The sequence below is a fragment of the Physcomitrium patens genome, chromosome 18 (assembly GCF_059467195.1).
Source record: "Physcomitrium patens ecotype Gransden chromosome 18, ASM5946719v1, whole genome shotgun sequence".
NCBI lineage: Eukaryota > Viridiplantae > Streptophyta > Bryopsida > Funariales > Funariaceae > Physcomitrium > Physcomitrium patens.
The window spans coordinates 13,141,757-13,213,845 of NC_143427.1; the positions used below are offsets into that span (position 1 = coordinate 13,141,757).

General features: G+C 33.2%; 4 protein-coding genes and 1 long non-coding RNA gene across 12 annotated transcripts in view; 2 read left to right on the forward strand and 3 right to left on the reverse strand.

The window, feature by feature from the left end:
- Nucleotides 1-1,450, reverse strand: part of LOC112295003 (uncharacterized) — a 1,824-nt gene extending 374 nt beyond the window's left edge. The window contains exons 1-2 of the mRNA XM_024546081.3: nucleotides 525-1,450; nucleotides 1-236 (exon numbers count right to left, since the gene is read on the reverse strand). The exon at nucleotides 1-236 is cut by the window's left edge and continues 374 nt beyond it. Of these exons, the coding sequence (XP_024401849.1) occupies nucleotides 613-1,230 (618 nt within the window). The 5' untranslated portion in view covers nucleotides 1,231-1,450 and the 3' untranslated portion in view covers nucleotides 1-236; nucleotides 525-612. The remainder of the gene's footprint in view (nucleotides 237-524) is intronic.
- A 15,997-nt stretch (nucleotides 1,451-17,447) lies between these two features.
- Nucleotides 17,448-21,598, forward strand: LOC112295364 (plastidic glucose transporter 4). 8 transcript variants are annotated; one of them, XM_024546856.3, is made up of 13 exons: nucleotides 17,448-17,668; nucleotides 18,330-18,425; nucleotides 18,524-18,591; nucleotides 18,801-18,933; nucleotides 19,104-19,203; nucleotides 19,310-19,422; nucleotides 19,653-19,746; nucleotides 19,944-20,100; nucleotides 20,292-20,438; nucleotides 20,586-20,659; nucleotides 20,849-20,937; nucleotides 21,065-21,179; nucleotides 21,323-21,598. In XM_024546856.3, the coding sequence occupies exons 1-13, from the start codon at nucleotides 17,610-17,612 to the stop codon at nucleotides 21,533-21,535; spliced, it is 1,458 nt and encodes a 485-aa protein (XP_024402624.1). In that variant the 5' UTR covers nucleotides 17,448-17,609; the 3' UTR covers nucleotides 21,536-21,598. The 8 variants fall into 8 exon arrangements, with proteins under 8 accessions (XP_024402624.1, XP_024402622.1, XP_024402626.1 ...); XM_024546854.3 differs by having other exon boundaries at nucleotides 17,467-17,694; XM_024546858.3 differs by having other exon boundaries at nucleotides 17,574-17,694; nucleotides 18,280-18,425.
- LOC149987481 (uncharacterized) lies at nucleotides 21,451-22,111 on the reverse strand. The gene is made up of 2 exons (XR_016498270.1): nucleotides 21,980-22,111; nucleotides 21,451-21,654 (listed from the first exon to the last, which is right to left on the reverse strand). It is a non-coding gene; the product is annotated as an uncharacterized LOC149987481 (long non-coding RNA).
- A 328-nt stretch (nucleotides 22,112-22,439) lies between these two features.
- Nucleotides 22,440-25,023, reverse strand: LOC112295366 (5-formyltetrahydrofolate cyclo-ligase-like protein COG0212). Its single transcript, XM_024546864.3, has 6 exons — nucleotides 24,499-25,023; nucleotides 24,184-24,274; nucleotides 23,723-23,943; nucleotides 23,493-23,568; nucleotides 23,204-23,329; nucleotides 22,440-23,076 (listed from the first exon to the last, which is right to left on the reverse strand). Exons 1-6 carry the CDS (start codon nucleotides 24,907-24,909, stop codon nucleotides 22,631-22,633), a joined length of 1,371 nt encoding a protein of 456 aa, XP_024402632.1. The 5' UTR covers nucleotides 24,910-25,023; the 3' UTR covers nucleotides 22,440-22,630.
- A 5,261-nt stretch (nucleotides 25,024-30,284) lies between these two features.
- On the forward strand, nucleotides 30,285-31,720 carry LOC112295112 (membrane protein PM19L). Its single transcript, XM_024546296.3, has 4 exons — nucleotides 30,285-30,563; nucleotides 30,701-30,872; nucleotides 31,082-31,130; nucleotides 31,255-31,720. The coding sequence occupies exons 1-4, from the start codon at nucleotides 30,419-30,421 to the stop codon at nucleotides 31,483-31,485; spliced, it is 597 nt and encodes a 198-aa protein (XP_024402064.1). The 5' UTR covers nucleotides 30,285-30,418; the 3' UTR covers nucleotides 31,486-31,720.
- The last annotated feature ends 40,369 nt before the right edge of the window (nucleotides 31,721-72,089 follow it).

Sequence of the window (72,089 nt, forward strand, 5' to 3'; positions counted from 1 at the left end):
AAAACAACATGATGGTCCACCCACTTAGGCTTAACGGGGCATGAACTTCAACAAGTATCAACCTTGAAGAATACATATATCATCTTCGATCATAAATTGCGTCCATGCCACAAACATGCTGCTTGATATGGAGCAAAACAACCTCAACTTCATCAATCGGGTCAACGCAGGTGATGTTTGCCTGGTCGCAGATTCAGTTCTCTCCTTAGTTCCTTCCGAAACTACTTTACTACATTCTGTCAACACATCAGGGATCTGGTCTCAGAAATTCAGCAATTAAAAGTCCAGCTTTCTGGAAATATAGAAATAAAACGATGTGGTAAATACTACATACTTTAACGAGGACGTTCCATATTTCAATGAGCCGCAAATCCCATTATTGATATTCATACAAAAATTGTCAGCTCACAAAAGAACCAAGAACCAAAAACAGAAAAGATTAAAGCGTATCCCAAAGGTTAAAAACATTAGCACGAAAATAAAAACTTGCTGACGGACTACATAGAAGCTTAAAAACCATTTACCTTTTGACAACCGCAATTTTGTTGACATATCCCAAACTTCTGAATTGGCCACTCATGTCCATGCAGGAATCAACACCCCAAAAAATAATCAAGGGCAAGTCAACCAGAAGTGGACACGAAGATGTAAGGAACAAGATCCACAAGGCAGCACAATCGATTGCCGCTGTCTGCCTGGATGGATTCCGTCACAGCTTCTGGCATCATCACATTCTTCCGATGGCCTCAATGACATTGATTCTTCTTCCGTTGCAACAAAAACTAAACCAGCCTCCTGGAGCTCTTTTGCACTAACTACGAAAAAGTCACTACACCTGCACGGGTACCAATACTCCAAGTTACCAGTCTCGCTCATGCACTCTTCCATCTCTTCCAGTACAATTTCCTCGCCGACCACAACACTCAAGTCGCGTTTACTAGCCATTTCTCGAGAATGTTTCACTGAAGCGTCATAGAGAGCCCTGGAATCTGCATCGCGCAGGATGTTCCACGCTTCCTGCACTCGAAGATAGCGAGAAGCATCTCTAACGTCCGCTTCCAAATTAGGGTACAGCAGCGATTGAGAGCCCATTTTGTCAGGATGCACGGATAGAAGCGCAGTTCGATAAGACGCACGAATTTCTTCAAGGCTGGAGGAAGGTGACACATTGAGCACGTCGTAGTGGGTCTTCGCCCCTTCCTCGCCGAAGCTGTGCGCTAAGAGAGGCATCCTTCCCTCCTCCTGACCTGAAAACCCTGTGTGAAGACGACGACGACGACGATGACAACAAAACTCTACCCCGTAGGACGTCAATAATCCATGAGCAGCCGCGCGATCCCACAGATTCTACGGTGGTGCGCAACAAATTGGAGGTCAGCTTGACGAAGATGGCCATGAAACCCTAAAACCCGAAAACTTGTCCAGGACTCATCTTTGCGTGAACTTAATGTTAAAATTGACGAGGACTGTTCCATGCAGAACGGTCGTCCGCGTATTTCTTTCTTGCGTTACACACAGTTTATTTTTGCAAATTTTTATTGTTTTTTCGTACACACATGCGTGAGAGAGCACCGCAACTGGTTAGAAATTATTCTTTTGGTCATGGAATTATGTGTCAGAATTTATTATGGTTTAAAATTCACAACGATATATGTTCATTTTAGTTTTAATTAAATAGTCAATAAAAAATCCTTTATAAATTATACATGCACATAAAACATATATATATATATATATATATATATATATATATAATGAGTATTAATTTATATTTGAGTGCCTAAAAATTGAATCTTTTATATTTCTTCAGTTTGTGTTTTCTCAAAATTGCAACAAAGATTTTAAATCTTTAACTTTAATGCACATGGTATACATTGTTTTAGGCATATCATCAAATTTATCTTTAGTTAATATGAACATTATATCATAGCAAACTTCTTGATAAATCTTAATGTTCTTGATGCACATGTCAGAGTGTTATCTTACAATACAACTATTAGGTAAAAAAGGAATTGAAGACTAAAATATATAGAAAATTTTAATTAAATAATTATTAAAATCTTTTTTAAAAAATATGGTTAACAACATGGATATAGTTAAAATCTAATATTTTGTTCTGCCATTTTTATAAGAAAGGATTCTATTTACTTTATAGGATTGTAAATGAAACATGATGAGATAAATAAATATAAAATCTACGCAATATTCTTAAAATTAAAATTAAGAATATTTTCTTGTTAGATTGATGTCCAAAGAGGATCATTTGTGAGACATAATTGAAATCAAATTCCAAAGCACAAAAACAAGCACCTACAACAAAATAAATATGTTTTTGGAGATGGATTTGTGATGTTAACAAGATAAACATAGGAGCTTTTTGAAAGTATAAAATTTGTAGAATTTTGATGTAGAAAACCTCTTCTGTGAAGAGAAAAAAAAAAAAAAAAAAAAACTTAAACATTGCAATTAAAAAGGTAGTCAAGTTTAATGTGATTCTTTGCTAGGTTTTGAAAATCTGAAATTAATCTATGGTAGAATCTTTGTAGATGCACTTGTATAAAAGCAAACAACTTAGTTCTAAAATTTGGTATAATTTTAATAATTTAGTTGTAAGATATTGTTTTACATATATAAAAGAATACTTGTTACAAATACATTAGCATTAATAAAGATAAGAAGAGTTAGGTAGAACTAAGTTGGAAATCAAGTATACAAGTTGGAAAGTAAGGCACACATGTTGGAAACTTGCCTTGCAAGTTACACATATGTCTTGCAAGTTGGACATGTGTTGGATGACTTATAAAACATTGTGATGTAGCTCTTTAGTTAGATAGTTTATATAGAGGTAAGAATGAAGCCTTTCTCACTCTTGTCAATACTTTCCTTATATTCTTGTCTTAGTTCAAGATTCTCTAGTCTTTATGTATTTAGTAATAGTCATTCTAGTTTCTACCTTATATCTATCTTTGATTTTTTGAAATATTGTTAGAAGGCATAATAATCAAGTTGTATAAAAGCTTATAATTAAAATTTCATTTTCAATTATAGGATATAATTATGTTGTAAAAAAAAATACATAATAGCTGCTTTTGGATGTGGTGTAGTATGCATTTTGTTACAAATGTAAGCACTATAAAAAAATTAAATACTATAATAATAGAATACAAGTATACAAGTATATAAGTCTCAAAAACAAACAAACAAACAAACAAACAAACAAACAAACATTATTCCTTACTTAAGCTACTTCAAAAAAACATAAATTTTTAGAAATTCACATACTAAAATAAATTTATGTATGTATTTAATTAAAATTTATAAAAAATATATGGATTATCTGAATTTTTTCTAATTACAAATCTTCTATTCTAAAAAAAACCATGTTATTTGTTTAAAAAAATTCAAAAATCATAGAATTTTAATCTATAGATTTTTAAACTAATTCAAAAACCATGGTTTATAATACTCTATGAATTGGCTTTAGTTTAAAAAACTCACATATTATAATTAATTCATATTTGTATTTAATTTAATTAATAAATTATATAAATTTCTTAAATTTTTTTGACTGAAGAGATTCTACCAAAGTTTTGTTATTTAGAATTTTTTTAATACAAATTCATATATTAAATATTAAATATTATTTTATCAAAGATTTTAATTGTATATTTTTTTAACTAAATAAATGCTTAAAAAAACCAATTCTAGCATTATGCACTCATAAATATTGCACATCATAAGCTACTTACATTAAAAATATATATATATATATATATATATATATATATATATGATTTTAGAAATATCTATCTACAAATTATAACAACTACTAGAATTGAACTAAGCCACAAAAGAATTTAGAAAATTTATTGAATACAAAGATCAACTTTTAGTATCTCACTATTATATTAATATCAATTTAAGTCTTATTGGGATATAGAAAATTTTACTATACTTAGGCTTACAAAAAGTATGGATATTATACTATGATAAATAACATAATATTTTGTAAGTCACAAATCATATTTCAATTAAATTTTTATTTTTCATGGATTTTTTTAGGATGCATAATAAATCTCAAATACAAAATCTATTTATGTACTTAAGATGTTTAAAACACCAATTTTATACTTACTAATTAATGAAATTGACTCACTTATTTTTTTTACTTCATAAATAAGCACCTCATAAACAACCATATCTAAAAAATTAGCTATATTTCTCAATTGTCATGCATGTATGAAAATGTGACTAATTATAATCAATTTTAAATATGAAGCAATCACTAATAAATGTCAATTATAATTTTTTCTACTACCACATTTTTGTGTATAAGAATCAATAAAACAAAAGAGTAGGATTAATTATAATGCTTATTTGTAACTTTTTTATACTCTCAAAAGTATTAACAAATAATTATATAATATAAAAAATAGTAATAGTAGTTTATTCTATAAAAAATTCTATTCTAATAGTTATTCATATATTTAATAAAAATAGATTATTAATTCCATATTTTCTATGTAATCTATAAAAATATAAGATTCATTGTTAGAAATCTATTTCCACAACTTCCAAAAATACAATAGAATCTTTGTTGTTAAATTAGTCTCATGGATGCAAGTTGTCTCTCTTGTAAAGCTTATCATGTTCTTGTCTTCCTTTGAATTAGCTCTTTTATATTTAGGATACTTTGTTGGAGTAGAAAATTTTGAAGCTTGTAGATCTATGCAAATCTTTAAGCATATTAGACAATTGTCCAATCTTTGTTTCAACAACTTATAAGTATATTTAGTATTTTATGTTTTAATTGTGAGTGCTTGGTTATGAAGACATGTGATTTTTAGTAGCTATTGTTCAATGCCAAAGTACTTTGTAAATTGTTCAAGTATTTAGTGGAGTAAAAAAAGTTGTTGTAGCGCTTCATGTCTACCTCCAAAAAAGAAGAAGAAGATGAGTGAATTAGAATGACCTATCAAGAAGTAGACATTTATGACTAAAGACATTTTTGCATGTCTAAAGACAATTGTCACAAGCTTGAGCAAGTAAAAGTTATAATCAATCCATTTCTAGATATCCAATCAAAAGGCTTATGTACATTGTATTTTCTTTGGCTTGCCTCCTGATTTTCTTTATTAAATTTCTTCCATTTATTTTTAATTTTTCCATTTATTTCTTGTACTCTTAATATGCTTCTTATTCAAAGCTTCACACATACAATTAAAAACACCACTTTGTATCAAATACACCAAAATATAAAAATAAAATTCACTTTTCAATCTAAATTACAAGATGGCTTTAATTAAGAGTTGTTTGTAATTAATATTATAAAGTGAGAGATAAAATAAAAAAGTGGAAAAAAAGAATAAAAATAATACAAAAAAATTCAATCAAATAATTATAAATTATACAAAGTAATCATAATTTGTTTATTAGATTTTGATTTAATAAAATATAAAATTCAAAATAAAAAATTATATTTTTTTATAGGTAATTTTTTATTTTTTAAATGAAAAAATAACATCTAAGTCTAAATTATAATAAATTAATTAAATAATTTAAAAATTAAAGGTCAAAATTTAAAAATTAAATAAATATATTTTATTTCAAGGTTAATTTGCTTAAGAAATTAAGAATTTGAACCTCACTAAGACTCACAAATATTATATATGGATGTCTTATATAGACTACAATGCTTTAATCTCATTTTTCTACCTATATTCAAGGTACTACAAACCATATGAGATATGTGCACTACTTTTTCAATAATTATTATACTAGCTACTTATCATATATATATATATATATATATAGATAGATAGATAGATAATAAATATTGAATAGAAAATAAATATAAGTAGATTTGATAATATCTTATAGAAAATCTTCTTAATTACTTTATGGACTCAAATTTGACTTTATACTTATTTGTAGTTGATTGGTAGGTTAAAAACTTGACCAATAAGTTGGCCACATGTTGCACATGTTGGTTATATGGTGTACATATAAGAAACTTGTCTTACAAATTAGGCATGTATTTTATAAGTTGAACATGTGTAAAAGGTTTTATAGACTCTTGCCACATAATTCCTAATTATACAATATATAAAGAAGTAAAAGTGAGGCCTTCTTTACTCTTGTTAACATCTTTCTTGTTCTTAATCTTATTTCAAGAAGCTTGAAATTTTCTTGTCTTTAATAATAGCCATATTAATTTAATATTATACCATCTTTGAATGATTATCTATTCTTTTCTAGTAACATAAGAATGTATTGACCCTTTGGTTCTTCATTATTTATATCATTAATAATTTGATAAGAATAATAATTTATTATTATTATTATTATTATTATTATTATTTTCTTTTAGAAATAAGTTGAAACAATTAAATTTTTTCTTCACAATATTTATTACTATTATAGATTATCAAAGAATATTATATCTAATAAAAAAAATCTAATTTGTATCAAAATTTTAGAGAATGATTTTTAAGATATTAAAGAAAGACATAAAATTATCTTTGGCTTTCTATCCTCAAATTGATGGGCAAGTAAAACGAGTGAATTAAGTTTCAGAGCACTATTTGAGGTGTATCATCAACTACCATTAAGATGATTGGATAGTTTTTTTATCATTGGTAATTTTATTTTTATAATAATAAAATATTTTTTTCTATTTCATAAATATTTTTTTATTAATTATATTTTTTATCTATGAATTGGTATTTTTTATTTTTAAAATATTAATAATTTTGTAATAAAATATTTGATAAATTATTTATTAGAAAAATATATAATAATAAATGTATAATTAAAGAAACCTCAAGAATAACAAAAGATCAATAAATATACATATTTTAAGAAACAATCTCAATTCCATGTTGGCAATAAGATATGATTATTTTGTCATAATATCAAGACTAGTCACTCTTGTCACAAGTTCAATTATTATAGATTTATTTATTTATTTATTTATTTTTGTAAATAGATTAATTTAATTACATATTAATTACATCTATTGGAATTTATGAAGATCCATCTTGTATTCTATATATCTCTTTTTGAGTTATACAAGATAGTAGATATACCACAAAGAAGAAAAATATCACCTTATCCTACAAAAATAGATTATAATCAAGAATTTGAAGTGGATAAAGTCTTAGATTTAAAGTGACACTGAAATAGATTAAAATATCTTGTATTGATATAGACATGATATTAATGAATGCACAAAGGAGTCAACAAAAAAACTTGCAAATACAAGAAGAAAGATTAATGTTTTTTTTTTTTTTTTTTTTTTTTTAAAGAATATCCATTAAAACAAAAATAAAGAGTAAAGATGTAATTATTGCTCCTTATGGAACTTGTCTATAAAACAAGAAAATAATATTATAAATATATAAAATTATTTAAATTAGAAATATTAGATAGAAGATAAATATAGGTAGATTTGATAGTATCTTGTAGAAAAACTTCATAGATGTAGATATGATTTTATATATGTTTGTAGTTCATTGATAAGTTCAAAACTTGGTTGATAAGTTGGCTATATGTTGCATATGTTGCCAACTTATCTTGCAAATTAGACATGTTTTTTACAAATTGAACATATATTGGAAGTCTTATAGATTGACTTCATATAGCTCCTAATTAGATAGTAAATATAAAAGCAAGAGTATTCACTCTTGCCTTCTTCTTCATTCTTATCAATATTTTTTTTTGTTTTTAGTCTTATTTAAAGAAATCTTTAGTTTTCTAGTCTTTTGCAATAAATATTTTAATTTAATATTATACCTTCTTTGAGTGATTATTTATTGTAACAAGATACAGATAAGATATTTGTGTACAGATAGATAGTTAGAACCATGGAAGTTTCTAAAACTGAGGTTATATTAGTGGATCAAGTAGGACCTATTGTGGAACATTCTAAAAAAAGTTTAGGATGGTTATCTAGGTGGAGTCTACCATAGAACCTTCTAGAAGGAATTTAAGGTAGTTATCTAAGTCGGATCCAATACTTAAGAATGTTTTAGAAAGTCCATGGTAGTAGAATAAAATATAAATAGAACTAGTTAAGGCCTTTTAAAGCATTTGGTCATGTATGGATTTGAATCATTTCTCTTAATACAATTGGATTTTGTATCTTCTTATTTTGTACTATTTTTTCTTAATTCTGGTTGCTCAATTTATCTTTCATATACTATTATATTTAATTCTATTCAGTTTTATTCTGGTCTAGTTTGTCCTATCTTCTGATGAGGTTTTATATTGTTGTGGATTAGAAGGATCTTGAATACTTGAGATAGACTGGTCCAGTTTTATTGGTATCAAAGTAAGTATTAGATTGTTTATTTTTGGTAGTGTGTCAATACTCATCATCTAATTCAAGGTCAATTATTGTAGTCATATTAAGTACTGTGTTGAAGCTACTACAAACTACTCTTAAAAAAATCAACCGAGAAGTGAAAAAACATAACAATAGTAGAGTCCAATAGAAAAATTATAGCATGGCAAATTTGGTGGAGCAATCCTAGATGGAGGCTCAAATACAATATTTCTAAGGCCAGATAGCTACTTTGTAAGAATAAATAGAAGCCTCAAAGATAAGAGAGTCGATATCTACTAGGCTGAAATTGAGTAAGTCTAGTATATACTTTAAGACTTCAAGATAAGAAGATGTATGTCAATGGCTCTTCAACATGTGACAATACCTCCAACTACCTTGGGCAAAGTCCACTTAAGGAATTATATATGTAGTCAACTATTTGAAAGATACAGCAACCATTTGGTGGTGACATTGAATTCAAAGCTATAGAGCTTAAGGTAGATTTTGTGATTAGAAGGAGTCTGAGACCAAGTTTAGAAATCAATTTTGGTCCATCAATGCCAAGAAGACAGCACACAATCACTTGACAAGTCTTATACAATTTAGATCGATGCAAGTTTATGTCTCTTGATTCAAGTTCTTATTTTTCTAAATTGGCAATGTTTTAGAAGCAAAGATGATAGATTGATTCCTATGAGATTTGAAACTTGAATTCCAGCAAGAGGTAGAGCTAAGGGATCTACAAACATTCAAAGAGACAATTCACATTGCAAAGAAGGTCGATACTATAGATTTCAGAAATTGTGGAGTATGACCCATAGCATAAAGTCCTATGCCACTATCTAATACTATGGCACAATAACCAACATCAATAAAAATTGATGTTTTATAAGGATCATTCATACTACAAAGATGACAAATATTGGTGCAAAAAGGATTGTGTTTTTATTTTTGGGAGCAAGGCCATCAAATTGGAGATTGTCTAAAATGTCAAAATTTAAGCACTAGCAAGACAAGGCAAGTTTACAATCTCAAAACTCACTAAGTAGATAATAAGATTGAGAAGGAAAACAAGGCTCTTTAGTAAAGGTGTTGAGTGTCAGTACTGGGGATAGCTATTAACTCTTAGAGATAAATAACATGACCTTGAACAACTATAAAAAGAATCAACTAGTATATCTAATTGGACTATTAAGAGGACAATCATATTGAGTACTTGTAGATTGTGGTTCTATAGAAAATTACATCTCAACTAAAATTGCTGAGTAGCTTGGAATTAAAAGTAAGGCAATCAAGAGAGGAAGTATATACCTTGTGGATGACCAAGAGAATATATTGAGTGAGATATGTGAAGAAGAAACCTTGAGATTAACTAACACTTATATCTTAAAAGCAAGGTTCAAGGTAACAAAGCTAAAATATGATATTATTTTTGGTATGCCATGGCTAAAGATAGAAAATAAGTAAATTGATTGGATATGAAGGATAAATTTTTTTAAAGATGGTGGATGTAAGGTGACTCTTTGCACCTCCACATCAAGTGAAGATGAAAGAAAATCTACAATTAAAGACTTACTCTTAGAGACAACCTTTAAAAAGAAGCAAATATAACATAAATAATTGATATATATGGTGGTTCCAAATCTTGCATCAGTAGTAGGAAAGACAATCAAAAGAATAGAACCAACAGATCAACTTATATAAAAATATCAAAATGTCTTCCCAACCGACCTACTTAGTGGCATGCCTCTTAATTGAGGTGCCCCCTTTCAAATAGAACTATTGCTTAGAGCCAAACTAGTAAGTTGTCCAATTTATTGCCTAGCATCAAAAGAACTTGAAGGGTTGCAAAAGATATTAGACAAACTTTTGGAAAAAGACCTCATTAGAGAAAGCACATCACTATGGAGAATACTTGTACTCTTTGTACCTAAGAAGGATGGTGGATTTTTCCTTTTCATCAACTATCAAGGCCTTAATAAGTAGATTATTAAAAATACATATTTTTTTTCACAAGTGAATAATCTTCTTGATCAACTTTGAGATATGACTATCTTTAGTAAATTAATCTTTATAGCAGCTATTAGCAAACACCTATTGGAAGAGAAGATGTAGAAAAGATAGTATTTTGTATGCGTTATGGATATTTTGAATGGTTGATTTTATCTTTTGGCCTTACTAATGCTTCAGCCTATTTCATGGATCACATAAATAGATTGTTTTGGGACCTTTTGAATAAGTTTGTGATCATCTTTATTGATGATATCCCCATATATAATAAAATCTCTAAGGAGTATGAATAATACTTACAAGAAGTGCTATACCTGCTACAAAAGAGCCACTTCTATTGCAAGCAATTAAAATGTGAACTTTGGAAGTCAAAAGTCATCTTTTTGGAGCATGTCATGTCCTCCAAAGGCATGCATATGGAGAAAGATAAGATAAAAGCAGTAGAGGATTGGCCCACTTCCAAGGATGCTTCTGAAGTTTGTTCATTTTTAGGCCTTATTAGATATTATTCTTGTTTTGTTTGGTGATTTGTTCACATTATTGCCTCATTGGCAAATCTATTAGAGAAGGGTGTCTTATTTGAATAGAAACTGGAGCAGCAAAGCGCCTTTGATAAGTTGAAGGAGGCATTCATTACTACTCCAATATTGCAACCATATGATCCTAACCTTCTTTGTATGCTTGACATTGATACTTTCGACTTTGCTATTAGAGTGGCCCTTCAACAAGACTTTAGTAAGAGCCTTCAACTTGTGACATATAAATTGTGCAAGCTCAGAAAAAAAAAAACACAATTACTTTGTATGTAATCAAAAGCAATTAGCGATTGTACAAAACCTATTAGAGAAGGGTGTCTTATTACTTTGTATGTAATCAAAAGCAATTAGCGATTGGAAAAGCCAATGGTTCTTTGGACTGACCATCAATTCTTGCTACATTATTTGTATCTAAAAAACATGAAATCATGACATCATCATTAGGAAGAATAATTACAATTTTTTGATATCCAACTTGAATACAAGCAAAAGCAACAATATACTATGCTAAACAACTTATAGAATGGTCATAAGACTAGACTTGAAGCATGAATTGAGAGACAAGGTAAAATTTGCTACTATTGGTAGTATCATTTTAAATCTAATTAAAGAAATAAAATAGAAGGAAGCTATGCTTTGGGATGCTTATTTCAAAATAGTTAGCAATCAATTAAATATAGATAATATATAGTATCAAGATTACACTCTTAGTGATTACTTATTCTATTTCAAGAAGTAGATTTATGTATCCAATAATGCTATACTCTAGATGTACATACTTCAAGAGGGACATGACATCCCAATATCTGGATATTTGAAATGAGAGAAGACTCTAAGACGGATCTCAAGGACATGATTTTTGACAGATTTGGATTGTGATGTTTGAGCCTTTGTATATTCCAGCAAGGCATGTCAACATAATAAAGTATACAATGCAGCATCTCCTAGACTATTGCACCTAATTTTGCTACCTACGGTACATTGGGAGCAACGGACTATGGATCTTATTATGTATTTGCTACAGATGCTTCATAATCATATCGCAATTGCTATCTTTGTGGATTAACTCTCAAAGCAACTTCACTCGATTGTGGTGCACTTGAATATAAATGATCCAACACTTGCACAAGTCTTCTTTGATATTGTCTTTCATCACGATGGATTATCTCGTGTTATTATTTCAAATTGAGATCCACCCTTCAAGAAAAGTTTTTGGCAAGCTTTATTTAAGCTACTAAATACACAACTTGTCATGAATAGAGCCTTCTATCTCCAAACAGATAGACAAATAAAGTGTATAAATCAAACCTTGGAGGATATGTTGTAGGCATTTGTGGTGGTTCATCATAATGATTAGGATGAATACTTGACACCTTTAAAATTTGCTTATAATGATAGTATTCAAGCAAGTACCAATCATTCACTATTTTTTCTTTACTATCAGTTAGCATCCAATTACCCTAGCAACTCTCTATCATTCCATCGATACCAACAACCCGACAACAGAGGAATTTATACAATGGCTTACAATAGCCTTACAAGAAAGATAGCATTGCCTCTTTACTATACAAAATTGATAGAAGCAGTATGCGGATAACCACGAGCAATGCAAGATCTTCCGGGAGGATGATCATGTGCTACTCTCAAACTCCAACTTATTACTTGCTACATCAACCCAAATTTGTAGACTAACACTTTGGTAGCTTAGAACTTTTTATATTTTTGCAGTGATTTTTGATGTCACATACCACCTTGAGCTTCTGCCATGTATTTTGATTTATCTGATCTTCCATATTTTTCAACTAAAAGAATTTCATATCAAGTCAAAGTAATTTTTAGATTGACATCAACCATGACTACCATCAGTTGTAGTTGATGACCAAAAAGAACATGAAGTGGATAGTATTTTGGAGCATCGCTACTTTGGCCATGGCAATTGACATCCACAAGTTTTGTACAAAGTTTTTTAAAAAGATTATCCCATTCATAATGCAAAGTAGAAACCTGCACAAAATCTCACCCATTACCAAAAGATAATTTGGAGATACCATCAAAAGCAAAATGAGGACGTTGTCATGTTATGGTTCGGCTATTATATGAAAATAATGTAATTATGTACTTAATATATAATTTACTAAGTAACATAATGAGAGCTATGTTATTAGATTTTAGTTGGTTGAAGAATATAATTTGATTATTACTTTGAGAAGAGGTTGTTTAAAAATATTACTACAAAATTTTTATAACTTTAATTTCTTTTTGATAGTAGCTTTTAAGATTGGTTTTGGTTGATAGTAACTTCTAAATATTTAGAGTCACTTGTTAGACATTTGTTAGACATTAAAAACTTATTTTGGTTCTTTTATTTGGTGTTTAGAGCATAAATTATAATGAAAAGGATTGAAGAAGGGTTTTGGTAGCAAAGGGAGTAATTAAGGCACCAATATAGATGAATGGAGATGGATGATGAAAATCTCCATTCCTATTGGTCAAAAATCATAACCAATGGGCATTAAGGAGGCTGCCCAAGGCCATATTAGGGATTAGGGTTATTTTTTTTGGAGCCATTCGAGCTTTGAAGGCTAGAATCAGCAAGTTTAGGTTATAGGCTATGGTTTTGGTACAAATCTTGTATAATTTGGACTTTATATGAAGGAGATATAGGCTCTCAAAGTTAAGGTATAGATTTGAGAGCTACTTTCACTCTTTTTGGCATAACGCACACGTACTAAGGGCAATTGACGATCGGCAACTGCGACTAAAGAGAGAACTTTTGTGATTATACTTTTTGCATATTGCTTACTGGATTCTAAGTTGGAATGAAGGAGTTATTGGATTTTGAAGTCAATGCATGCAATCTAAGGGTAGTAAGTGACCCGATTTACTGGTGGTTGTGTCTTGAGTTATATCTTGAGCAATTTGATAAGGTTTTGGCTCAAAATTTCAGAAAATGTTTAAATTCATGTTAATAAACTATATACATAAGTTTGATGACATTTGAGTATTGGATTCTTGATATATTAAGAAAATAGTGCTCAGGTGCTTGTAAATTAGGGTTTAGAGCATCTACTAGGATTTCTTAGATGCCAGAAGATCGTAAGTGAATTTGCTATTGATTTTTTTTGTGGTAAAAGTTAAGGGTGAATTCTACCTATCTTATAAATTTGAAATAAACTAAACTGCTAGATCAAGAGTTATGAATTTCTAAAGTTCAAAACAAGAAAATCCTTCATGGAAAAAATATGTTTTCAAGGGATTTTGTTATATTTTGAGTTTTATGAAAATCAAAGGAGGTTTGGAAGCTAAGACAAGATTCATATAAAATTTTAAGCTAAACTCTCTATAGCTAGATACTTAGTATATTCCCAGATAGCAAATCACACCATATAACAATGTTCAGCATTAGTAGAGGGAGATTAAATGTAACAGAGTATAGATAAGATATTTGTATAGGAATAGATAGCTAGAACCATAGAAGTTTCTAGAATTGGAGTTAGATTAGTGGACCAAGTAAGACCTATTGTAGAACATTCAAGAAAGAATTTAGGATATTTATTTAGATAGAATCTACTATAGAACCTTCTAAAAAAGGCTTAAAGCAGTTATCTAGATAGGATCTATCATAGAATCTTCTAGAAGAAGTTTAAGGCAGTTATTAAAGTGGGGTCCATTACTTAGGATTATTCTAGAAAGTCCAAGGTGGTAGAACAAAGTATAAATAGGATTGACTAAGGCCTTTTGAGGCATCTAGTCAGGTATGGTTTTAGATCCTTTTTTTTAATACAATTGGATTTTGTATCTTCCTATTTTGTTCTATTTTGTCTTAATTCCAGTTGGTCAATTTATCTTCAGTGTCTCATTCTATTTAGTTCTATTTAATTTTGTTCTTGTTCAATTTGTCTTCAGTGTCTCATTCTATTTAGTTCTTTTTAGTTCTATTTAGTTTTGTTCTTATTGAATTTGTCTTCAGTGTCTCATTCTATTTAGTTCTATTTAGTTTTGTTCTTGTTCAGTTTGTCCTACCTTGTGATGAAGTTTTATGTTGCTATAGATTAGAAGGATCTTGGACACTTGAGATAAACTGATATTGTTTCATCTATTCTATTATAATAACACAAGAGCTTATTAACTCTTTGGTTTTTTATAATTTATATCTTTAACTTGAATAATCTTCTTATTGGTTTCACTAATAAAATCATTTTTTTTATTTTTTTTATTTTAAAATAGTGTTAAAAAATATTCAACTAGCTTTAGAATCTTGTAGGGCTTTCAAATCTTATTTGAATTCTTCATAATGGCCTTCTAAGGTGCTAAATTCATTTTTACCAAAATCTTAAGAATATACTTTAATTTTTTTTAAATATTTTAAATAATTTTAAAATAAACTAATAAAATATCTATTATATTTTTATAATATTAATTCAATTTAAGGCTATTTTTTCCTATTTTTATTATTTTTAGAATAATATAATTAATTTAAAATAATTTTTTATATAAATAATAAAAAACATAAAATTCTTTTTTAAGCTTTTTTATCTACTAAATAAGTAATATATATAATTTAAAGACCGATTTAGATAGTGATATCAATAAATAAACATTAATTTTTATAATAAAAATAAAATATTTAATTAATTAAGATAATTATTTTAAAGACTTATTAAGACTTATTGTGATATTTTCTTTAATAAGGTTCTTCTAATCTTTTTAAATTCCAATAAATATTTAAATAATCAAATAGATTCTTTAATCTTAATATTTATATATTTATATAACTTAAAATTACATCTTTAATAATTTTACTAATTAAGATCAATTAATAGAATTCACAACGATGTATATTGCTAAAATAAATGCTTAATAATATGAATACAAAATGAACTCACTACCTAACCAATGAAGATTTAAGAGAATTAACCACATAAAGTGAGCCTTGGCTTTAGACTCTTATAACACAAGTTTGTAATTTAATGACAATGACTTTTTAATGCAAATACACTAACAATAGCTTAGCACTAAGGTCCATTTGACTTAGGTATAATTTTTTTGTTAGACCATTTGTGACTATATAGTAGTACCACCAACTTATGGTAATTATAAGTTACTAATTGATGGTAATTAGGTATCAATTATCCACATATTAGACAAATATACAATATCTAATAGGAGTTATATATATATAGCTAAACAATCTTTTAGTCATTATAAATATATAATATTTTATTTCATATTTTTAAATAAATTAAAAATAAAATAAATTAAAATATTTGAGATTATAAAACCATTTAAAGCATTAATTTTTAAAAGTTATTTGGATCCATGTATTATTTTTGTAAGTAAACATGATAAGTGTTTTAAAGCATATTTCAATTATTTCTGTCTTAGTTTATAAATACTTATAAATTAATGAGTGGCATTATTAAAGCTGATTTTTTCCTAAAACTCAAACACAAATTTAATTATATGAGGACAATATCAAGCTCTGCTTGACTTGATTCAGGCATTGTTGTTTCAAATTTCAAGTATGTTTCTTTTGCATAAAAATATTGTATTTATTTGCATGTTGCTTATTTTTTGAATCTATCATATGTTTGATATTAAATCAAATTACATGTTTGTATTATACTTTGATGATAAACAATAAAGAATATACTGGATGTTGAGTGTGGTGAAGTAACAAATAAAAATCAAACAAAATGAGTTTTATAAAATTTGTATTATTAATTAAAAAACATTAAAATAAATTTCTAAATTTCATAACTATGTCATTAAAAATACTGGTAATAAATAGTTGTGTTTAATACTTGTTACAATGCATGATGTTTTATCTATTTATTATGTCTTTTACCTTATTTTACCTTGTTTTATACTTTACTATTCCCATGTACACATGTACAGAAGATTTTGTAAACCATTCAAAATGCACAGTAATTATCCACGTGATTCGTTTGTCAAAAATTAAAAATCTAACACAGGAATTAATATTCGTTTATCAATCCAAATAATAATATGTAAATGAAAGCTGTACCGAAAATTCAAACATAATTGTACAAGTCATACTTACTTGCTATATACAGTTAATTATAAATAGAGGGAGAAATTTTAAAAAATATAATTCTTTCAGTGGAAGCACGTCGTAGATATTCGAGTAACTACAATCCTTAGTTGAGGATTTTATACTATCCTCTTTGAAATGGTTCATGGCAAACTGACCACAACACAAAAAACAAAAAAAACAAAATGGAGAAAATAAAATGATTCCACAAGTTCAAACAGATGAGCTTCAGTCTTTCTCAGTGCTCCTCCCCTCAAAAACCACATGATTCTCGTGACAATTCACATCTAAAATCTATATGACTTGCTCTAATTTCTTCCAACAACAAACAAAAAATTACATCCCATGTTTTCAGATGTTATTAAGCACGGAAGAATCTTTCTTAAGAAACTAAACATCATCAAAATCGATGAATGAAATGAGCATCAAGAATGGAAATGTAGCTCATTCAGGAGTGTGCGTTTCTTAGTTGCAAGTTCAGCTCCTCGTGGAGTTGAAGTAAATGCTGCTCTGCCCATATCACAAGATAAGCGTAGAATACACCATAAGACGCCATGATGCTTGCGACGTCGTGACCCAACACACCCCCGCCTCATCATTCACCCGCCCTGCCGTGCTCGCCTCGTTCCAAGATCACAGTGTGGATGCTGGGTAATGCGCATGGACTCAGGGGCTTCACGAAATGCCAACCAAGGTGTGCTTTTGCGAAGCTATGATGGCGCCACCAGGCTCCGATCGGACGTACGTGACGTTTTGAGACCTCCCAAGTAGAACCCTTCTCTCCACAGCCTTGTTGCGTTACATTTTACGCACTCAATCATCGCTACTCTGAGAGTTTGTAACGGTCAATCCTCCGCTTCGCCTGCCCCTCCATCCCTCCTTTGCTCTGGTCCTCGTTGCGCATTATGTTCCAGTTTTGCCGGTGCTCGCGGATGCCGATTTTGCATTCTGTCTGGGTCCATGTTGGCGGACGGTGACGATTCCGGGAGCATAGGTGGAATTGCCACAGAGCAGATAGGGGAGTGAAAGAGAGACAGAGAGAGGTTTGGTACTGAATATAGCTTGTGGCGTGTGATCGGTCCTGAAAATTGCACTAGCGTTCAGTTCTTTTGAGTAGTCTTGGTGGTTGGGGTGTTTGTGTTGTGGGGCTCAGTGGCGCGGCTTTGGTTTTTGGAGTTTCTTTGGGATTGGAGACTAGAGAATTACATGAGATTTTCGAAGGTTTTGTAGCTGCGGAAGGCTGGTTGTAGCCATCTAGGAATTGGGAGAGTGCGTTTCGAGAGGTCGATCATGTGTTCAGCACAAATCCTTCAGTTGAAAGGAATTGATTACGAGTGATGGTTTTGGGGCAGGAGTGGTGGGAATTTTTTTTCGCTGATTTGAGGACGTGATTTCGTGTTAGGAGGATGGGGAAGCTTTGGTCACATTCGGGAGATGCTGTGCTGCCGTTCGTCTGCACGGCGTGCCTGGCGTCTCTTCTATTTGGTTATCACCTTGGGTAAGCTTACTACCGCTTGTGCACCTCAAGCCCTTGTTTGTATGGATTTTGGATGACATCTTGAATTTTTGGTTAACGCAATGAACGGAGAGGTGCAGGGTGATCAATGGCGCCTTGGATCACATTGCTGCTGGGCTCGGCTTTGCCGATGATGCTATTCTTCAAGGTTTGAATTAGAGCTGTGGGCCTTCTTTACAATTACAGCTGCACTGCATTGTAGAGAATGTGAAATTTCCATTGCTGCGGTAGAGTTCATTACCTGGATTCTTGAGTGAACATTCAGGGAATGGCTCGTGGAAGAACGAAGTACTTATACTTTTTAAAACTTTTTCCCCCGTAATCTTTGTACTTTGTGTGGATTTTGTAATGTGGCAGGATGGGTGGTTAGTTCTACGTTAGCTGGAGCTGCAGCAGGGTCGTTGACAGGCGGTGCCCTGGCTGACAGAATAGGCCGTCGCCGGACCTTCCAGCTCAATGCATTGCCTCTCTTTCTAGGTCCTCTCTTGAGGTAAGCCTTTTCCTGGTTTATATACCTCACAAGCTGATTGTTAGGCTTGAGATCGTACTGTTATACTCAATGGGACAGATGGTATAATCCCAATTTGTTTCTATGTTGAAGGGCTCTCAAGGAGAATTTTTATTTTACTTACAAGGGAATGACTATTTTGTTGGGAGCAGTTCTAATTCAGGCGGCTTTGAAAGCATGGTTCTTGGGCGGATCTTGGCAGGGATTGGAATTGGCATTGCTTCCTCTGTTGTTCCGCTCTATATATCTGAGGTAATCATTTTCTCAGTTCTTTATCGCCATTCTCCTCACCTGCATTTCCGGATTCGAAATCTGAATATGAAGAGGTATTTAGTAATGTTTTGGATGCCCTTACCAGATTGCACCTACTGAAGACCGCGGTTCTCTAGGATCATTGAACCAGATCGGCATCAATATTGGCATCCTGCTTGCTCTCGTAGCAGGGCTTCCACTTGCGCACTCTCCAAATTGGTAATATCTAATGTCTCGACGAACCTGATGCAATTTTATGAACTTCAACTTCATTCAGTCTGACTGCCACATATCCAGTGTTGAGATAAGATCTTATTGGCTGTAGAGGTTATTTCTTAGTTCAAATTGTTTCTAACGCTGTAACCGTGGATCGTAGCCGCAGGCACGGCAAGTTGCCTGAGTAATTCTGAAGTGGATCCTTTTCATATTTCTGTGTTCGATTTTATCAGGTGGCGGGCCATGTTTTTACTCTCCACGTTACCTGCGATCCTCCTCTTATTGGGCATGTTTAAGTGCCCCGAAAGTCCACGTTGGCTTGTCAAGGTCACTGCTGTACCCGCAATCTTACTCCAGTTTTATGAATCATTGATCTGGTCCAGCTGTTCACCTGCCTCGTATTGCAAATTGGCTGGTATCTATTATTTATAGAAAGTTTAGCAAAGGACTTGAGGAAGACATATGGGGTTCTTAGGCTTCATGTTGATCATTTTCTAAACTTCTAGCCTTTGAATGTTATTCAGCAAGGGAGGTATGCTGAAGCAGAAGCTGTATCAAGGCTATTGTGGGGGAAAACAAATAAGTTTGAGGAGGAAATAGGGAATCTCAAGACTGACGGTTCTGAAACTTTCGATGAAGATGCCATCTGGGGGGAGCTTCTAAGCAAGCGTTATTGGAAGGGTATTGTTTGATCCTTTGTTTTGATCAGTAATTTACCATGATCTGGATTTGATTACCTTGCCGTACTTGGAAACAACTGTGCAAGTTGGCACGCTTATTTATTGATTCTATTGTGCCTTCTCAAGTGGCAAGATTGTGATATGAAAGCAACGAGCTGTCTGTTCTTAACTGTGTGCTGTATCCTATTGCAGTTGTAAGTACAGGAGCAAGCTTATTCTTAATTCAACAACTTTCTGGTATCAATACGGTTGTCTTCTTCTCAACAGCTGTCTTTCGCGGAGCAGGCATCAAATCCGACGTCGCAGCCAGTGCCCTTGTGGGGTTGGCTAATGTCATGGGTGTTTGTCGAACCTCTGTGCTTAAATTTTTTGCAGAAAATCCTCCTCAAAACGTGTAGTTACTCCAGGAACATGTCGAAATAAGTTGACCCCATTTTACAAAAGTAACACCGTGGTTGATTCCATTTCGTTTAAATTCCTGTGCAGGTTCAATGGTAGCATCATCTCAAATGGACAAGCAAGGACGCAAGTACTTGCTCATGTCTAGCTTCACAGGCATGGTATGTATTAGAAGATAACGTCCTCTTAGCATGAATGTCTCTGCTTCACAAGCCAAATGAATTCCAAACAATCTGCTATTTAAAGATAGAATATTGGAACAAATTTCATGTCCAGTAGTGAGGATGCATAGGTAAACGAATTTCAAACTTCAAAAAGTCGTTTTATGATGGAGGTCCTTGGTTTCCCAGGGTGCTTCAATGGTGCTACTGGCGTTAAGTCTAGCATGGCGTTCGCTACAAACCTTTTCAGCCATTCTGGCAGTCCTTGCGACTGTCGCGTAAGTCGATCTTCCTCTCAGGTTTCATTTGGCTGTCTACAATTTTCATGTGTTTACTTTACTTCAGATGAGGAGACTTTGGAGCTGAAAATAGAGGTAGGAACGTGGGACCTTTTTACTTGTGCAGGTACATGCTGGCCTTCTCGTACGGTGCCGGACCAGTCCCAGCCTTGCTGCTTGCTGAAATGTTCGCGTCACGAATTCGTGCGAAGGCTATGGCTTTCTCATTAGGAGTACATTGGGTATGCTATTTTTAAAAATAAATCGATTATCCTCTAATCCTCTGTTTGAATTTCTTCGAAAACGCCAGGCTTGACTAGAACCAAAAGCTTTGTTTTGTTTACACATGACAGCGTATTCATTCTCGAAACCCATGTGTTTGCAGGTCTGCAACTTCGTGGTAGGGTTGCTGTTTCTGAGTGTAGTTGAGAAAGTTGGAGTGAGCGTGGTATATCTCGCCTTTGGGGCAGTCTGCTTTTGTGGCACCTTCTATGTTTCCAAGAACCTGGTAGAGACGAAAGGTCGGTCACTAGAGGAAATCGAGCGGGAGCTCAGCCCTGCTGTTTACAATGACGCACCGGGTTTTGCTATTTTATGAGTTGTATCACCTGTATTCAAGCATATAATTTGCCCACGATGGTAGTTGGGCATTTGTACTCGACCTCTCTTGTTCGAATGTGAATGCTTCGGTGTTTGGTTGCGCTGTTATGACCTATTCTGATGTAAAAAAATAAATTAAGATGAAAGTTAATGTTGCAATTCTATTTGCTGTATGTTTGTGGGCTTTCATTAACTGCAAGCAATTGCTGAAATATTCTGAAATATGCAGAACAAATCTTTATTCAACAAAGTCATAGATATTCTTTGACTGATAAGTGGTTAAAGATCATAAGTCAACTTGAAAAACATTGCTGTTAGCTATTTAGAACAAAAAAAACAATTTCTGATTCTTCAATAAGTTTGTTAAAAATGCTAAGTACCACATGCATATTCTTTTGAAAAATAAACAAAAATTAAGAAATCCGTATGATTTGAATGCTACCTTGAAATTTAACTTGGAAAGTTCATTTCTATGAATTTGTATGCTCCTTGCTGGCCTCTCCAGAAGCCTAAGCACATGTACATCAATTTCCATGTTTGTGCACATAAGAATTCAAATAAGTGACAATTTTTACACATTTCTAGACTTCATCAATTTACCAATTACCAACATCTTCCAAAAGAGTACAGTATCCTCAACCTCCAGTGACCCAACCATCTGTTGTTCTGCCACGCTCTAAAATCAAGTCCAAAGATTCATGACCACGTCTCTGCAACAACCATGCTGTACACTGCTACAACTGATAAACACCTACCCAATCAGTGAGCGGTCTTGAAGAGCCCGACTAGTTCCAGACTGAGAAAAACCGAGCAAATCAAGAAAGGCATCCGTGTTACCAATAAACAACGCCCAACTGGAATATGCAACCCAAGTGAGAATTGCTTGTAGAGAGCCACAACAATTTCCGCATTCAAATTTTTTCACATCGATTTATCTTTATGGATGGAAATTTTCAAGGGAGGAGAAAAAGGAATGTCTGAGACAGAGAGGACCTAAGGCTGGAAACAAAGAATGTAATGCTCAACTCTCTCCACATCCTCGTGCATGCTTCACCACCACTACAAGGCGCTTGGGTCGGAGAAAGCTCGTATCTCAGGTAGGCCTGGGTTCGTCAGCTTTTGCGCCCAGAGTCATACCACCAAGAGAGCTTTGATCCAAGACTTCAATCACCTTCTCAAAGTTTGCATCGTCTTTCACCACTATCCATGCTAGCTGCCTGTTATTTCCTGGCTTCAATGCCGTGCGAACTGTTTGCACTTCACCTCCCAACTGCTCAACGTGGGCTTGCAACTCCTGTTTCGTGGTTGAGGGGGCAATATTCCACACGAAGATGGTTTGTTTGGAAGCTGGTGTGGCTCTATTTCGAAACTTCCCCTTCGCTTGTTGAGACTTCTTGCCTCGGACGGCTAATGGGGGAGGCTTTTCGTCGGGACCACATGGAAGAGCTTCGCCCGTCTCCTTCTCTATTCTCTTTTTCAAGTCTCGTAAAATTCGGATTTGTTCAAGCTTTTGCCGAGATAGCTTCTCCCAGTAAATGCCTGAGATTAAAACAGAATGGCCAAAAAACTGAGAAATGACACTGATTGCTGACAATTAGCACGTGATCTAATGAACACTTACAAATTACTCGACGTGGAGATGATCAAACTGGAAGTGAGATCTTGCCTTGAGGTTTGGGAATCCTGGTATTTGTATGAATGATTTTTGTTGGTGTGCAAATAATATCAACTGGAACGTCATGAACCAGGAGTTTCTCCACAGGAATGTCGTCCACAAGTTGTCGGTCGTGCACTGCGTCAATCGATGCATGCTAACATTCACATACAGGCAAAGGTAGCGCAAACATATTGACCTTTGAGTACTGTGCATCAGAGCTCTACTAAGCTTTCCAGCGCTGTCAAATCTACAAAGGAACCAGACGTAGCACTAGAATGATACTGATGCGCGACGGTACCTGTAGTCACTACCAAAGTTGAATCATCGATAGCACCCATCCATCGCAATATTCCATACTCTAGCTCCGCGAACCCCTGCATAAATGCCCATTACTCTTTAATGAGTTGATTACATGGATAACGTTCTTGACCGAAACTAATTACAAGGAACTGCGCAAAATGAAAAGTAGAACGTCGATGAGATCACTATACGAATAAATCAGCTCGGAATCACATGTTATGCAATTACCTCTCCTTTCCCTAGTCGTGCACCTGTCGAAGGATCCACAGCAACAGAGCCAATAACAATTAGGTCTACTTTCAACTTGTCGTCGAGGCGTACAGGCTTCCCAAACTTGACAACGCCCGCGCTTGTACACGCGTCAGGTATGTATGGAATAGTCGACGCTTGTAGGATAGAAAAGAATCCGGTCCGAAGTCGGGGTTGTGGCGTCATCAGCAACTTGTTAGCTGCTCAACATGAACCATCTGATATTGTATTCAGCGTTCATAAATATATGCTTGATCCACAGCTGCTAAATAAACAAACCTATGAACAGACTGCGAGTAACATAAAATAAGGTGAAGTTGATTTCCTCATAAATATGCATTTAATGCTAAAAAAAATAAAAACTACAATCTCAGATTGATTGTGAACATCATTGTAATATTGCAGGATTTTGACAGCAGTGACGTATTGTAGAGACATACTATTAAGAGTGAGGAGGCGAACTTGCTTCTGAGGTGTGTCCGGGTTCACCTTCACACACTGAGCGGTTTGAAATGCAGGAAGGCTGGCGAGCTGCTCGATTCAGCACCAAAAACTCCACAAGCTTAGAGAGAAAGTGAGAAGCATATATCGAGCTACATCCTATGCAGAATTATATGAAGATTGTTGACTAAAATGAGGACACATAACAATAAACAACCATCACCAGATAATTTAGGTCAAAGCTTCATGAAAGAACGACTATAACTGCCAAATTCACCCGAAAATTGACAACTGCAGTCACGAATTCTTCTCACCTTCGCAGCAGCTGCACCCGCTCCAATAAAATTAGGAATACGATGATGCACGGGGCGAGGCAACTGGGCTAAATTCTCAGACTCCAGCAAATCCCAAACTCGCTTCCTAATAGCCCACTTCCAAGCACCAGGGTGCTCACCCTCACTACTCTCCCCCAGCTCCAGTTCAGATACTGCAGCCATGGTGTTCCTAGCATCGGCATCCAGCTTCAACCTCTGCTCCTCACTCTCCAGAACTACCTCGTCTCCGCTCGCCGTGTGCACACGCGGTGATTTCACGTCGTTCCTCGTCTGGGCACGCATAGACACTCGCGCAAAGGGGTTGGGAATGCGAGTAGCGAAAACCAGAGAAGGAGGCAGTTTGAATGAAGCTTGCAATGGTGATAATCCGGTGAGTGTCACCATAGCCATCGTCTAACTTCTTCGAGAATTCCTGTCAGATCATATTCCAAACCGCAAGTTAAGGTCTCATCTGTCGCCTGGCGGAACGGGGGCCTCTCGCCACTAAGCTCATCAAAATCCTAGACACGTCCACGGGCCGTGGGTGTCCTCGGGTCTCGGCGAGCCCCCGCGGGCTTGCCACGATGGACGACCAGCGGACGGGCAACGTGGACCTATTACCGTCCAGCGCCCCTCATCTTCTCCCAAGCCTCGCTTCCTTGTGCACCTCATTGTCTTCGTTATATCATTCCCGACTATATGGTTCTAGGTACTTGAAGTTACCACTGTTGTAACAGAGTTGAAATCTGCTTTATGTTTGTTATTTTAATTCATTTTATTTGCTGATTAAATCAATATTCATATTGTGGTATTGGATAGTTTATTATTGGTTTATTTTTTGGCCATGGTTCTTGTTTGAATATTAGAACATTTTTATGTTTTCATGTAATATCTGACAACAAGTTTAAACTATTTAAGACCACAAGATCCTTGTGTCTTCAAGGTTATTGAGAATAATTCCAAATAATTTTGATATGACATTAGAATTGACTTTGAGGCGGTCTGTGACTTAAGTATTGTGTGCTTAAATAATTTAAGATAATTGTAAACTATTCTCAAATGATTTAGGCAATCCTACACCCTCAATTAGACTAATTCAAAGATAGGAGGAGAACAAGAGAGGCATAAGTCATTTATTGTTTTATTTACTTTTTACTTCCAAGCATTCATTGTAATTCTTTTGTGTTATATTGATAGAATGAAGGCAGGTTAATTTTTGAATTTATTTCAAAGGTACATTTAGTTAAATTAAAAGTTTGTTAGTAACACCTTGAGCCATTTTATGATTTACATAGAGGTTGGAGGAATACAATTTTGTAAAATACTTCTACTATTTTTTGCATTATATTGTTCTAAAGTGAAAAATTCATCCTAAGTGAAATTATTTAGATTGAACTTCAATTTATTTACAATTCTTAACTAAGCTAAGGATTTGTGCTAATGTATTTGTGATCCTTGTGAGGCAATGACCTTGCATTTCCATATGAAAGAGAGGCCTAATATGGTTGGATTTAAATATCTTTCTAGATTATTAAATATAATTAGCAAGAGATCTTTTCTTAAGATATAAATATCTTTGTTAGTTGTACAGGTAGATTTTTTAATGTCACAATCTCTTTCTTCTTCTTTTTTTTTTTTTTTTTTTTTTTTTTTTCCTCTTTGGCTTGAAGTAATTGAAAAATAAATAAAGGAGAATCTAAATTATTCTTAATAATTTTTTTAATTTAATATTTGTTTAAAACATCTTTTAGATTGTAAAGAAATATTTTGCCTATTATTAAAGAACTTGTATAAATATGAAATTCTATAAGTAGTAATCAAATGAAAAAAGAAGGTACTTGATTTTTTCTTCTTTATAAGGTAGCGATTTAGTAGCTTACTTCAACCATAGATCTTGGTTTGATGAAAATTAATATTGTGGATTTTAATTGCCTTGTCTTAAATGATTGCAATTCAAATTAAATGTAGGTCTTTTATATTCTAAAGGTAATGTAAGTGAGTCTTAGAACAAAAAAATCTTATTATCAAAGCACGAAAATTTTAAATAGTAACTAAAAAATTAATTCTAGATTCAAAAGTAAAAATAGAAATTTTAAATTTTAAAATCAAAAACAAATGTATATAAAACTAAAAACATCTTTTGCAATGTAACATTTGCTACTTAGTGTAAGATTCTTTTATAATATATAAATACTAAAATAAAATAGAAATGAAAATATAAATAAATAAATAAATATTAAAATAAAACCATCAAAAGAAAAAGGTTGCAAAAAGATTAAAATTAACAATATAGGTGGTAGGTTTTAATAGTTATAAGAAAATAAATATTATTAAATTTGAGTTAGATGTGTAATTTTTATCAACAAAGACAAGAAGATGAAAAGCAAGACAAGAAGATGAAAAGCAAGACAAGAATATAAGAGTACAAGAAATAAATAGAAGAATTAAAAATAATAAAAATAAATTGATATGCCAACTTGCTTGCATTATTATTTTAAAAAGTATTTGAATAATATCTTTTTAAAATAAAATAAGAATTAAATTTAGATGAAATATATAATAAAAATAAATATAATATCTATATATAAATATAGTATATAAATATAAAATCTTTAAAATTTATCTTTTATAAAAAAAAAAATTAAAGAAATAAGATTTGTCAAAAAAATACTTAAATCTTTTTTGATTGTAGGCAAAGATAGTTTGGTAAAATAATCATATATTTAAATATAAATATATAATTTATAAAACACTTGTAATTAAATAATTAAATAATTTATTTTTAATTTGATTATTAAAGCATTCAATTTAAACTCAATACATAAAATATAATATGCTAATAATCTTTTATAAGTATATGCATATATCAAGTACATAGAAATCTTATCACACATAATATAGAAATAAAATTAATAATTTTGAGAAATTTACATCATTTTATTATGTTATAATTATAAAATTTAATGATTTAATCAATAAAAGATGAAGTACTAAACCAAATAATTTCATTCAAATTACAATTAATTCAAGTATATTAATTAAAATTATTATTTCAAGTAGAAAGAATTTTAATAAATATCAAATTACTTATTTATAATTTTTTTTTATCAAAATTTGCATTTTATGTACTTTAAGATTTTAATAGCATAAGATATAAGCTTTTAAAAGGTAAAAAATTTACTACTATTATTATATTAAAAATACATGTAAAAATTATAAGTAATTTTTTCTATTTAACCGAAAAATTAAGATTAAAAATTATATGTATATATATGTATATATATATATATATATATATAAAATCTATATTTTATGATTTTATTTTATTTTGAGAAACTCCAGTACCATTAAAGAGAAGAAACAAAATTTTCTTTATCATGGTTATATATTAATGCTTGCATATAACAATGCAACATATTATCAATATACAAGAATTGATGGTTTGGAAAGTCTGGTCAATTATAGTATTTATTAATAATGGTCTTCATGATTTAGATATAAATAATTATGGCATGAAAGAATTTAAGGTTTTGTAGATCTATTTTAATTAGGATTGTATTAAAAAAATAAGATGTTTATAAATAGAAATTTGATTTTACAATTCACTTTTAATTTTTTTTGTTATTAATTAGGTATTTGTTTTGAAAAAAAAGATAGAAAAAATATATTATTTTAATTAAGCATTTTTGTTAAAACACAAGTACTAATATTATTATTTTGACTTGTAACCTAAGATAGATTGCACAATATAAGAAGTTGTTTTGAGATTGTCAAAATTATAAGATTAGAAATTTTTAGAAAATTTTACAAAATTATATAATTAAAATTTTAATTTTTTTTCAATTTCCTAATAAAATAAAATTAAAAGTTTTAGAAAGAGATTTTGAAGCTTTCCACCACAAACCTTATATTAGACAAAGTATAGATAATTCACATATTCCCATATTTGCTTTATTATTTTGTGGTGAAAGTTATTATAATCAGAAATCATTTTATTTAACTTTGTTACAAGGCATTGTAGATGTAAATTGAGCTTTTTAGTAATTCTAAATTTGTATAGGCAAGTAGTTTTTATAATTAGACATTGTTTCAAAAAAGATAATTGAAAAGAACTTGTGTAGAAGATTTTTTTTAATCAATCACATTAATTAAATATGTGGTGTATTTGGTGAGATCATGGATATACAATCTATTTAAAGAATCACTCTATTTATAGAATCAAGTGAAGAATTACTAGTATACAAAGCAAATTATAATTTCATTCAATCGTTTACTTGTTTGTATATAAAAAGATTATTTTGGAATTTTGATAGGTAAATAGACAATCATTTTAAAATAGATAGATATACATTTGAAAACATTACCAAACATTCTAAGTACATATATTATATTACATAATATAAGGATTAGAAGTGGAAACGATTTTAACAGAAATCAATTTTATGAAACCAAGAAAGAGTTCCAAAAAAAAAAAAAAAAAAAAAAAAGGTTAGATAGTAGTGAATTAAATAGAAGGCAAGAATTCCGGGAGATTGAGCATTAATTGCTGAAATTAGAAATAGAATTCAAAATGAATATTTTAAGAGAGTTTTAAAGATTTAGGAGGAGTTAATAAAACAAAAATAAAAGTAAAGAACACATACTGCAAGAAGTTACAAATAGTATGGCTAAATCTTTGAATAACTGTAAAATTATGTTAGAATCTAAAGTTAAATTTTAAGATTTTAGTGATTTAATAATTACATGTAAATTACATGTAAATTACTATAGATTTTCTAATATTCTTGCTATATAGAAATTTATATTTTCCAACAATACAATATTTTTTTGATTGGTTGTTAATAAACTTAAAATTTCTTTATTTGTTCTAAAAGAAAAGGCATTAAAAAATAATAAACATCTTAAAAAAAAATCTCTAAGTTATAAAAGCTATAAAATCTAAGTTATAAAATCTAAGAATTTATAGATTTTACAATTAAAGTCATGAATGATAAATAAATCCTAATTTTTAAAAATATTAGTTATTTTTAATAATAACAAAAATGGTCGTTTTTAATATTTTATTAGGTCATAACAAGGTAAAAAACAACGTTATATAGAGCTTGCACAATTACAAAAACACATCAGTCACCAAAACAATATGTCCATATAACAGGTATTAAAACTGTTTCACCTCTACTGCACGCTTGAACACTAAAGGATTCGGCTGTTTTGGATCACAATCGGTAGGCTGACAACCTGCAACAAAACAATTCACAGTTGAGTGAGTTTTGCAGAACCAAGCCACACATTTGCAGCAACCAACACTACAAGGGGCTCACAATCCAAAGGTTATGATCTCCTTCGTCTTCCGTAGTAAATAAGGAACACTTTCCAGTAAGTTGTGAGGTAAAACTAGTGCAGTATGCAATGTGAATTGGAAGTTCTGAAACTAGGCATGAAACGCGCGGATGATGTGGAGACCTTTTCAAAGTGTTGGGTGATCCCACACCAGTAGCGCCAGTGATCATTCCCACCATGTCCTTCAAGCAGGCCATCTGTCAAAGACCTACCAAAAACCATCAGAAACCTGGAACTTTGTGAAGCACGAGTGAAACCTTGATGGCTATTAATAGTAAGAGGCGACGAAGCCAATCGATCGCGAGCATCATATTAAGTCCTCGGTGCTAACGTGTCCAAAACTGCCTTCGGCACGTTTTTGTGCGACAGCTGCAAGCCATGGAGGTGGCAGAGAAACCGATGACCTCGGAGACTCCAGGTTTGGCTGGTTCGAGGTCTACCATGGTTTATAACTCTCAGAACGATCATGACAGACATCAGTGTTCTAATTCGGATTTGTATATTCCATAGCGAACTTGTTGAGGTTCGGCCCACCAGCTTCTTCAAGGAGTTCGACTGTTGACTCTAGGTTTTCGCAAAGATGCCGAGCGCTGGTTTGGGAAGGGGGTTGGCAACGCCTCTGCTGGTCATTAACTTCTGCCTGTACCTGATCGCGGCCTGCTTAGCAGGATGGGCGTTGAACAGGAACTTTGATGCAGGGATTGGCCAAGGTGAAGGCGCTGTAGGTATGCTCACTGAACCACTTGACCGATTCATGGGTGTCAATGAGGAGTGTTGTTAAGCGTGAGGTAGAGGATGCTGGACGGAGTGGAAAGACAGTCGAACTGACTGACTGACTGACGGCGTTGCAATTTCCTTGCAGGCAACAATGTGACACAGGGCTTTTTCTTGCCGGTTACACTGATTGCCTGCATGGTGGGACTCGCATCATGCTTGGCTGGAATCCACCACATGCGTCTGTTCAGGAGTGAATCTTTGGCCGCAGCTGCTGCTACCTCGTTGATCGCATGGCTCCTAGTTTTGCTCGCAATGGGGTACATTTCCACAATTTTTTTTTTTTTTTTTTTTTTTTTTTTCTTTTATCTTTGTTTTTTGTTTTTTGTGCAGAGTTGGGCGCTGCTCAGCTAAATACTAGACAGTACCAGTTTTCATCTCAGTTTCTCGTTTGAACTAAACTACGTAGAATTCGGCTTCTATCAGGTCGTTATGGTCCATTCATCATTTGCATGTTTGATGGTTGCAGATTAGCATGCAAGCAGATTCATACTGGTGGCAACCGTCCCAACAGACTGGTAAGAGCAATTAACTACCTTCAAAACTGTCATTATCTAGAATATATACTTGCATGTTTTTTGAATAATAGCATTTACAGTAACATGGCTCACCTCTTTATGCAACTACTTTCGAATGTCGCAGAAAGTTGTGGAGGCCTTTATCATCATCTTGGCTTTGTTCGAGCTGTTGTACCTGCTCTCTCTCCATTTGGGATTCGGAAGGGCTGGCCACAACCACGGAACTGGAGCTGGAACCGGAGCTGGAATCGGAATGGCTGGCCATGCTCATAACCACCACACCGATTACGGCCACCACACCGACATGAAGATCCCTGTTGGCCATGTGCAAAACCCAGCTCACCCTGGCTACTGAGCACCACTTCATCTTTCCTGTTTGTTTGCAGTTGTTTCAGATTCTTCTATGTATTCCTATGTAGTTCTGGGTGACGGCTTTTATGAGGACAGTCTTTGCTCCACTGAACTGTAAGATATCTTTGTAGATAAAAAGAAAATCTTCTAGCTCAGATTGTTTTTGTTCTCGTGGACAAATCTGAACTTTACCAATACATCAACTTGGGCTCTTCGAATGTGCATTGTTTCATTGTTTTCATCTGGTGCAAATCATACATTGATATTTAATGTTCTACATGATTAGCCCCTCCTAGAGATTGTTGTTCTGATTCTGATCATGTTTGATCATTTCAGCAACTTGATGATGTGCCTATGTAAACCGGTTACAACACAGTTGCAAAAGTTATTTCAATGAATTTTCATTCCAATGATACGAAGGTCAGATTACAGTTGCCAATGCTGAATCAAGATTATTCCATAACTTGATGGAAGACAACAGAATTACTAATTAATCTATCTTTGACCTATGTATTGCCATTATGATTGTTAGTTTTGTTATATTGTACTTTTGTTTATTTTGTGACCGTTCACAGTAGAAAGATTTCCTCTGAACAGTATACTGATGTTACGCACGTTACATTTTCTGTAATTAAATGCCCCAGTTTTCACATAACACTAATCATCACCAAAAAAACCAAAATGATTGCTTTTACATATTAACACCCTTATATTTACTAAATAATGGTCTAATTCATCATCATTCAATTACCAAAGTCTTCTGAAATAACAATGTCACAAGTAAGGTTTTCTTGACATGTCTCAAACTATATATTCATGATTTTAAAATTCAACTCAGAAAGTTCATCAATTATTTACTTTCACTGTTACAAATTAAACTTCGCCATATGATACTGTTTAGAAAGTGTATCTAATAATAATAATAATAATGAATCTTTTGGTACTTAAAAATAAAATAATATGTATTCAAGCTGAAATAATATGACTGATTCTAATAATTTATTAAAACATTCCATATGATTTTACAATAGAAATAAAATTTTGCATATATATTTTAAATTGACTGAAGACGTAAAGATATGTCTTATCTTTGGAATAATTGGATATTGACAAAATCATTTAATATGATTTATTAAAAATTTGACCTCAAAAATCTTCATAGTTCTTTCTAAAAAGCTTATATCTTCCTGATTTGTATAATACATGTGTAATTACAAACTATAAACACAGAACCAAAAATTCATATGTTCAAACTGAAAGGTTTAAACATTATTAAAAAATTAAGAATAAAAATAAATTGGAAGGGCTATTATTAAATAGATGTATTTTTGAACAAAATATACTATGAATGTAACTTGAAAAAAATTACATGTTGAAATTTACTTCAATTGTAACTAATTTAAAGATGTGATATTTTAGTATTGTGCTTAAGAATCACGTCAAAAAGTGAAGACAAAAATTCTAATATCAGTGGCTTCGACTTTATATAATAACTTCAGTGTATGCCAATAGAAAAATTGATTTCTATTTACCAAGACATAATATTGAACGGATAAGTATAAATAAATATATATATATATATATATAGATAGATATTATATCACCAATCCAAGGATATTATCATTCATTCTTATTATATAAGAATATGACACAAAACTATAAGACATAATCCATATAAGATTCAAGTACAATGTACAAAGAAATTTCAAAATACCATAAGATTAAATATTAAGTTATTTAACAAGATTCATGTTGGAATAAAAAAAAATACTAAAAAATAATTAAAATAGTTTAGAAAGACATCAAAATATGATGGTACCTTAAAAGGATATATTTAGGTCAATGTATTAGGTAGGAATTTAGTATTAAGAAGTAAAGGATAAGGTCCCTTAGTTGAGAGGGCTAAAGCACTTTGCTCATGAATATGCAAATGAGTGTGGAATTCTAGAATAAATAGGTATAAAAGTAGAGATATTATGATCTTACTTATATCACTATTTTTCATGTTCTTTTTTGATTTTTTCTACTACCTTGGTTGTATTTTTAGCTATTATCAAGTCTCTAAGATGTACATAGAGGATTCAGATAGCATTAAAGGATACTGTTTAGAAAGTGTACCTAAATCCACTAGCCTATCCGGTGTCGTGTTGTGGTTCGGCTACTATATGAAAATAATGTAATTATGTACTTAATATATAATTTATTAAGTAATATGGTAAGAGCCATGTTAGTAGATTTTAGTTGGTTGTAGGATATAATTTGATTATTACTTTGAGAAGAGGTTGTTTAAAAAGGTTACTATAGAATTTTTATAACTTTGATTTCTTTTTCATAGTGGCTTTTAAGATTGGTTTAGTTCATAGTGACTTCTAAATAATTAGAATCACCTTTGTTAGACATTGGTGACCTTTGAAAACTTCTTTTGGATTTTTTATTTGGTGTCAAAAAGACTCATTGTAAAAATCTTATAAGAAAAGGGATGAAGAAGGGGGTTTTGGTAGCAAAAGGATTAATTAGGGCACCAATATGGATGAATGGAGATGAAAAATAAAAATCTCCATTCCTATTGGTTAAAAATCATGACCAATGGGCTTTGAGGAGGCTGCCCGAGGCCATATTAGGGATTAGGGTTAGTTTCTCGAGGCCATTCGAGTTTTTGAGGCTAGGGTCAGAAGGTTTAGGTTTTTGGATATGGTTTTGGTGCAAAATTTGTGTCATTTGGGGTTTATATGAAGAAGTTATAGGCGCTCAAAGTTAAGGTGTAAGTTTTCGACGTACTGTCACTCTTTTGAGCATACCGCACGCGTACGGACAGCAAACGAGGATCGGCGACCGGATTTGAAGAGAACACTTTTTCGGCTACAGTTTGTGCATACTGTTTATCGAATTCCAAGCTTTTATGAAGGAGATATTGGCAGTTGAAGTCAGCACTTGATATCTAAGGGTAGTAAGTAGCCCGAATTACTTGTGCTTGTGATTTGAGCTATATCTTAGACAATTTGATGAGGTTTTAGCTCAAAATTTTCAAGATTGAGTGTAATCTTGTTATAAAGCTTTCTATACAAGTTTTGTGTGATTTGGAGCTTGGGTTTAAGAGATATAAGGAAAATAGTTTTCGGGTGCTTGTACGTTAGGGTTTTGTGCACCTCCTAGGGTTTCTTAGATGCCGAACGATCGGTGATAGATGTACGGTTCAATTTTTTTGTGGTAAAATTTAAGTATAGCATCTAGCTTATGTAGAAATTTGAATCAAAGTGAACGGTTTGATTAGCTTTTATGAATTTTCAACGTCTGATGTAAAAAGGTCCTTGGCGGGAAGAAATATATTTTGAAGAATTTTAAGATATTTTGAATTTTTATACAAAGCAAGGAGTTTGTTTTTGGGAGCTAAGGCATTATATAAAAAAGAAACCTAAACTCTCTACAGCTAGATACCCGGTGTATTCCCAGATAGAAAATCACGCCATACGACACCGGATACTTACAAAACATTATTTTATCTTCCACAGCCAGACGCCTGATGCGTTCTCAAGCAAGATAGCACGTAATACGACAATATCCCACAAGTACATGCTCAATAACAAAAGAAAGTCATGCTGCCATTAGCCAGACTTTGCTTTCTACAAAACATCTAGAAATTAAAAGTACCTATCACAAACACAACCAGGTTCTCTTAACAAAAGAGATAGATTGGAGAATTTTTTGGTGCTTGTAATTGAATATTTTAATATTTAATTATACTATAAGGTAATAGAATAATTAAGGTATTACCTTTAAGACAGCAAGTCCGACCATGCTCTTTCCTAAGTATACCTAAACTTGAAATGAAAATAAAGAGCTAAGGTTTGAAACCTACCTAATTTTGCCAAGTGGTGCTTCTTTCTTGTATGTCTAAAATTTCAAATAAAATTGAAGAGCTCAAGTTTGAAACCTACCTAATTTCACCAAATCATGCTCTTTTTCTTCAACCTTCAATTTGTGTTAGTAAAATAAAATTGAAACTAAATGATTCTTTGTTAAAAAATACACTCATGTTAGATTATGATTTGAACTTATTGCTCTTCCTTTTTCTTCTTTTTTTTATTTTTTCTTACTTATTCTAAATTCCTTCTATCTAATTCTTCTACCTATTTCTTCTTCTTGAATCTCTTTTTTTTTCGTTGATGAAGAATTTTCTTTAATTCTTCCTAAGCTCCTTCTACACTAATCTTGAGAATAGAAAGGATATGAGAGGTGGAAGGAGTGTTTAAATCCTCCTACCACCAGAAAAAGGCCCTCCACTGTTAATTTACAATGATGCAAAGAGATGGTACAAGGGGTGGAAGGAGTGATTAAATCCCCCTATGACTAAAGAAAGGCCCTCAATAAGAAAATTTACAAAGAAGGGGAGTGATGAAACCTTGAAGACAAGCTCCAACCTTGATGCTTTGGAAGAGACAACCAACCTAAAAAAAACCACCAAATAATACTAACACTAACACCAAACTAATCTAATATAACTTAAGGTTAGAAATAACAATGTTGCATAAAAAATATTTTAATGAATAACTAAAAATATATTAGACTTAAGTCAATACATAAAACTTATAATGCATCTAATAAAAAAAATAATATCGATAAATAAAAATAATGGTAAAAATTGAACAACAAAAATAAAGATAAAGGGCAAGTAAATTAATTAATTAATTAATTAAGTAAAAAATAAAAAATAAAAAATAAAATCAAATAAGGTAAAATAAAATAAAAGCAAAAATAAGAGTGAAAATAAAATCTAAATGTAAAAATAAATTATAAATTTATTTCATAAAATAAATAATTTATTATTTTAATTATAATATTATTATTTATTACTAATATTTTATTATAATTTATTTTATTTTTAATTTTATTATTTATTTATTTATTTATATTTATTATCTATTTTTCTTTATTATTATTATTATAATGATTTAATATAGTTGAGAGATTTTAAAATACAAAATTTAAAATCATAACAAAAAATCAACAATGTAAATGATTGAAAAGATAGAAATCACTAACCTCAATTGTATTTGCTCAAGGCAGCAACCTCTCTCCACTCCAAAAATCGCCACAAATTCAATATTGATTCAAAAGCATTGAATTTTATACCACTACAAACTCAACTTTGAGATGCTTGTACTCAGAAATTTTCATTGTAAAATACTTATCCGGCACTTAGAAATGCCTTGTCAAAGATAGGGTACACAAAATTGTCAAGGCCATGAACACTTTTTTGTTCGAAAATTCACCAAAAATTCTTTATAGCTTCAAATTGAGCGTATAATATCTTTTTAGAAATCTAACAGAAAGATACATACACTTCCATGGTTTCAACTTTAACTATCAAACACCCAAAAAATAATTGACAAAAATCCGAGAGCAAATCAACATTCTACTCAACAACAAAACTTTTAACTATCTTTTGATTTTTAAAAATTTGAAGGCCTTGTTTACACCTACAAGGAGAGAGGTAAAAAACTTAAAAATAATAAAGACTAAGTTGCAATGCTCATACATTAAGTCCAAGCAAGATCATTCACCAAAAGCTAATTTCACATTCTCACACACCATTAGAAGCACCATCTCCCGACAAATGTACCATTTATGTGAGGGTAAATTTCTCCCTCACCCCAATTTATAAGATGGCCTCAATTAAGAATTTCTTGTAATTGGTGGTGTGAAGTAGAAGTAGCAATAAATAAGAACAAAAGAAGAACAACACAAGACAAGTGAAACAAGTACAATCAAGCAATTATACACTACAAAACTAGTCACAGTTTGTTCACTGAATTTTCATCCAAAAAAATATAAAAGTAAAAAGTAAAAAGTAAAAAATATTATTTTAGATAGATAATTTTTTTATCTTTTAAGTGATATAAAATTCATATAACTTCAAGTTACTATGAGTAAGTTATGATGGATTAAAGATAGAATGTAAATAAATCCTAAAACATGGTTTAAGCAGTGGTCAATAAAATTGACCAGTTTGATAGGAGGGATATTTCAAAGTATTTAAGATGTTATGTTTGGAAAATAGAATTAAATCAGGTTTTTGAGATGTAGATGGTTGAATTATTTGGACTAGCCACAATACCGGAGATAAGAGAAAATATTACCTCAATTATGGAGCATTATGGAAATTCATGGGAGATTTTTTTGCATGCATTAAAAGATGAATATTTCTTGAAGGACACTGATTGTGTTACTAAGAAACTATTTATAGAATAGATTGAGTGGCCTAATAAGAATTTACAAACAACAGAGCTACTAAGGGAATTTGTGAGGTAGTATTCTCAATTATCGAAGGTAGAAAAATTGACATTAGAGTCGAATAAGGTTGAATTATTTCTTCAAGCTGCTGATAGAGAATTACAAGAGAAATTGGAGTTGCTTCTTGAAGACAAAAAAGAAGATGAAGGATTGACAATAAAATAGAAAAATATTGAAAATGCGATAGGTTTACTTGTAAAAAGAGAAAGGAAGAAAGATAGGAGTAATATTCCAAAAGCAATATAAGCACCTAAAATTTCAATACATACAACATGACCAACAATGCCTACTGTTCAACCTTCAATAACTTTATCAAAGAAAGGAGACATGGGGATTGAAGAAATTATACGTGAAATGTAAGAATTTCAAATCAAATTAATAAGACTCGAAAAAAATACTTCTACAAATAATTTGAAGAATGTTTCAAAACAAAGGTATGTACAAAGATGTATCTAGTGTAATGACGTTTCATATACTAGAAAGGATTGTAGTGAATTTAATAATATCGTGCAGCAAGGAGTTATTTACTGGAAAGATAGAAAGATAGCATTAAAGGATACAAAAATAAACTAGTGGGTTTAGGTACACTTTCTAAATAGTATCCTTTAATGCTATCAAGAAAACACTGACTTTCAGCAATGATTGTCAAAAGTCCTCTCAAATCCTATGAACCCAATTCTATACCTTTCGAAGGAGCTTGAAGCTAGCTCTCTGACCTCAAAATCTTGATCTCCGAATGCCTCTTTCTTTATCCTCTCATCCCTTTTAACTCTGTGTGGTCCTTTTTTCTTCCGCCTTGGACTCCAAATTGGAACAATTGATGGCGCTTTCCCAGGAATTCCTGTTTCTAAGAAGATCTTTTCACGAACAGGACGTTTCTCCCAAAACAACATAGAGAATGAAACAACTTGAAATGGAATCAAAGCCTCCTTATTCGGGACCTCATTGGATTGCCCAACCAAGTCAAGTCTCATACTGGATAAGAGGTCCATACCAGGACCTAGATTGGATGTCCCCGTAATTGGGTCAAATTGGCCCTTCACATCAGACTCACCCAAATATTGAATTGGTCCTTTTCCCTTTTACCGACTCTTGGTAAGAAAAGCTCGGACTCATTCCACCAGATTTATCAAAGAATCTTGAGGACCTTGATTTATTTCCTTAATTTTTTCTTGGCTTTCGATTTGTTCATCCCGTTTATTGAAATTGGACGGAGCATTATATTACTGATACGTATGCCTCAATTACTTACAATTCCTTCACATTGGCATGTAATCATTACTGGCTTTGGAATAGGAACATTCACTGACATAATGATCAACCTGTTTGCAACGGAAATGACAAAGTGGTCTTCATGTACCCCCATCATGCATATTGGGTGTCTCCACCAGTATATATCTACTAGGCTTGTTCTATGTAGGGTTGGAAAATAATCTTGGTTGTCCCGTTGATACGGAGGATACTTGGTTCGATGATGCCGGTGGGATGACATTAACTGACCTTCAATCTTGGCACTGGAATTGGCCATTGTTTCTAACATCCAAGATGACTAAATACTAATAATATCTTTTTCATTTATATTTTCACCATATAGTTGTGTTACAACATGACATCCACTCCCTCTAAACCTGTGCATCCTCTGGTATGTACCAAATAACTCAGTTGTTATTTGATTCATAATACGTTCTCCAAGTCTTCGTTCAAATCCTCTTCATCATTTTTGCTATCCATGTCAAATTCATCTTCCTATTGAAGAATATCTATATCTTCATCAAGATCTTTTATATTTATTTCTGTATATCTTTGTTTAAATATTTTTACTCGCTTCCCTACAATTGGTATTTTTAATCTTATTCCATCTAATTCCTGCAATGAATAAGTTGCATTATCATGAATAGTTGTTACCACATATAGTCCAAACCATCGTTTAAAAAACTTCTTTAAAGTACTATGTTGATTGTCCAAGCTACTATCATAGACCAAAATCCAATCACCTTCTTCAATTGCTTTAGGCCTCAATCAATGCTGCTTATCAAATCGTGCCTTGTTTTGTAACCTCGCTCTTTTTAACCTTTCTAATGCTATTTGCACATCTTCTGATCTTTGCTCTAATTGTTGAATTCTAATAGCTAGAAGTTCTTCTCTTGACAATCCATCTTTCCATGGTAGCACACTCCAAGTAGGTACTTTTTCTTCAATTGGCATAATTAGTTTTTGGCCTGTCATAAGCTCAATAGGCATATATCTCGTTACTGAGCTATGAATTGTTTGATCAGCCCATAATTCAAATGGAAAAAATCGTGGCCATTCTCGATTACCATAATAACCAAATCAACAACCCATTCAAAATAAATAGCTAGAGGATATGTAGGATGAAGACCATCTCGATGTTATATATTAGAATACGCTTGACAAATTTTACATGATTCTACAAATAATAGCACATCTCGATACATATTTTTCCACCAATATCATTCCTTAAGCTTAGCAAAAGTAGCCCAAATTCCTCTATGTCCTATCCATAAACTATCATGAAACCCATTTAATAATTTTTGTTTCTCTTCCTTATTGCCTATCACTCTTTGTGGCATTCCAATTCCTTTCTTTGGTTTCTTGCACAAGAATCCTTTTCAAAGCAAAAATCCATATGTTTTTTTTCTTATTTTTTTAAATTTTTCTATAGATCAATTTTCTTGCTTAGTTAAGGTATTCAAGTAATGACCAATATCTAGTAATTCTCCTTCATAGTTTTCTTCAAGAAATAGCTTGTCTTCTTTGTTAAGATTTGATACTGAATAGAATTTTGACCCAACATCATCAATGTCTTCAATCATTTTGTCTTCTCTTTCATATCTTGCTCGAGATAGCATGTCTGCTACTAAATTATCCTTTCCAGCAACATGCTTAAATTCTGAATTTAATGACTTAATATAAGCAATCCATCTTAATATTGTAATATCCGGCATTGAACAATTAGTGATCATTCCAAGTAATGGTAAGTAATCCATTTTAATTACTACTGCTGCACCAATCAAATAATCTTTTTCAGCTTTCATAACCGAAACAACTTCCTAAAGTTTTCTTTTGATTTGCGAATATGTACGTTGACGAGTACTTAAAACTTTAGCTCCAAATCGAACTACAAATCTATTTCCACTGGAATCATCTTGATTGACAGCCCATCCAATAGTAATAGGACTCGTATCCACAATAAGAATTATTTATCTATTACAGTCATAATCAATTTTTTTTAAAATTGGAGGTATCACCAATAATACCTTTAGCTTTTGCATTGCTTCAGTATGCTTTCTTTTCCATTTAAATCGATAATCCTTATGTAATAATTCATATAATGGATTTGCTACATGAGTATAATGAAAAATCCATATATGATAAAATACACAAGTCCCTAAAAACCTGCGTACTTCCATTAAACTTGTGTCACATGAATCTTTCATTCTTCCAATTATATTAACTTTGCTTGGATTTGATTTTCTCTCATAAAATCCACACAAATATCCAATAATAAGAACTTCTTGTACTCCAAATATAGATTTTACTCCTGAAAGTATAAGATGAACTTCTTCAAGTCGAGTTAAAAACTTTTCACAATTGTATATATGATTAACAACATATTTGCGATACCCCCTCTCATCTAAAGTTTCATCTTTTTCTCCTTCTTTACATCCTTTGATAAGAACATCATCTAAAAAGGCCATAGTTTTTTCAGGAATGAAGTCTCTTAATACCTTGTTCATCCCATTCATCATATGTGCAACTGAGTTAGTAGCACCTTGAAGGAGAGTACAAATTTTAAGTAATCCAAGTGGCGTTCTCATTCTTGTTAGATCTCTACTCCCATGTATAAGTTGAAATTGATCATAATCCAAATATAAATCATCCATTGAATAAATTGCCTTCCCGCAAATGCTTCTGCAAACTCGTCTACTAAAGGTCCTATACTTGTATTTCTTATAGTTACTGCATTCATTGGCTGCATATCTTGAATAAAACATAACGATCTATTTTTCTTAGGCACCATAAATCAACGACTAGAATATGAAGCAAAAGAAGGCTCCAAAACTTTCATTTGTATCTTTTCTTTCAATAATTCCACCAATTTAGGTAAATGTGCCCTCGGCATGGGAATTGGCCTTAAGTTCCAAAGCACATGAGGTACTGTAAAGATAACCATAGGAGCAACAACATTAGGATCTATACATCCTATTTCATGAGATCCAAAGGCAAATGATTTACCTCAATCCACAAGCACTTTTTTAAAATATTCAATTTTTGTTGGAAATAAGGAACCATCACATCCAATCTTCAATTCTTCAAAAGTCTCATTTGTAAACTAATGTCCAATCTTCTTTGGATCTCTTAAACTCTCTTCTTTTGATGCTTCTTCCATCTATTCTTTAGAATCTTCTGGTAAAGGTCCGGCAATAGGTTTTAATTTTTTATCTGCTGTTTTATATTTTGTCTCTACAATAACTTCTGGTGCTTGAAAAGATTCAAGTATAGAATAAACCTCCTTCGAATGAATTTCCACAATCTTATCATTATCCCCTAATCCAATAGAAGCAATTAATTCTAAAGAATCCTCCAATCTATTTTCTTCATAAACACCTAAAATCTTCTCATCATCTTCTAATGTCCCTAACTTGCGTAATTCCTTTTCAATACTATATAATCTTTTCCTTTCTTTTCTTTTAAAATTATTAACTTTCTTATACATAATATTTCCATTCTCAAAAATACCAATAAATCTTGCATCAAAGGCACCTTCATCTTGCGAGAGTACATCCTCTTTTGTACCTCCATAATCTCACTTTATAATGGTACTTCTCCAAAATCCTTAAATCCTTCAACAATCCTTGGCAATGGTTTCTCCCTCAACCTATCTCGATTTTGGTCATGATTAGGAGGTACTATTAAAAATTATATAGCTTTCCTTCCATCTTCACTACGTACCCTTGCATAAGCAGAACCATCGTCAAGTACTTTTATTTCCATCCGTATTGCCGTAATATAAGGTTGTTCTAAAAACAATGGATAAGACGTTATATCTTGAACAAAGAAATGTTGTTCTGTAGTAACTTCTCCAATCCAAATTTTGACATCTGGATAAGCTCCATATAATTCGCCTCATGTGTTATTAACTGCTTGTATTATCCATCCATGTTCCATATCAATTGGCCATTTTTGCTTCTTATAAAGATCCTTAGACATAAGATTTATTTCAGAACCATGGTCAACTAAAGCAACAATTGGTTCTTCTATATCTCCTACTTTCACCAATACTTCAATAGTTGCCCTTACTCAATGTTTTCGAGTATAATGACTTGAAGCTTCCATTTCCTTATTACTACAATCTTCAAAATGTACTCGTTGATTATATCCATTCTTTTTATTTGTTGATTGTTTATAACCATTATCAACCTCTTCTTCATCTTTATATAATCTTGCATCAATAGCATGACTCATTCTAGCTTCGCCCATTAATTACCTCTTTCGCTTAATGCTATCAATGATAACATCATGAAACTCCTTCTTCGTAATTCCCAAAATCTCTTTCAATGTGAATTCCACCTTAGCATTTAATATACGTTCTTCTAGCATCTTTTTTAAATTTGTTATTGCTTCAATATCAGAAAGTAGCTTATAAGCAATTGATTTTTTCTTATCTTTTGTTTCCTTTGTTTTTTCTTCCAATGATGCTGAAGTATCCTTTATAGGCAATTCTTGTGAAACCACCTCACTAGCCTCGTTTCCTTGAGTCTGCCTCTTAGAAGAATTTCCTTCTCTTGTATCATCAAAATTTCCTCGTCTCTTTTCTTCCATCAAAGCTTTATGTTGGATCTTAGCAATATATGCATGAACTGAAAGAGACTCAACAGGATCTTCTCAACCTGTTGCACCTCGTATTGTAGCTATAGTCCTCAATAATGCTTCTCGAGGCATTTTCTCCTTTTACATTGTAGAAATGACAGAAGCCCAAAATTCACTAGTTTCCATACTTCTACCAAAGTCATCATCTACTCTAGCGCCATAACTTGCACTCTCTCATGTTGTTATTCCATGTTCTTTTAAATAATCTTAAATCAATGTTCTTATAGTTCCTTTGCCAAAATTGATTTGAAAAAGATCCTCTATATCATTTAATACTATCTTTCCATCTTTCCAGTAAATAACTCTTTGCTGCACTATATTATTAAATTCATTGCAATCCTTTCTAGTATGTAAAACACCATTACATTAGATACATCTTTGTACATACCTTTGTTTTGAAACATTCTTCAAATTGTTTCTAGAAGTATTTTCTTCAAGTCTTGTCAATTTGATTTGAAGTTCTCGCATTCCACGTATAATTTCTTCAATTCCCATATCTCTTTTCTTTGATAAAGATATTAAAGGTTGAACAATAGGCATTATTGGTCATGTTATATATATTGGAATTTTAGGTGCTTATACTACTTTTGGAATATTACTCCTATCCTTCTTCTTTTCTCTTTTTGCAAGCAAATCTACCGCATTTTCAATATTTTTTTACTTTATTGTCAATCCTTCATCTTCTTTTTTGTCTTCAAGAAGCAACTCCAGTTTCCCTTGTAATTCTCCATCAATAGCTTGAAGAAATAATTCAACCTTATTCGACTCTAATGTCAATTTTTCTACCTTCGATAATTGAGAATACTCCCTTTCAAATTTCCTTAGTAGCTCTATTACTTGTAAATTCTTATTAGGCCACTCAATCCATTCTAAAAATAGTTTCTTAGTAACATGATCAGTGTCCTCCAAGAAATATTCGTCTTTTAATGCATGCAAAAAAATCTCCCATGAATTTCCATAATGTTCCATAATTGAGGTAATATATTCTCTTATTTCCAGTATTATGGCTAGTCCAAATAATTCAACCATCTTTATCTCAAAAACTTGATTTAATTCTATTTCCAAAACATAACATCTTAAATACTTTGAAATATTCCTCCCATCAAACTAGTCAGTTTTATTGACCACTGCTTATAAAGCTTTGGTTGCTAAAGCTTCCTTGTGATCATTGCTTTGTTGTTGCTGCATAGATAATGATAAGGCTTGAAACATACTAGCAATGGATGGATCCATGTACAAACCCTGTCCTTTAGAAGAAAGTCCATCAGAAGCTCCACTTGAAGCTCCTCTCAAAGATCCTTCAAAAATTTTATTCTCATTCTCCATAAAGTAGAAAGAAAATAAACAAAATCCAATACCTTCGACCTCAAGCTTTCACATTGGGTTCACCACTTATGTCGTATTACGTGCTATCTTGCTTGAGAATACATTGGGCGTCTAGCTGTGGAAGATAAAATAATGTTTTGCAAGTATCCTGGTAGGCTAGTGAGTTTCAACCGTCTAAATACAACTATTTTGGATTTCAATGTAAAAGCTTAATCCCATTACAAAATACTTAGAAATATTATTTTAATAATTTTAAGATAATATAAGCACAAGTCTTTTGTTATTTGTTAGTTTTATTTTATTTTATTTTATTTTTATTTTTATTTCTATCCTAATTCTAAATAGCAAGCTTCAGCAAGTTGTAATTCTCACTCTGATCGTTCGATTGTTATAAACTTCTAACACTAGTGTTTTTGCAAGCCTTCTAAATGGTCAAGAAGTTTTAATTCAATTTAACTTACAAGTTATAAGAAAATGTTGTTAATCCACACTGATGTATCTTGACTGCCCCTTAGAAGTCCTCAACTTACGATACCAAAAGTCACCTTATTCCAGTTGGTAGATCTCCAGATATTACAAAAATCCTAAACAATCCCAATATGCTAACTTTCGATACTTCTTTACGCTAATGGTTAAATATCCTCTATCTGTTCCATCAGATTAATACAACTTTTTGCATGCACTCAGCATACTCAATCCTCTAAATACCTCTAAATTTCAACTGTAGAAGTGTTTCCAATTTCACAAAACAGTCAAGAGTATCAGTCTTAACTTTATTACAAAAATCCAATTCACCAATACAAACACTGACTTTTAGCAACCATTGCCAAAAGTCCTCCCAAATCCTATGAACCCAATTCTACACCTTTCGAAGGAGCTTGAAGCTAGCTCTTCGATGCCAAAATCTCGATCTCCGTATGCCTCTTTCCTTATCTTCTCCTCCCTTTTAACTCTGTGTGGTCCCTTTTTCTTCTACCTTGGACTCCAAATTAGAACAGCCGACGACGCTGTCATGTTGTGGTTCGGCTATTATATGAAAATAATGTAATTATGTACTTAAAATGTAATTTACTAAGTAACATAGTGTCACGGACACAAAATACAGACAAGAAATCTAACAAGAAGTTCAAGAAGAAGTGGCAGAACTAGATTAAATAGATGAGTATAAGAACAACACTAGAAAGGTGAGCTAGAACTCCAAGAGATGTGTTGTCGAGACTGAAGAACTCTTCAGCCTCAACTCCTATATATACTACTGGCCTATGGTTCTAAGGAAGCGCATCAAGAAGCTTCCCAAGAACTATGAAGCTTCTCGAGCAACTACCCAAGAGCTAGGAAGCTTCTCAAGTAACTTCTTAGAATCTACTAGAATATTCTAAGAATCTTCTAGAGCCTTCTAAAGAAATCTTTAGGGAATCTTTGAAGAATATTCTAAGAGAATATTCAAAGAATCTTCTGGAAGTTTCTAGAGACTTCTTTCTAGAAGGTTCTAGAAACTTGTCTCTAGAAAGGTCTAAGGACTATGTCCCTAACATCACCTCCTCCTTTAGCTTCGAGGTCTCCGAGAAGCAATGTTATCGTCAGTCAATACCAACGCAAGAAAATGAAGATCTGTCGCATAACCTCTGCTATAAACTCCAATTGTTGTTCACGAGGCAAGTGATTCAATGGTCCTTGAAGCCAACGGTAGTGACCCACGCCTTCAACTTCTGACCAAGCATGAACCTCCGTGTCTTCATTGTGAAATTGTCCTGCAAACACTCCTTCTGGCTGACCATTGTAGGCAGGCTCGACCTCAAATACAATCACCAGCGATTTGTTGCTCGGAATCCTTCGACGTCGTCGTGGTGCAAGCGGTTCTTCATCTCGCGATCGTCTTCGTGAGCTAGTTGCTTGAGATGACATGACAAGTGTAGTATCTTGGCTATCCATATTCAAAGGCTAAAACAATAAGAACAAACTTGGGCTACTAACAAAGTTCTACGCTATCTTGGAGAGAATGACTACATTAACTATGGATTTTGGTGGTGCTCTCTCCTCTTTTCTGTTTTCTAGATGAGCAAGCTTCAGTAAGAAGCTATCGTCGAACCGGCTTGGGTTTCTCAGGATATCGTCGATGAAACTCCTGTACCTTTTGCAGCGCATTCGCGAGATTTTCGGCCGGCTCCCATGTTCGTTCATTAATATCGTAACCGCTCCAATGCACAAAGTATTCTAATTTACCTCGTCTTTGCCGTGAATCCAGGACCTTTTCCACCTCGTATTCATTGTGGTTCTCTATTTCTATGCTAGGTGGTGGACATTGTACTCTTCTAGGAAAAGACGATTCTCGATAAGGCTCCAACAAAGAAACATGAAAGACAGGATGTACCTTTATAGTAGCTGGTAACTCCAGACGATACGCTACAGGATTGATCTGCTTCTGGATAACAAATGGTCCCAATCTCCGATAGTCCAATTTGTCACATGGCCGCTTGGTCTTAATATTTCGTCGAAGCAGCCAAACTTTGTCTCCAATCGTGAATTTAGGTGCCTGATTCCGAAATTTGTCCGCGGACGCCTTGTAAGATTCTTGGGCAATTTACAATTGAAGCTTCAATGTAGTTTGAAGCTGCGAAAGCTCCTTCACCAATCCTTCAGCTGCCGGATTGTTAATTGTTGACGAACTCCATAAGTCAAGCTTCGGATGGTATCCATAATTGGAAAAGAATGGCGTTTGTTGAGTTGACGCATGAAGGGTGTTGTTATATGCGAACTCGGCTAGCGGTAGATATGCGGCCCAATCATCTTGTTGATAGTTGATGGTGCAACGTAAATATTGCTCTAAAATTTGATTCACCTGTTCTGTTTGGCCGTCCGTTTGAGGATGAAATGCCGAAGAAAGCTTGATATCCACCTTCAATATTTCAAAAAGAGATTTCCAAAACTTTGACACAAACTGGGTTCCTTGATCCGATACGATATCATCTGGTAGACCATGATATCGATACACATTATCAAGAAAGAGTCTTGCTGTGTCTTCGCTTGACGATGTCTTCTTGCAAGGGACAAAATGTGCCATCTTTGTAAGCCGGTCTACGACAACAAAAATGCTATCAAATGAATTCGATGGTGGTAGATCTGTAATAAAGTCCATGGAAACCGAAGACCATGGTCGGCGCGGAATAGGCAATGGCTGTAGAAGTCCATAAGGCCGATGTCGAGGGTTTTTGGATCTTGAACAAATGTCACAAGATACAACAAAATCTTTCACATCCTTCCACATTTGAGGCCACCAGAAATCGCGAGAAATAAGTTCCAAGGTCTTATTGAATCCAAAATGTCCCGCAGCTGGAAAGTCATGACGAGATTGAAGAACTCGGAGTCGTATTGGCCCTTTTGGGATATACAACCGCTCTTCGAAATATACTAGATCTCCTTCCATCTTGAATTTATCATCACTAGCATGTTGCTTGATATCAAGGGCTAGAGAATCTTCAATGGTTGCGGCCCGTACCTGGTCGAGGAAGTCAGCATCAATTGGTACAATAGTTGCGTTGAGCCGAAATTTCTCTGGCTTCAACAATGTCGTGCACTGTTGATCAAATGCTGCATCTTCAACCTTTGGCGCGAGATATGATCTCCTTGATAATGCATCGGACAACCCTTGTTGCTTCCCAGGCCGATAAGTAATAACAAAGTTGAACCTGGATAGCGACATACTCCATCGAGCTTGACGCCGATTCAAAACCCGAGCCGACATAAAATACTCCAAATTCTTGTGATCCGTATATACGGTCACTAGATGTGCAGTTCCTTCGAGAAAGTGGCGCCATTCTTGAAAAGAATCTACTATAGCAAGGAGTTCCTTATCGTGGATCTCATAGTTGATCTCAACAGCAGAGAATTTTCGAGAATAGAACGCAACTAGATGGAGCTTCTCATCTATGCCCATTTGTGAAAGTACAACTCCCAAAGCAAAATCCGAAGCATCTGTCTCCAAATAAAAGGCCTTTGTAAAGTCCGGATGTACCAAGATTGGAGCTGTAGTAAATACCATCTTCAAATCTTGAAATGTTTTTTCTGCGATAGGTCCCCATTCGAGCTTGTCCTTACACGTTAACCGAGTGAGGGGGGCAGCAACTTGAGAATAATTCTTGATGAAGATCCGATAGTAGTTAGCAAATCCAAGAAAACATTGTACGTCCCTAACCGTCTTCGGAACTTCCCAAGACATGATTGCTTCCACCTTCTTTGGATCCATCTTCAAGCCTTCCGTAGTCGCGATGAATCCCAAAAACTCCATCTCAGTTTGGTGAAATAAGCACTTCTCCAATTTGGCATAGAGTCCTCGCTCCCCTAGTTTTTTGAGTACCAGACGAACGTGCTTCTCATGTTCTTCCTCGTTCTTAGAAAATATCAAAATATCATCTAGATAGATGACAACAAAATCGTCTAGATGCTCTCGAAAGATGTCATTCATCATGTGTTGAAAGACCGCTGGAGCATTAGTAAGACCAAATGGCATAACATTGTATTCAAAATGGCCATACCTTGTTTGGTACGCTGTCTTCCATTCATCTCCTTCCTTGATTCGCACAAGGTTGTAAGCTCCCCTTAGGTCAATCTTTGTAAAGATCCTTGCACGCCCAAGTTGTTCTAGAAGACTAGAGATCAAAGGCAGTGGGTAGCGATTCTTTTTTGTCACCTTGTTGAGACCTCGATAGTCCACGCACATCCGTAGTGAGCCATCCTTCTTCTTCACAAATAAGATTGGTGCCCCAACTGGCGACTTCGAATGACTGATGAAGTTCTTGGCTAGATTCTCGTCAATGTACTTCCGCAACTCAGTCAACTCCATCTGCGACAAATTGTAGATTGGTCCAAAAGGTGGTTGTGCTCTTTCTTGCAATTCAATGGCACAGTCATAGGGTCGATGCTCTAGCAGCATATCAGCATTCTTCTTTTCAAAGACATCTTTGAATTCTTCATACTGCTTTGGAATAACCAAAGTTGGAGTTGCATCTTCTCGAGTCGGAGTTGCGAAGATGACAAGAGGTGTATTTTGCTTGGCTTCCTTCATGAAAGCCCTTGCACCTATAAACAAGGATTTGTTTCTAGACATTGTCTTGGCAGATTCCACCTTCAAGGAGTTTGTTGGAAATGTCACTTTCCGCAACTTCCAATCTATCAATGGATTATATCTATCAAGCCAAGATAGTCCCAAAATGATAGGACATGAAGGGGTCTTGATAACATTAAACACAATATTGCTCTCATGGTTTTCAAGATGTACCTTCAATGGTTTAGTTTCATGGATAACATTGCCCGAAGACAATGGTCGTCCGTCTATGACTTCTACATGGACAGGCTTAAGTTTCTTTACAAGAGAAATATTGTGAAGCTTGGCAAACTCTTCATCTATAAAGCAAGCGGATGCACCCGAGTCTAATAAAGCATCGACTTGTAGTTCTTGAATACCCAGATGTAAAGGTACCATAAAACAATCTGAAGGTTGAGCTGAGAGAAAGGGACCTTGATTAATTTTGGATGTTGAGATGTCCAGCCGCACGGTCCCTATTGTGGCTGGGCGTCCTTGTTTTCCTGCATGCTTGTACTCCTGAGTCTTGTTGTTTGAGGCTTCTGTTTCTTCCGACAGTCTACAGCTTTATGGCCCACTTCTCCGCAATATAAACACAAGTTTTGTTCAAACCGTCGCTTTCTTTCCTCAGCTGTGAGGGGTTTGAAACGTATCGCATCAATTTGCATGGGTTCAGGATCTGTGGAGTGATTCTCTAGACCTTTTGAAAATGTAGCAAATGCTCCATCATTTCTCCAGCCTGATCGTCTTTCTTGTCGTAATTCAAAGAGGCGGTTGTCACAAATAATTGCCTGAGATATAAGTTCTTCTAAAGTATCCGCCTTAGGCATGGTGATCAATAAGTTCTTGACATCATCTCTCAGTCCATATCGAAATCGTGTCATGAACGCCTTATCATTCCAATCAAGATCACATGTAAGCTGTTGAAATTCTGCAGCATAGATTGCAGCAGAACGTGATCCTTGTCGCAGATTTTGTATTTTTCTTTCAGCCACTCTTTCTCGATCGCTATCTCCAAACGCAGCAGTAAGTCTCTCTATGAAAGCCTCTAGGTCGTATAATATTGGAGAATCCTTCTCCAATAGTGGAGCAAGCCAAGAGGGAGCATTTTCTGATAGAAGAATACCTATGAAAGCAACCTGGGTAAATCCATTCGGATAACGAGAAGGGTATAGGCGTAGGTAAAGCCGTACTTATTGCACAAAACCTCGGAAGTTGGCTCTTGTTCCGTCAAACTTGTCTGGCATACTCGCTTTTGGTTCTTTCGTACTAATCCTTGAAGTATCCATAGGGGTCCTATGTGACACATGTCTTGCTTCTCTCAGTCGAATAATCTCTTGTTGTAGGCTATGAATTTCGCGTCTAGCTTCTTCGGTCACTAGATCAATTTGAGGTTCTTTACTTGGATTGCGAAGAAATGCAATCTCCTTTCGTACACTATTCATAAGAGCTTGAAGATCTGCAAGAGTTGCCACTCTATTGTCTACTTGTGGAGATGCACTGTCTATGACCTGGTCTACTTCTATATTTAGAGAATAGATGGATTAAAATTTTGAGAGAAGAAGAAATTGCTAAGTCTCTTGGAGAAAATTGTAGCACTACCTGTCACTAAAACCTACTCGGAGAAAAGGAAAAAAAAACACTAAACGATTTCAGTTTTAGAGGAGGGTAATCCGCAACCTCTAAAAATGCCTCAATGCTTTCGAGAAGAGGGGTAATCCGCACTCTATCAAGAAGGCAAAGCTCTGAAATCGATGTTAACAGTCTTTTCTACTAGCTATGCTAAACAAAAAGAAGGAATTAATATCAGTCCAAGAGAGGGTAATCCGCAACCCTAAGAACGCTGAAGTATCTCCAAAGAAAGGGGTAGTCCACTCTCTGCCTCAAAGAACTAAGCTCTGATATTGTGATTGAGAAAATATCAGTTTAGAGGAAGGTAATCCGCAACCCCTAAAGCGCTAGAATACCTTCAAGAAGAGGGGTAATCCGCTCTCAAACAAGAAGGATTCAGCTTTGATATTAAGATAAAGGTAGTCTCGACAAACTGTCACGGACACAAAATACAGACTTGAAATCTAACAAGAAGTTCAAGAAGAAGTGGCAGAACTAGATTAAACAGATGAGTACAAGAACAACACCAGAAAGGTGAGCTAGAACTCCAAGAGATGTGCTGTCGAGACTGAAGAACTCTTCAGCCTTGACTCCTATGTATACTACTGGCCTATGGTTCTAAGGAAGCGCATCAAGAAGCTTCCCAAGAACTATGAAGCTTCTCGAGCAACTACCCAAGAGCTAGGAAGCTTCTCAAGTAACTTCCTAGAATCTACTAGAATATTCTAAGAATCTTCTAGAGCCTTCTAAGGGAATCTTTAGGGAATCTTTAGAGAATCTTTAGGAAATCTTTGAAGAATATTCTAAGAGAATATTCAAGGAATCTTCTAGAAGTTTCTAGAGACGTCTTTCTAGAAGGTTCTAGAAACTTGTCTCTAGAAAGGTCTAAAGACTATGTCCCTAACACATAGTAAGAGCCATGTTAGTAGATTTTAGTTGGTTGTAGAATATAATTTGATTATTACTTTGAGAAGAGGTTGTTTAAAAAAGATTACTATAGAATTTGTATAACTTTAATTTTCTTTTGATAGTGGCTTTTAAGATTGGTTTTGATTAATAGTAACTTCCAAATATTTAGAATCACCTTTGTTAGACATTGGTGACCTTTGAAAACTTCTTTTGGTTCTTTTATTTGGTGTTTAGAGCATAAATTATGTAAATCTTATAAGAAAAAGGATTGAAGAAGGATTTTGGTAGCAAAAGGAGTAATTAGGGCACCAATATAGATGAACTAAGATGAATAATGAAAATCTCCATTCCTATTGGTCAAAAATCATGACCAATGGGCTTTGAGGAGGCTACCTGAGGCCATATTAGGGATTAGGGTTAGTTTCTCGAGGCCATTCGAGTTTTAAAGACTAGGATCAGAAGTTTTAGGTTTATGGCTATGGTTTTGGTGCAAGTGTTGTATCATTTGGGATTTTTATGAAGAAGTTATAGGCGCTCAAAGTTAAGGTGTTAAATTTGGACCTACTACCATTCTTTTGAGCATAACGCATGCGTACAGATAGCAATTGAGGATCGGCGACTGCGATTGGAGAGACCACTTTTGCAACTATACTTTTCATATAGTGCTTATTAAATTACAAGTTGAAGTGAAAGAGTTATTGAATTTTGAAGTTAGCACTTGGAATCTAAGGGTAGTAAGTAGCCCAATTTACTTGTGCTTGTGATTTGAGCTATATCTTAGACAATTTGATGAGGTTTTGGCTCAAAATTTCAGAAAATGTGTAATTTCATGTTAGTAAATTTTATGCATAAGTTTTATAACATTTGGAATTTGGATTTCTGAGATATAAGGAAAATAGTTTTTTGGGTGCTTGTAAATTAGGGTTTTGAGTGTCTGCTAGGTTTTCTTAGATGCCAAAAGATCGGAAGTGAATTTATAGTTGGCTTTTTGTATTCATAAAATTTAAGGATGAATTCTACATACTTTGTAAATTTGAGACAAATTGAACTGTTAGATCATTAGTTATGATTTTCTAAAGTTTGGGGCAAGAAAATCCTTTGTAGAAAAAATATGTTTTGAAGAGATTTTGTTATATTTGGAGTTTTATACAAAAATAAAGGAGTTTTGGAAGCTAAGACAAGAATCATATAAAGGGTTAAGCTACACTCTCTATAACTAGATATCCAGTGTATTCCTAGATAGCAAATCACGCCATACAATAGTGTTTTCTTTGGAATTCGTATTTCTAAGATCTTTCCACGGAAAGGACGTTTTTCTCGAAACGGCATAGAGAACGGAACAACTTGAAATGGAACTGAAGCCTCTGTATTCGGGACCTCATTGGGTTACCCAACTAAGTCAGGTCTCATATTAGATAAGAGGCCCATACTAGGACCTAGATTGGATGTCCCCATAATTGGATCAAATTGGCCCTTCACATCAGACTCATCCAAATATTGAATTGGTTCTTTCTCCTTTTGCCAACTCTTGGTAATAATGGCTTGGACTTATTCCACCAGATTTATTAGACAATCTTGAGGACCTTGATTTATCTCCTCAATTTTTCCTTGGCTTTGGATCTGCTGAACCCGTTTATTGAAATTGGACGGAGCATTACATTGATGATAAGTATGCCTCGACTGCTTGCAATTCCTTCACACTAGCACGTAATCATTACTAGCTTTGGAATTAGAACATTCACTAGTATAATGACCAACCTGTCTGCAACAGAAATGACAAAGTGGTCTTCTTGCACCTCCATCATGCATATTAGGTGTCTCCACTGATATATACCTACTAGATTTGTTCTATGTAGGGTTGGAAAATAATCTTGATTGTCCCATTGGTACGGAAGGTACTTGGTTCAATGAAGCCGGTGGGGTGACATTAACTGACTCTGAATATTGGCACTGGAATTAGTCATTGTTTCTAACATCCAAGATGACTAAATATTAATAATATCTTTTTCATTTATATTTTCACCATGTAGTCCTATTACAACATGACAATGTAATGACCACCATGAGATAAAGTTGAAAGTAACAAGTTGCCATATAGGTTACTCTTTTTTCAACCATATATTGAACCTATAGTTTTAAAAATCCATGCATTAAAAAAAAACTTTATGACAAGATGTCACGAACTTCTATTGGGATAGAGCATGGTAGAAGACATCCTTCATAGCCTCAAGTAGAGCCTTTACCATTTCCAACTCAAAGAGCTAATATAGCTAATATCTAAATCAATCCAATGATGTTACCTAGGATATTACTAATTTTAATATCTTTAGGATTACAAGGGGCATCAATTCCACATAACCTCCCAAGATTTAGTAGATCTATCAATGAAGATCTGGCAGCCCATGTAAAACGGTTTGTCGAAGTATTTATCACTAATTTAGTAATCAATCATGGCTACTATTTAATATAGCTTCCAACAACCTTAACAGATTCTACGTATGCTTGGTATAGATTCTATATAGAAGAGCCATTCACTAAATAGGAACAACTTCTAGCAGCATTTCTTTGTCTATATAGGCTTGTAATTGGCCAACAATAAGCTCTTTCAGCCTTGACAAGTATTAGACAAGGTCCTTCAAAAGATATTACTTCTTATGTAAGGCAATTTCGAGTAGTGTGTACTAGATATGTTGGTAACCTTTTAAATGATGATACCATATTTACTACTTTATTTAAGATTTTGCTATGCCTTCTACAATTCAAAATATCCTAAATAAGAGACCTAAAGATTTAGAAGGAGCCTTTCAAGCCACTTTGAAAGTGGAGGTTATTGATAAGGAAAATGATCGTACGCTTTGAAAGGCAAAAGAACCAATATCCTCCTTTATACCCTTGCAACATTGACCTATAGAATTCCATCAATCTCTAGTTTTAAGTTACTCACAACCATTTACTTTTTCCTTGCCAATTAGTAATCCAATAGCTTTAGCTATACTACCTCCACATCATCAAATTGAAATTAAGACTTTTTATGATACTAGATTGAAAGAATTTAAAAGTTAAGTAAGACAAACCAATGAGGTATTCAAAAATGAGATGATGGATACTATGAAAGCTATTAGTAAACAAATATCTTGTCTTATTAAAAATCAAACTCCAACTATAGAATCTAGATATCATAAATTGAAAATTCATACTTCTAGATTGTGGTGTACAAACTATAGACAAGTAAATCACACTGCTGAATTTTGTCTATAGTTTTTACAACAACCACTTATAGAAAAGAATCAATCCCAACCTTATAGATTTCTTCACCATTCAAAAAAAATAGGTCTTAGTCTTCTTTCCAATCAAAGGAATATTATTACTCTTTATCCTACTTGTGGAAAACCACATCGAGTAGGTCAATGTTGGATTGAGAATAGAATTATATGCTCAAATTGTGGAGGTTCTCATCTTACAGATCATTGTAGAAGATCCAACCAAGTTAATTCTTCAACTTCTTCTTCAAGAAATTATAATAACCAAATTGGAGGAAATATACTAGAAGTGAGATTTGTAGATTTTATTGTTACAAAAAATCCATCAAACATGTATTATGATTCTTTAAACAATAGTCAAAACTATCATCCTCCAACAATAATTAAAACCAATCATGAAATATTATAAGAACATATAGCCTATACTCAAAATCAAAACCAAAACCAACAGCCACATTCTTCCCAAGATGTTAGAGATACAGTGGCTCAACGTGATATATCTACTACATTAATTTTACTATCACTTTAATCCAATTTAGTCCAACTAGACAACGAGGAGGTCTTCAAGAATAATGTATATTTACCTTCTCTGGTTGTAACTAGAAGTATGAATTCCAAAAAACCAATAGATTTAGTACCTCTTGAAGACAATGAAATATCATTAGATACATTAGAAGAATTACCTTAGTTTGAAGAATTGACAAAAACTACTCAAGAGATAGCTAAACAACTAAAATAAAATCAATCATCTTCTTTGATTGAACCTAATGAGGAAGAATATCAATTTGTGGACAAAAAAGGGCCTTGGACTTCTAATACCTTGTTAAAATATCTAACAATTATTAGAACCTTCAATCTTATAGAACCATATGGTTTATGGCAAGACCTTTGTGGAGCTAGAGCCAACATTTCTTTTGGTCAATTGATTCAAGTAGCACCAATCATAAAAAAAAACCTCAAAGAAGGTATATTTACACAAAGAAAAATCAAAAATATGGAAGAAATAGCTAGAGTTAAAGTTTGAGATTTAGAAGGAGATATTACCTCGAAAGAAGAAAAAGACACTAGAGCGTATAGACCTATTGAGATAGATGTAGAAATAGTAGATAAAATAATTCTTAAGGTCATAGTAGATGATGAAAGTAGCATCAATATTATGCCCGAATCCACCATGATCAAATTAGGATTAAAAATCACTCATAAGGTAGTTATGAAGGTGAAACTAGTTGATTAAAGACCTTCTCAACCTTTAGGTCAAATTTGAGACCTTCGTATGCAAGCAAGAGGTGTAGATTATGTGGTATCATTTTATATCATATACCTATATAAAAAAATAGATAGTTACTCTCTATTGTTAACAAGAGGATGGTTGATGCAATCTAAAGGAACAACAAATTGGAGGGCTTCTAAGCCTTATTTTACTTTTAGACCTTTAGAAAATCACACAAAAATTATATTATTTAGTCACTTTAGACTCCAATCCTTTGCTCCATTAGAAAAAACACCAACATCTATAGATGCCAAACAAAGTAGTTTTATTCAATCCAATTCAACTTCAACAATTATACTAATAAAATGTATTGGTCTTGGATTGTATGAATATGAAGATGAAGGTGATTTTGCCAAATGATTAAAAGAAAATCCGTATAAAGAAGAAGACATTCATATTTGATTTATAGAAGTAATTGATTGATTAGAACTTAAAGATGATTGTCCAAATCTTGCAACCTTAGTTGATGATATTTGTACAAATGAAGCTTTTAGTTTGGAAATCGATGGAACTCAAATAGATGATTTGGATAATATTATGAAGGAAGGAACCATCATGCCTTTTCTATTACAATTCAAATATACTCCATAATGCATTTAAGTTGGACATGATACACTGACTTATCCATTGGTACCTAAAGATTGGTACCATGGATCCACTGATTCCATATATGTAGTAGAACAAGATTGGATCAAAATTCTAATCAATCATAATAAAGAAGAATCCTAATATGTCAGGTTTGGAACTCAATTAGGTGAAGAGGAACTTGAGAAATATAAATCTTTAGTAATGGAATTTTGTAATATATTTGCATGGTCTTATATAAATTTAAAAGGTATTCTTTCAAGCATCTATCAACGCACTATTTCACTTCTTCCAAATACAACATTTGTTAGACAAAAACATAGAAGTCTCAATGCTAGGATGCAACTCATTGTGAAAACAAAATTAGAAAGGCTACTTCAAGCGAGATTTATAAAGCCTATAGAAATTACAAATTGGTTGTCTCATATTGTCTTGGTGAAGAAAAAAGTAGGAAATAGCTCAAGGTATGTATGGATTATCGGGATCTAAATAAGTATATTCAAAAAGATCATTTTCTATTACCTTTCATAACTACTTCTTGTAAATGATAATATCTTTTTTGATAAATTTTTATATTTTATTTTATCTTAGTTATTTTATTTTTTATAGACCATGTCAAATGTAAGAGTTGGATTCTCTCTACTCTTACAAATAGTCCCAAATAAGCACCATATGTGAGTCCCACAAATTATTCTTAATTAGTAGATTAATTAAAAATATAGTTTTAAATCATTCAATTATAAAAATATTAAGAATAGAGAGTCTTTTTGACTATTCAAGTATTTATTATAATTTAGAAATATTTATAAGTTGCAAAAGTCTTATTAGAAGAAAATTTATAAAAATGGAGTCTTAGTTAGTCTTGGAGGCAATTACCTTAGTTGGTTTAGTATTTTCAATCATTATTGACTATTAATGATTAGCAATTGAGACCAATTTCTATATTGGTCTTATATCTACATGTATTACTTACAAAAATCCTATCAATTATTAATTAATAGTTAAAAGAAGCATGAAAAAGAACTTCATGTCTTTTAAGTTATGTATGTAGAAAATAGAATTTTTAGTGGATTTAAATTGATCTTATTACTATAAAAATCCCCAAAATAGAAAAATATAGCTTTTTATGGATATTAATATTATAGAAATATTATAGTATTTTTTAGAAGTTATTTAGGATTTTTTATGAATTTTTAGAAAAAATTTCAAGTCCTTGGTAAATTTGAGTTTACCACTTTGAGTACCACTATGAAGAAATAAAACAAGATTTGAAGACTTCCCAAGGTTTCTAGCTTAATTGGATATTTTTAAACACCATGGTGAAGTCAAAAATATAAAAAAAGTAGTTTTACTAGTAGAAAATAAGGAGACCAGTAGCTAATATAGTCCTTGTAGGAAGAGAGGTGCACAATTCCTATATGGGTTGTTGCACCTTAGGTATAAGTAGGAAGATAAGACTAAGGCCTCAAGGCCTCTTTAGATGACCAATATACACTACTTGTGAGCCTTGGTGAGGCTCGAGCTCCTGATTTCTTAAGCAAGTTACCCTTGAGGTAAAAATTATTCACTTAACTTTTCTATTATTTACATTCTATCTTTAATCTATCATAACTTATTCATAGTAACTTGAAATTATATGAATTTTATACCATTGGAAAGGAAAAAAAAATTATCTATCTAAAACCATATTTTTTACTTTTTACTTTTATATTTTTTAAAATAAAAATCTAGTGAATAGATTGTGACTAGTTTTGTAGTATACAATTGCTTGATTATACTTATTTCACTTGTCTTGTGTTATTATTTTTTTGTTCTTATTTATTGCTACTTCTACTTCATACCACCAATTACAAGCAATTCTTAATTGAAGCCATCTTATTATTTGGGATGAAGAAGAAATTTACTCTCACAAATATTGATTCAACTTTAATATAGAATTTAATTTTAATATCAACATTGTCTTTAATCTCAATATTAATCTCAATTTTGAGAACTTATATCAAAGCTACAATTACTTAAAGATAATAAATGATCTTCATTAAGAGCTATTATGAGTATAGAAATAGCTCCTATGTAGAAGCATAGAAGAAATATTCTATACTTTTATAGGTGTGAGAAATGAGGTGTTTATTTGATAACCATGTTGAGGATATGTTTTTGCCTTTAATAATTAAGTCCATAGATATATAAATTTAAATTACTATTGAGACAAATTTCCTTCAAGTATTGATATATCCATTATAGATGGATGATGTTTATAATTAAAACCTACCAAATATATCAAGAATATTAAAAAATATAAATAGAGATATTATAGAAAAACTTTATGTAACTAATTAAGTTAAAAAGATTGAACAAAGAATTAAAAAAAGAAAGAGAATTTTAAATCTTACTATATATACAAAATCATTAGTCAAATGAAGAAAAGAAATAAGCTAAACATTAAAAAAGAATTTAAATCAATGAATATTGAATAAAAAATGTAGTGATGAACCTTAATTGATAAGGCTAATTGATTGTAATAGTTGAGATTTGATCTACATGGAGTAAGTTTATCAAACTAAAAAGATAAAATTTTAATTAAAAGTCATGATCTACAGTGAAACTCCGAATCTCTCTAAACAAGGGCGATTGAAAGGTCTTTAATTGCAAAATATTGATTACATTAAACTTTGGGACTTCACATCTTCTTTACCATTTCTTCCTCATAGTAGCAAGAAATTAGATATTTTGATGGAAGAGGCTATTTTGCTATTACTTCTAAAGTAAATTTTTCTACTTGACTTCTTTCATTCTCTCAACAATCCGCTTTTCTTAATCTACTATTGTCTAAATTCTAAGTCTCAAAAGAAGAGCTAGGTATTGCTTAGAGCTATCAACTGATTGAAGCAATACTTGACCATTCTCAGCTTCTTAGCTTCTTTTACTTGTACTTTACTATCTAAGGACTATAACTCCTAGTTGTATTGTGCATCCATCTAAGCACCCAAATAGGTACTTCTCTTTTCTTTGACTTTCTTTCTACAATCCACTTTTATCCACTCCAAAGCCCCATTAAATTCTCTAATCATGTACAAAACTCTAAAATGTATGACAAGATGAAAAATATTTATTACATTTCTAATTAACTTATAACTCCACTATATAGCACACATCCAAGTTTCTAAGCTAGTCTTCTACTTTCATATAAGTTTCCACCTCCTATTTGAAATACCTTCGCTCAGTTCTCTCAAGTCTAGTATATGTCCCTTCTCCTCTCCTCTCCTTTCCTTGGGTCCACATCCACTTCATAAATGCTTCAATAACAGTGGTAGTCTATACTCCAAAATAGTGGCTCTTTATCTTAATCTTTAATTCCTTGGATTCCATAGGAAAGATTCACCTTGAAGCTTGAAATGCTTTCAAGATTGGCCTCTCCGCTTATGATACATTCTGAACTCATAATGCAAATCAAATAACTTTATGAGTGGTTCAAAAATAGTAGTGATAGTTTTTCATGATCTATTACTTAGAATAGGTTGGTAGGTTTCTTAAGAAACATTTTTTAAAATTTTTAACTTATCACTCCTATATTTGGTCCATTTTTAGGTCCAAATATTATAAGTTCAAATTCTATCATTTCTCTTAATGTACAATTCATCCCTATTCATATTTTCAAAGGTTTCTTCCAATTTACAAAAGATTTTTTATTTAAACCAAAGCCTAATGGTTTTTTTACTTAGAAGCACAATTTTTGGTCAAAATTCATCTTCAAACTCGTCGCTCTCAATTTACCACCTCTCTTGAAAGTTCTTTGAGATTTTTGTGATAGGAAAATTTGGTCAACTATACAATGTCTGATATTTTGAGAGCTGCTCAATGATTTTTTAAGTTTTTAAAGTCTAAAGGTGCTTCATTATCATGTGGTAATATAAATATATAGTAAAAAATAAAAATATCGATGTTCTTATAGAAGAACCTAGTAGAAAGATGTAAAAGAAAAATAAGAATAAATGATAGAAAGATAGTAAAAGATTTTGTCTTAATACTCTTTTTTTGTAGAAGGAGCTTCTATTTATTTTGTAGAGACATAAATGAAAGAAATCAAAATAAATGAGATAAAAAATGATATAGAAATATATAAGATAGAATTAAGAATAGATTTCAGTAAAATTTACTTTAAAAATCCAAGAATTGATACTTAAAAAAGACCAATTTTCAACTTGAGTCAAAATCACACCTTGAGGCACAAAACTATATACTTATGGTGACTTCGGAGTTTTTTGATAGATCTAAAAAAGAAATTTGAAAGCAAGCTTGAAAAGAGATTTTTAGAGGTTAATTTTTATATCAATTTAGACATTATTGATATTTTGAGGGATTTTCAAAGATTTTGGTATGTTCTTGATTGATTTAGATTTTAAAAAATAAAAATATGTTTATAAATTTGAGGATTTGTTGAATTTTGTGGTATTTGTATGGATGAATTTTGAATATAGTATTGATGTGCTAGTTATAAATGTGTATAAAAATTTTGAGATCAATCATACAATTAGATCAAAGTGTGTTAAGGTTTTTGTGGGTTAAGGTTTTAAAAATTGGAGTTTGAAGATTAGTGAGTATTTCTAAGATCTTCAGCAATTTGTCAACTAAATTGAAGTGATTTTTCTTTTTTTATAGATACTAGAGTCAATTTCAAATATTTTAGATGAAATTTAGGAGCAATTAAATAATTCAAGAAGGAGATATTGGCTTTGGAAGTTCAACATTTATATTAGAGTAGGAGGCCATTTAACACGTGATTGGATTATCTTGCATTTCTCTCAATTAGTAAGTATAATTGATTTCATCTTTTTTGTACTTATTCCTAAGTAAGACATTAAAAAGGCATAAAATTTGAGTTGACATCAATAGTTTGATTATTAGTTGTTGATGTTTCATTTTCTATAGATTTTGTTAAAAGTTTGTTTAAAATCTAAGGTTTGATTAGAATTGGTTTCAAATTTGGTCTAGGATTTGCTTGGGATTTGGTTTAGAATTAGTCTAGGATTTTTTTATGGTTTAGGATTTCATTAGGGTTTCAATTAGGATTTGACGTAGAATTTGATTTAAGATTTGACATAAGATTTGATTAAGATTTAATTATGATTTTAATTAGGATTATATTAAAAAATTTATTTTTAATATTTCTTTAGAATTTTTTTATTTTATCTTTAAAATTTTATATTTCTAATATTTTTTAAAGATTATTATCATTTTTTTAAAGGTTTATTTTTATATTTCTTTAAGATTATTAATATTTCTTTAAAGGTTTACTTTTATATTTCTTTAAGATTTTTTGTTATTTTTCTTTAAGATTAGATTGGAACTTCTTTGTATTTCTTTTAAAACTTCTTTTAAATTTATTTTTAATTGGTCAAAGTTTGATCAGGATTATTAAGGTCTATTTAAGGTTATTTAAGATTCTATTAGTCTTAATAGGATTGTTCTTGCATTTCTATTTACTTTCTACAACTAGGCGCCTGATGCATTCTCAAGCAAGAATACACATAATATGACACCGTCTCTTTTTAGATGCTATTTAGAAAGTTTCACTTTCAAACTCCAATAGAAATTCCATCATTCAATTGATAAACACTCCTTGTTCCGTCTTGAGCAGTTTTCTAACCTAGAAAGGAAGAAGCTATTAAGAAAAATACTCTTTGACTTCCATTGGTATCTAAAATTAATTTATAGCTTTCTTGCTACTTCCAAAAACTTTTCACAAAATTTTATCTCTATTCCTATTACTGGATTTCACTTATGACCTTCAAAAATTTCCTAGATGGTTTTAGAACTTGTCAATTTTGAAATTTTGAAACTTTCTTCAATTGTTTCTCACTTTCTTCTTCAAAGTTTGATAGCTATTCTATCCATGTCATTCCATTATTCTTGCACTTTAGCATCTCTCATTCACCACCTCACCTCAAATAGCTCTCTCAAAGCTTAAACTCCTTCTCTAAATATAAAAACAACAAAAGAACCTGATGGATCCTTAAGCTCTGATTTTATTCATCTCCTTCATACTAAGCAGTGTATGTAAATGCCAATCACTAAACATAGGCCCTTTGTGACTTATTAACTCTCTCCACTTTATGCCTTGCACATACTACTTTGAAAGTCGACAATTGATCTATATTCTCTTGAATTACTAGTTAGTGCAAATACTTGCGACCTTTCTCAACTTCTTCTTGTGCAATTTTGGTAGAGGGGCCATTTTATTCCTATTAGCTATAGTGATGAATTCGGCACCTGCAATAAGTATTTGAATTAACTACAATGTTTACTTTAGCCATGGCTATAGTACGTGCCCTTGCTTGACACTTATGAAGGACATCCATGTGGCATTTCTTGCTCAATCCCATTCAAAGATGAATGCCACTGTAGCTGGCTCTTGTTGCTTGGTCATGGGTGTAGATGCCAACTCAGCTTGCCCTTCACTATTTTAGCTAGTTCCAACTAGAAAGTCGTAAGTTCCAAAGAGAAAAATTTCACACTTTTCTCTCAAAATTCCAATTTTGTTGTTTTTTTACTACTATCACTTTGTTTTTTCATCTAAAATACTATAAAACTTCTAAATTAAGCTAAAAATTTCAAAAATATCCAAAAATTCAAAAAGTGGAGTAAGACATACTCCCCCCTTCAACAACTAAACCCCCCGATTTCGCACCTATTCTAGATACTGTCTAATCTTCCAACCATTCACTCTGGTCGGCAACAACTCCCCGTCTAAATCATCTAACTGCAACGAGCCATTGGAAAATACTTCAACCACTCTAAACGGCCTGTACCAGTTTAACTTCAACTTACCAGGAAATTATCCTTCCTACTGTCGAATAAAAGGGTTGAGTCACCAGCCTCTACCTCCACCTTCCTCAACTGTTTGTTGTGATGATCTTTCCTCTACTGCTGAATGAACTCCATCCGGTCCAAAGCTATTAATCGCTCGTCCTCCAATTTCACGAACATCAGCTCCCTGTCACTTGAACTTTCTTCCTCGAAACTTCTATCTTGACTCATCCCTGGTACTCCGAAGTATCCCACGAAATAGTGACTCTGCTCCGGTCTTTACCTTCCTTTGAGCGGAAACTTAAGGTCTTCTTCCTCCGGTTCTCTATCACGTCGGCCGCATACATCCATGGACGGCCTAGAAAAACCCGAAATCCCAGCATGACCTCCGGCCTCAAAACTACATAGTCCACTGTGAATAACATCCCTCCTATCATGGTTTGGATACCACGTAGCATCCCAATTGGTTTCGTCCTTCACTGATCAGTCATCCGAAGGTACTTAGTACAAGATTTGAAGGTAGTGACTCCCGACTCGTAGGCTCTCTTCTCAGTGATAATGTTCACCCCGGAGCTCGAATCTAGGGGAACGTTAGTAATGGTGCTTCCCAAAATCTCTATCTCTACTTCCGGCGCTCCCAATTCTTCTTCACTCATATGAAAAGTCTTCTCAAGCGACACTCCTGCTACTGTCGGCAACTTTCTCCTTCTAACTTGCGCTGACTTTCTTCTTCCTTTACTCCAATTCACTAGCTGCTTCAGACGCTGAGGGCAGCTGATGAATATTTGCAGCCACAACATCTGAACAGGTGATATTATTCTTATCAATATTAAGGCCTTTTCTCCCAAATGCTTCGAAGCAAGCCAGAGTGGAGTAAGGAAGTGGCCATGTCAGCCGCCACGCTGTCAAAAGGAACCAACTAGGCCGTGCCATGTCAGAGCCAAGGCTCCAGAGTCGCAGGAGAAGATAGTTTTAAATACTATCTCCGTCTGGACCCCACAAATTGATCGACAACGACGTGCTGAATCAGCACTTGGAACTGAAACCCCCTCTGGAACGGGCTCGGGCCACCCCACACGCGGTGGTATGGCAATCCATGGAACAAAATCGTCCTCATCGTAGCCCCCACCTCTGTATTATACGTTATTTTGTACGATATGATCGTATCCGGTTGGATACCACCAGCGAACAAAAAATAACATTTGACTGGTGAGTCAGTGAATGAATTTTTGGAAATTGTGCCCATCTTTACATCTCTCTTCGGCTCGGGGACCCTGCCCATAATGTCCCACAGTTTCCACATATCTTATACACTTGTCAGTCGTGGAATCTAACACTGTCCGACGTGGTGCCCACTCCCCCTTCTTGTGTCTGTGGGTGCCCTGCGAAAGGACGCCAGGTGACCATGGCTAGAAAGCAAGGCTACTTGTCGTTGTTGTTGGCCCTTTTGTTGATCTTGACATCAAGGTGGTTGGTGACTCCAGAGAATCTCAATTCCCATGATACACAAATTCTACCAGCTTTGATGCAAAGTTGATAGTTTAATTTATGTTTGTGGGTTTATTCTTCTGTGGGTTTCTTACTGGCAGAGATTGTGCACATGGGGTTGTGCTGATGGGATGGGAGGTTTTTAAAGTCTCCTTTTAGAAAGAAAAAAAGAAAAAGAAAAAGAAAAAGCTTCCTGTTTAAATTATAGATCTTTTCCTCAACAAATTATAACGATTTAGATGAGAATGGACATGAATTCGTACTTAAATACTTTTTTAGATATCTTGCCAGTTTTTGATTTTATATATATATATATATATATATACACACACATAGAGAGAGAGAGAGAGAGAGAGAGAGAGAGAGAAGTAAATAAAGGTTTGTTGCTTGCAGGGAATAATTTATGCATTTGCTCAACTACCAATAATTCACATGTAACTAACTTCTGAATATTTGACTTCTGTACAATTAAATTTGGTGAAGAAAGAATGCTAAATTATATAATAGAAATGTTTGAACAAGACTGTGAACCATGCATTCAAAATAATAGACGTCTGCTTTTATTATTACAACACCCTCTATTTTACAAAAACAGTAATAATAATAATAATAATAATAACAACAATGTAACAGTTGTAATATATGTTTTAGAATGCAATGTCATATATCATTGGACAGAAGCTTGTTAGCAGTACACTTAAATATGATACTTTCGAAGAACTACAGAAGTTAACATTCAGCATGATTTATCAATTTTATTATTATGATTGTTTTTCCTGTCACCTTTTAAAGCACTTGAGAACAAAAACATTGTAATCAGAAATCAAGATTTATTGTATATAGTTAAATTGATACATTAAAAAACAATAAAAATGTATTAGAACAGAATTTTCACTAAAAAAGTAAAAAGTAATAATTAAAAAGTAGTTTATCAATCCTGTTGCAAATTATATTTGTTTTCATTGCATCAATATTAATGCAATGATGTTTGAGGTATAGTAAGGTTTTAATATTTTTACCATGCTTATATTGTTCTTGAATATTCTTATAATACCAGTAGAATATTCATTTTTATTGTTCTTAAATATTCTTATAATACCAGTAGAATATTCATTTTTATAAAAATTAAATTAATTAATAAAAATATACTTTTGAATATATATAAAATTTATAATTTTCTAGTCCAACTTATATTATAAAAATTTATTCATAAAATAATAATTCTTAATATCAATAAAATTATAATTCATATAATCTTGGTTGAAAGTTTGAAAAAATATTATTTAAGTGTTTAAACTAAATCGAATCATAATGTAAAAAAATAAAATATATAATAATAAATTATAATTTTAAGGCAAAATCAAGGATATCATTGAATATATATATATATATATATATATATATATTAGGAAAAATCTATGTTCTTAGGTACCAAAATGTTCTAAAAAGCTTTTGGAATTGGTCTCTTTTAGGTTATAGGACTTTAGAAATCCATGCATTTATGTGCTCTTGTGCTCTTCTTCACAATTAATAAAAAGACTTCTTTGTCTCTTTGTCTTATACGCAAACTATTTCAATATCTATATATAAATAAAATCATCATCTACAAAATGTCATATACTTATATATTTACATAGATAAGAAGTGTTAGATAGAAGATAAATATACGTAGATTTGATATTATTTTGTGGTGATGCTTCTTAGAAGCTTTATTGATGTGTATTTGATTTTAGACATGTTTGTAGTTGATTGGTCAGTTAGAAACTTAGCTAACAAGTTAGCCATGTGTCACAAATTCTAGTAGCTTGTGGAACAAGCTAATTATGAGGCACACATATAAGAAACTTGTCTTATAAGTTAGACACATGTCAGAGGTTCTATAGAATTTTGCCATGTAGCTTCTAGTTAGATAGTATACATAGAAGCAAGAATGAAGCCTTCTTCACTCTTATCAATGTCTTTTTAGTCCTTAGTCTTGTTTTAAGTCTTTCTAGTCTTCCTGTCTTTGGCAATTGTTAGAGACATAGTCTTTAGACCTTTCTAGAGACAAGTTTCTAGAACCTTCTAGAAAGAAACTTCTAGAAGATTCCTTGAATATTCTTTAAAGATTCCCTAAAGATTCTTTGAAGATTCCCTAAAGATTCCCTTAGAAGGCTCTAGAATATTCTTAGAATATTCTAGTAGATTCTAGGAAGTTACTTCAGAAGCTTCCTAGCTCTTGGGTAGTTGCTCGAGAAGCTTCATAGTTCTTGGGAAGCTTCTTGATGCGCTTCCTTAGAACCATAGGCCAGTAGTATATATAGGAGTCGAGGCTGAAGAGTTCTTCAGTCTCGACAACACATCTCTTGAAGCTCTAGCTCAATTCTCTTGGCGTTGCTCTTGTACTCATCTGATAATCTAGTTCTTGTCATTTCTTCTTGAACTTCTTGTTTAGATTTCTTGTTTGTATTTTTGGTCCGTGACAGTTTGTCGAGACTACTTTTATCTTAATATCAGAGCTAAATCCTTCTTGTTTGAGAGTAGATTACCCCTCTTCTTGAAGGTATTCTAGCGCTTTAGGGGTTGCGGATTACCTTCCTCTAAACTGATATTTTCTCAATCACAATATCAGAGCTTAGTTCTTTGAGGCAAAGAGTGGACTACCCCTTTCCTTGGAGATACTTCAGCGTTCTAAGAGTTGCGGATTACCCTCTTTTGGACAGATATTAATTCCTTCTTTTTGTTTAGCATAGCTAGTAAAAAAGACTGTTAACATCGATTTCAGAGCTTTGCCTTCTTGATAGAGTGCGGATTACCCCTCTTCTTGAAAGTATTGAGGCATTTTTAGAGGTTGTGGATTACCCTCCTCTAAAACTGAAATCGTTTAGTGTTTTTTTTTCTTTTCTCCGAGTAGGTTTTAGTGACAGGTAGTGCTACAATTTTCTCCAAGAGACTTAGCAATTTCTTCTTCTCTCAAAATTTTAATCCATCTATTCTCTAAATATGGAAGTAGACCAGGTCATAGACAGTGCATCTCCACAAGTAGACAATAGAGTGGCAACTCTTGCAGATCTTCAAGCTCTTATGAATAGTGTACGAAAGGAGATTGCATTTCTTCGCAATCCAAGTAAAGAACCTCAAATTGATCTAGTGACCGAAGAAGCTAGACGCGAAATTCATAGCCTACAACAAGAGATTATTCGACTGAGAGTAGCAAGACATGTGTCACATACGACTCCTATGGATACTTCAAGGATTAGTACGAAAGAACCAAAAGCGAGTATGCTAAACAAGTTTGACGAAACAAGAGCCAACTTCCGAGGTTTTGTGCAATAAGTACGGCTTTACCTACGCCTATACCCTTCTCGTTATCCGAATGGATTTACCCAGGTTGCTTTCATAGGTATTCTTCTATCAGAAAATGCTCCCTCTTGGCTTGCTCCACTATTGGAGAAGGATTCTCCAATATTATACAACCTAGAGGCTTTCATAGAGAGACTTACTGCTGCGTTTGGAGATAGCGATCGAGAAAGAGTGGCTGAAAGAAAAATACAAAATCTGCGACAAGGATCACGTTCTGCTGCAATCTATGCTGCAGAATTTCAACAGCTTACATGTGATCTTGATTGGAATGATAAGGCGTTCATGACACGATTTCGATATGGACTGAGAGATGATGTCAAGAACTTATTGATCACCATGCCTAAGGCGGATACTTTAGAAGAACTTATATCTCAGGCAATTATTTGTGACAACCGCCTCTTTGAATTACGACAAGAAAGACGATCAGGTTGAAGAAATGATGGAGCATTTGCTATATTTTCAAAAGGTCTAGAGAATCACTCCACAGATCCTGAACCCATGCAAATTGATGCGGTACGTTTCAAACCCCTCACAGCTGAGGAAAGAAAGCGACGGTTTGAACAAAACTTGTGTTTATATTGCGGAGAAGTGGGCCATAAAGCTGTAGATTGTCGGAAGAAACAGAAGCCTCAAACAACAAGACTCAGGAGTACAAGCATGCAGGAAAACAAGAACGCCCAGCCACAATAGGGACCGTGCGGCTGGACATCTCAACATCCAAAATTAATCAAGGTCCCTTTCTCTCAGCTCAACCTTCAGATTGTTTTATGGTACCTTTACATCTGGGTATTCAAGAACTACAAGTCGATGCTTTATTAGACTCGGGTGCATCCGCTTGCTTTATAGATGAAGAGTTTGCCAAGCTTCACAATATTTCTCTTGTAAAGAAACTTAAGCCTGTCCATGTAGAAGTCATAGACGGACGACCATTGTCTTCGGGCAATGTTATCCATGAAACTAAACCATTGAAGGTACATCTTGAAAACCATGAGAGCAATATTGTGTTTAATGTTATCAAGACCCCTTCATGTCCTATCATTTTGGGACTATCTTGGCTTGATAGATATAATCCATTGATAGATTGGAAGTTGCGGAAAGTGACATTTCCAACAAACTCCTTGAAGGTGGAATCTGCCAAGACAATGTCTAGAAACAAATCCTTGTTTATAGGTGCAAGGGCTTTCATGAAGGAAGCCAAGCAAAATACACCTCTTGTCATCTTCGCAACTCCGACTCGAGAAGATGCAACTCCAACTTTGGTTATTCCAAAGCAGTATGAAGAATTCAAAGATGTCTTTGAAAAGAAGAATGCTGATATGCTGCTAGAGCATCGACCCTATGACTGTGCCATTGAATTGCAAGAAAGAGCACAACCACCTTTTGGACCAATCTACAATTTGTCGCAGATGGAGTTGACTGAGTTGCGGAAGTACATTGACGAGAATCTAGCCAAGAACTTCATCAGTCATTCGAAGTCGCCAGTTGGGGCACCAATCTTATTTGTGAAGAAGAAGGATGGCTCACTACGGATGTGCGTGGACTATCGAGGTCTCAACAAGGTGACAAAAAAGAATCGCTACCCACTGCCTTTGATCTCTAGTCTTCTAGAACAACTTGGGCGTGCAAGGATCTTTACAAAGATTGACCTAAGGGGAGCTTACAACCTTGTGCGAATCAAGGAAGGAGATGAATGGAAGACAGCGTACCAAACAAGGTATGGCCATTTTGAATACAATGTTATGCCATTTGGTCTTACTAATGCTCCAGCGGTCTTTCAACACATGATGAATGACATCTTTCGAGAGCATCTAGACGATTTTGTTGTCATCTATCTAGATGATATTTTGATATTTTCTAAGAACGAGGAAGAACATGAGAAGCACGTTCGTCTGGTACTCAAAAAACTAGGGGAGCGAGGACTCTATGCCAAATTGGAGAAGTGCTTATTTCACCAAACTGAGATGGAGTTTTTGGGATTCATCGCGACTACGGAAGGCTTGAAGATGGATCCAAAGAAGGTGGAAGCAATCATGTCTTGGGAAGTTCCGAAGACGGTTAGGGACGTACAATGTTTTCTTGGATTTGCTAACTACTATCGGATCTTCATCAAGAATTATTCTCAAGTTGCTGCCCCCCTCACTCGGTTAACGTGTAAGGACAAGCTCGAATGGGGACCTATCGCAGAAAAAGCATTTCAAGATTTGAAGATGGTATTTACTACAGCTCCAATCTTGGTACATCCGGACTTTACAAAGGCCTTTTATTTGGAGACAGATGCTTCGGATTTTGCTTTGGGAGTTGTACTTTCACAAATGGGCATAGATGAGAAGCTCCATCTAGTTGCGTTCTATTCTCGAAAATTCTCTGCTGTTGAGATCAACTATGAGATCCACGATAAGGAACTCCTTGCTATAGTAGATTCTTTTCAAGAATGGCGCCACTTTCTCGAAGGAACTGCACATCCAGTGACCGTATATACGGATCACAAGAATTTGGAGTATTTTATGTCGGCTCGGGTTTTGAATCGGCGTCAAGCTCGATGGAGTATGTCGCTATCCAGGTTCAACTTTGTTATTTCTTATCGGCCTGGGAAGCAACAAGGGTTGTCCGATGCATTATCAAGGAGATCATATCTCGCGCCAAAGGTTGAAGATGCAGCATTTGATCAACAGTGCACGACATTGTTGAAGCCAGAGAAATTTCGGCTCAACGCAACTATTGTACCAATTGATGCTGACTTCCTCGAC

What these genes read in the sequence shown, in the direction of transcription:
- LOC112295364 (XM_024546854.3), top strand. Translation starts at nt 17,582, where the DNA reads ATGCGCATGGACTCAGGGGCTTCACGAAATGCCAACCAAGGTGTGCTT. An exon ending in GACGTTTTGAGACCTCCCAA is followed by an intron (nt 17,695 to 18,329) that starts GTAGAACCCTTC and finishes ATTTCGTGTTAG; the next exon opens with GAGGATGGGGAAGCTTTGGT. An exon ending in TGTCTAGCTTCACAGGCATG is followed by an intron (nt 20,660 to 20,848) that starts GTATGTATTAGA and finishes TTGGTTTCCCAG; the next exon opens with GGTGCTTCAATGGTGCTACT.
- LOC112295366 (XM_024546864.3), bottom strand. Translation starts at nt 24,909, where the DNA reads ATGGCTATGGTGACACTCACCGGATTATCACCATTGCAAGCTTCATTC. An exon ending in CGGGTGCAGCTGCTGCGAAG is followed by an intron (nt 24,275 to 24,498) that starts GTGAGAAGAATT and finishes TGAATCGAGCAG; the next exon opens with CTCGCCAGCCTTCCTGCATT. An exon ending in AACTTTGGTAGTGACTACAG is followed by an intron (nt 23,330 to 23,492) that starts GTACCGTCGCGC and finishes CGATTGACGCAG; the next exon opens with TGCACGACCGACAACTTGTG.
- LOC112295112 (XM_024546296.3), top strand. Translation starts at nt 30,419, where the DNA reads ATGCCGAGCGCTGGTTTGGGAAGGGGGTTGGCAACGCCTCTGCTGGTC. An exon ending in CCAAGGTGAAGGCGCTGTAG is followed by an intron (nt 30,564 to 30,700) that starts GTATGCTCACTG and finishes ATTTCCTTGCAG; the next exon opens with GCAACAATGTGACACAGGGC. An exon ending in CTAGTTTTGCTCGCAATGGG is followed by an intron (nt 30,873 to 31,081) that starts GTACATTTCCAC and finishes TGATGGTTGCAG; the next exon opens with ATTAGCATGCAAGCAGATTC.